General features: G+C 38.6%; 1 protein-coding gene across 1 annotated transcript; it reads right to left on the bottom strand.

Moving 5' to 3' along the window:
- Positions 1-26,299: 26,299 nt before the first annotated feature.
- Positions 26,300-51,965, bottom strand: LOC149063652 (uncharacterized). The gene is made up of 6 exons (XM_089255706.1): positions 51,895-51,965; positions 46,718-46,856; positions 42,308-42,483; positions 39,122-39,233; positions 36,542-36,660; positions 26,300-26,481 (listed from the first exon to the last, which is right to left on the bottom strand). The coding sequence occupies exons 1-6, from the start codon at positions 51,914-51,916 to the stop codon at positions 26,300-26,302; spliced, it is 750 nt and encodes a 249-aa protein (XP_089111832.1). The 5' UTR covers positions 51,917-51,965.
- Positions 51,966-66,343: the final 14,378 nt, after the last annotated feature.

A 66,343-nucleotide genomic window follows, 5' to 3' on the forward strand; every position in this document is an offset into this window, starting at 1 on the left:
ATCTTATTCGTGGAAATTCACAACGTCTCTGACATGACGTGAAATCACGCCACGTCAGTGTAGTGTGTTTCAGCCTTTAGAGGCGCGAAAACCAGTTTTTGATTCAATATGACGTGAAATCTTTAGCAAAAACGTCAGGACAAGGCCGGAACTAGAAAAGGCCAGGGAGGGCAATTGCCACCGTTCGGAAATACTCAGGGGGCCGCAAATTTTAAGTGGAAGCAAAGAACATAATTAAAAACTATCGAATTTTAAATTGGTGACAAAATAACACAGAAATCCTGGCATAGATACAGTCGAATCCCGTTTTAACGAATACCGTTACAGCGAGAATCTCGTTTTAGCGAACACTTTTCTAATCCCCAGATAAGTTTACATAGAAACAATATTATCACAAAAAAATGAGTAACTTTGCCTGGTTTTAATTTATACAAAAATTGCCACGTTTTTAAGACAAATAAATTACACTGGTCGAATGGTCGACGCGTTTCGGCTCTTCAATGGAGAGCCGTCATCAGGACCTCGTGGTCAGAACTCACACGAATGAAGAGTGATGTTTACGTCTGGTCGTCCGAAGAGTTCGCCTTTGTATTTGCTGCGTCCGAGTGGTCTTTGGATGCGAATTGGGGAGCCATCTGTTGTAAAGTGTTGAAAGTTTTTTCACGACTGAGGTTAATAAAGCCTGTCCAAGCTGACGAAATAGGTGGTGTGTTTCTTCCATCATTAACGAGGAAATTCTGGCATGTTCTGATGAAGTATCCCTCGAGCTTATACTTCATCGGGATACTTCATCAGAACATGCCAGAATTTCCTCGTTAATGATGGAAGAAACACACCACCTATTTCGTCAGCTTGGACAGGCTTTATTAACCTCAGTCGTGAAAAAACTTTCAACACTTTACAACAGATGGCTCCCCAATTCGCATCCAAAGACCACTCGGACGCAGCAAATACAAAGGCGAACTCTTCGGACGACCAGACGTAAACATCACTCTTCATTCGTGTGAGTTCTGACCACGAGGTCCTGATGACGGCTCTCCATTGAAGAGCCGAAACGCGTCGACCATTCGACCAGTGTAATTTATTTGTCTTAAAAACGTGGCAATTTTTGTATAAATAGAAACAATACTAAAACCTGGAATTCCTATATAACGAAATGTCGTTATAACAAAGTGATTTTTCCGGTCTCTTGGAGTTCGTTATAACGGGATTTCACTGTATTATCTCTGTTGCGCTAACTCATTTGAAATTCGTCACAGTTTTGCGAACAAGATTCAGGAGAATTTAACAAGATCAGAGAGTAAATATCGTTTCTGGTACTTGGCGAAGTGCCTCATTCACCTTTCTCTGAGAAACACTACTACTAAACTACACACATGCACCTCGTCCACATTCCTCTGTGGAAATTCTAACAAACTGGTACATGCTGGAATGTGCGAGTGCATGTAGTGAAGTGCAATGATTGAATAATTGTATCGTTGTAAGTCAGGTGCTCTCTGCGGCGAGACTTTTCAACAGGGAGATCGGCTCATACTTGTCCCTTGGGAACCACAGAAAACCAACTTTAACCGACCACCACCGTGGCGACGGTAGAGTTGTTGCCATGACCATTCGACCATCACAGCCGAAAACGACAAAGACTGTTCAGGTCGCTTTTATACAATGAAAACTGTAAATATTGTACTCGAAATATCGTGCATTGTGTCGTGGTTGACGTCTGCATATGTGCATTGTGTAATGCATTTTAAATTTCAGTGGCGTACGATGACGACGGAAGACGTTCGAAACGCCATGATATTGGAATGTGCGAGTATGAGAAAAAGGTTACAGGATCCCGCTTGAGTTGTAGCATGTCTAGTGACAAATTGTGAGTACCTCTTTGATCTGTAAATACATGTATTTCATATTCTCATATTCACCAACTAGCTCATGAAATTTAAAAATCGACTCCATACACAAATGCTCTTTATTTCTTTTTTTGCAAACATTATCGTTTTAAAAGTGAAGAATGTTGGAATAATATCATTTTCCCCCTTTTACTGTGTGTATGTATTCATGTTCTTTCCCCATATACGCAACGTTTCCCTCTTTTGGGGACTTTCTTTTTCCCTCCACTTGACCGCTGCTGTATGATAGTTATTTCTTTTTTGCTTGTATTAAATGTTCGTCTGACTAGACGTGTGTTTCGTTTCTCTCTCGTCGTCGTCTCTTTCTTTTCCACACTCTGCCCGCCCACAGGTTATGGGCCCAGAGCATCACCCAGAGACGTATCTTTCGAGACGGTAGTGGTATCTCGTTAGAAGTTTAGTTTCCATTCGTTTTATCGTGTGCATTCGCAACGATAATGGCCAGCATCAAGGACAATATTGTCAAGCTGAACAATCACAACTATTCGAACTGGAAATATAAGGTTAAACTTCTGCTAATGAAAGAGAAACTTTTCAAGAAAGTCATCGAGAACGACAGGCCGGATCCAGGTGAAGCGAATCGAAGGACCCTCGATCTATGGGAGGAAGCCGACAGCCAAGCACAAGCGTACATTGGACTAACTGTCGAGGATGATCAGATCATTCACATCCGTGATAGTAAATCCGCGAAGGACATGTGGATCGCCCTGAAGGAGTATCACGAGAAGAGCACCCTCACCAACAAGGTTCACCTGATGAGGACAATCTGTTCCCTGAAACTAGAAGAAGGCGGAAATGTTCCCGAGCACGTCGTCCGCATGCAAGAACTTTTTCTGAAGCTGAGGGACCTCGGCGAGGAATCCTTATCGGATAAATGGAGTACCGCCATGCTACTCAGCAGCCTGCCAAGGAGCTTCGATCCGATGATCACCGCATTGGAAACCGTGCCGAAACCGAGTTGACGTTCGCTGTTGTCCAGCAAAAGGTCATCGCCGAATACGAAAGAAGGCAGCAACACGCGGATCCAGGCAGTATCCTCACCGAAAGAATGATGAAACTCGGATAAAGCCACATCGAGAGGAAGAACTCCATAAAGTGTTATTTTTGCAAGAAGCCCGGCCACGTCAAGAACAGATGCAGAAAATACGCAGAGTGGAAAAGGAATCATCCGGAGAAAACGTCCAGGAGCTCAAGTGAAAATAAAGTGAGCGCCGCTAAGCAAAAGGATACCTTGCTGTCACTAGGCATACGGTCGGAAAACTGGATTGTGGATTCTGGTGCCACGCGCCACGTGAGTAACGACATCAATTTTTTCACGTCGTTAGATAACTCGTATAAAGATAATATTGAAGTCGCAAACGGCGAAACAGTTCATGTGCTAGGCATAGGTTCCGGGAATATGCTATTGAAAAATTTAGACGGTTCGGTGACAAAAGTGTTACTTTCGAATGTATTGTATGCTCCCGATGTCGTCAGTAATCTAATATCCGTTCGTCAGCTAACTTTGCATGATGCTTCCGTGAACTTTCATAGTGATTATTGTGAAATTCATAAAGATGGAAAGCAGATCGGTATCGCTGACTCTGTCGGAAATCTGTACAGATTACGGGTTTGTCAGTTACATAAAGTAAATACAGTGAATGGACATAAAGAAAATTGCGTACACACATGGCATCGAAAAACGGGTCATAGAGATGTAGAAACCATCAAGAAGATGCATGCTGAAGGACTTGTTCATGATTTGAAACTCATTGACTGTGGTATTAACATGTCCTGCGATACGTGCGTGAAAGGGAAACTTTCGAGACTACCATTTCCCAAGAAATCCACGAGTGAGTCGAGCGCACCGCTAGATCTAATTCATACCGATGTGTGCGGCCCGATGCAAACGATCACACCAAGTGGAAAGCGGTATGTTGTCACGTTCATCGACGATTATTCGAGGTACACTCAAGTACATTTGTTGGCACAAAAATCGGACGTATCCGATGCTCTAAAACGGTACCTGAATCTCGTTGAAAATGAATTCGGTTGAAAAGTAAAGGTGATTCGATCCGATCGAGGAGGTGAATACCGAAACCGAAACTTGAGGAAATTCTTAGCTGATAAAGGTGTGCAAACTCAGCTAACTGCGGCTTATTCTCCACAGCAGAATGGGGTAGCAGAAAGGAGGAACAGGACTTTGGTCGAGATGGCACGTTGTATGCTGATCGATGCAGGCTTACCGAAGAACTTTTGGGGTGAAGCTGTGATGACTGCCAACTACATTTTGAATCGAGTTCTAACTCGAGTAAAGGAGAAAACTCCTTACGAACTGTGGACGAACAGGAAGCCTACCATCAAGAACCTACAAGTTTTTGGATCGAAGTGTTTCGTTCATGTACCAACAGAGAGGCGTCAAAAGCTCGATAACACAGGGGTACAAATGATTTTCCTTGGGTACGACGAGGAGTCGAAAGCCTATCGCTGCTACAACCAATCATCGAAAAAGGTCGTAATCAGTCGAGATGTCAGGTTCTGTGTAGAACATCAAGTAAGCGACAATTTCGACGAGAGTAAAGATGATGTTCGTGAAACCGAACTTACTGGCTCCGTGGAAATAAAAACTCAGGAGGAGCGATCCAGAAACCCATCAGAGGACGATCCCAGAGGTGACGGATCCCGAGTTCGTGTTTCACAAAGGTCAACTAAAGGCATCCCGCCCAAGAGATTCGAAGTGATGAGAGCAGGTGACAACCATCGCATGGGGAATTTCTGCGAGAAATTGACGGATGAAGACAGCGATGATGAGGAACTTCCAACCTGCAGTCGTATTCCTGACAGAAGGCACTTCAACGACGGCTTCATTGTGCATCAAGCCAGTTTCTGTGTGGTTGTGAAGATCCTGAAACATATAGACTCTAAAGTCAACCTATCCGACGGATTTACAAAAGCACTTGATGTTGTGAAATTAAGAAATGTTATGTTTATTTACGGGCTCAAATGAAGTGGGGGTGTTGGAATAATATAATTTTCCCCCTTTTACTGTGTGTATTCATGTTCTTTCCCCATATACGCAACGTTTCCCTCTTTTGGGGACTTTCTTTTTCCCTCCACTTCACCGCTGCTGTAGTATAGTTATTCTTTGCTTATATTAAATGTCGTTCGTCTGACTAGACGTGTGTTTCGTTTCTCTCTCGTCGTCGTCTCTTTCCCTTCCACACTCTGCCCGCCCACAAAGAATAGCAGTGATCAGCAATACCCGTGATTGTCACCTGGGCCGCAATTAGGGGGGGGGGAAGCAGGCGGGTCTGGTGAGAACTATAGTTCTCACTAGTTCTCCGAGGATCTTGTTTAGTATGTTTCGGTGGGGGACGAGTTTTCTTTCAGTGATCGTCGTGTCGTCAATTTTCTCTGTAAATTTTCTAACAATAAATTTAATAAATTAACTTCCTCTGTAAAAGGATGATAACAAAAGAATGGTTCCTTGTTTTTGGAGAACCAACTTTGATGTTTTGAGAGAAAGGATAGCGGGGATTTTCAAAGACCGATAGGAATCAGTCGGGGTGGTAAGCCAATGGGATGAATTTAGTACGAAGCTGTCCTCTGTTTTGCACAACGTTATACCCTTCGTTCGTAAAAAAGCACGTTTGTACATAGCATTTCCTCTAATTTTTATCTTGAAAATGAAAGAACATTCGAATACCATAAAAGTGGAGGAGATGATCTGCAATCGTTTACCAATAAAAGTAGCGCGTTGAAGAATGGGATAAGGGATAGTAAAAACGGAAGTTGAGTCCAGGCTGGCAGACAGCATTGGCTATGACCCAAAATCATTTTTGAATGTAAAGGTACAGTTGACACCCACTCATTAAAAATGTCTAGAATAGAGAGTTATGCAAGCATGTGTAGTGCATTCAATGATTTCCTCGTGTGAGTTTTTAATAGATAAAACGATATTTAGCATGTTACATGAAGCTCATGAATTTCACGCTAGGGCCCATATAAATCTAGCCCTAGGTCCTGCTAAAGATCCTAGTCCTAGAGCCCTGTTGCAGGATGGGAAGGCCGTGTAACATGTCTCATAGAGGCTATCACGGCCTGATTAGAATACTGTGAACTGAGTATGCAAAATATGAGGAAAATTGGCTATGTGATATTGATGCTAAGGATAGGAAAATTCCTCTCTGCTCTCACAGGGACTCGAACCCCGGTCTTTCGTATGCTTTACCCCTAATCTATGAAATTAGATTGAATATTTGCTCCTTGGAGCGTATATACCTGTATATGCTGAATGGCTCCGTGTGATGCACAGCGGTAACATCCTCTAATTGCTCACAAATGACACCAAGGCTACTAGAGGGTGACGTATACGTAGAGAAAGACGTCCTCTCCTTTGTTAATACGATGTGTACGGAGGGCATAATTAATACAACATTGATGCGAAATCGGGGTTGGAGTCCCCATGAGGTCAGAGAGATGAGACTCTTCCTTTCCTTAACATTAATATCTCTTCATACAGCCTGTTTTCCGTATATAACGTATTAACAAAGGAGAGGACGTCTTTCTCTGCATACGAGTACGAAAATTTTTGTCTACAATGGTGCCTTCTGGTCTATCACGCAGGACCAATCGACTTTTTAGAGCTAAATTGCTAGTCCGATAGTTACAGCAGCAAGAAAAAGCCTCTCGCAACATTATACAGGTACGCAAGGATGTCGATCCGGCACGAGAATACACGAGACGACTCGAGAGTCAGAGAGAGGGCGCGCGTCACCGCAACATAAGCTATAGAGAAAAAATGAATCTGTCTCAACTTTGGTTTGATTAAATTTATAGACTTCTGTAAAGTGTGGTTCCTGCCAAAATCAGTAGCCAGAGTAGCCGCCATTGTTGGAGATCACCGCTGCCACACGCCTCGGCATTGATTCAAAGAGACTTTGGATGTGTCCTTGGGGTACAGCAGACCAAGCAGCTTCCACGCGTTGCCAAAGTTGATCTGGTGTGGCAGCTGGGGATGTAATCTGGGTCAATCGTTGAGCAACCATGGACCACATGTTTTCTATCGGCGAAAGATCCGGAGAGCGAGCTGACCAGGGAAGCAATTCAATCTGGCGATTGACGAAGAACCTTTGGACAATGCGTGCCACGTGTGGTCGCGCATTATCCTGTTGAAATATGGCTGTGGGCAAGCCCTGAAGGTAAGGAAGGACAACTGGCTCCAACACCTCGGAGATGTAGCGCTGGCTTTTTAAAGTACCGGCAATGCGTACTAGAGGAATGCGAGAGTGATATCCAATACCGCCCCATACCATAATACCCGGTGCAGGACCAGTGTGGCGGTGCATAACGAAGCTGTTCAGCATCCTCTCTCCACGGTGTCTCCAGACTCGAATCCGACCATCGTGGTGTTGCAGACAGAAGCGTGACTCGTCAGTAAAGACAATTTCATTCCATTGTGCCGTCCACATCCTTCTTTCATCGCACCATTGGCGGCGGAGACGTCTGTGGTTCTGCGACAAGGGTAGACGAAGCAATGGACGTCTTGCGGACAGACCACTCTGCTGTAAACGGCGTCGAATGGTACGCGCAGACACTGAATGATGCGGTACAGACCGAATGTGCTGTGCTATGGTTCGTGATGTGGCTGAGCGATCCGTCACTGCCATACGCACAATACGCCTGTCATCACGTGAAGTGGTGCACTGAGGTGGATGCGATCGAACACGTCGGTCCGTCGTACCCTCCTGCATCCACCGATCACATATCCGCATTACAGTTGTTTGGTTTCGTCCAACACGACTACCGATTTCCCTGAAAGCTAATCCACAATCTTGGTAGGCCACTATCCTTCATCTGTCGAACTCGGATACTTGATCAAAAGATGATCGCTGTTTTCTACGAGGCATAATTGATCGTTTTTTTGAAAAAACCACAAGAAAAACACAATTGCCGTACTTCAAATCGCCGAAATCTCCAAGCCTTAAATAACGCTTTGAAGTGGCGCCACAAGCGCGCGTGATGTGCGTCTGCGCTGAAATTCTAATCATTTGCATATCTCACCTCCGCTAATGCATGTTGTAAATTTCATATTATTTGCATGCTTCCTTCAGGGTGTTGCATTTACGGTGGCCAGCAGTGTACAAAGACAAAAAATATTTATGTATATACATATATATTACTAGAAAAATAAAACTATGAGTATTTTTTTTAAGTAAAATCATATATTGAAATATAAAATATCAAAATAATGACACAAAAATACGATTTTTAAGGGAATTGGTGCGAGAAAATTTTCCAAAAAACGCATTTTCCAATTTCTTAATTCTTAAACACTATGAAATTTTATTCGTCTGTGTTGAAGTTTTTGTTCTGCCTGTACTGAAAATATTTTTAAAATATTTTAATATAAACTGCTGGCAGGCGTTACACATGCTAATGTTTTTTACTAAAATGCGTTTTTCCTCAAAACTAAGTTTTTCGTTAGATAAGGAACATTTCTTGCTAACAAAATCACTCATTCAAATGTCTTGAAACTTTCGCTCTCAACACTATGGCGCTACATACTTACACAAGAGGATTGTTTATTAAAATTACTAGCTATAATACCCGGCGTTGCCCGGGTTTTCTTTGATGAGGCTTTATGAACCACGTGATATCTCCCTTTTTCTTTGAGGGACATGCAAACCGTGTCTAAGTTAACCAATATGGCGACTTCCTGCGCCACTCATGAAATAAACAAATCCAGATTTAAAGAAAAGTAGAAATGAATATTTTTTTTTCCTCTTTTGAGGGGCGCTAAATATTTTGATTCCCCCCCCGAACTTCAATTATCTATTTCTGACTGTTCAGCTTCAAAAAATGCTTAATTAAAGCTGTGGAATTTTTTCGATGTACTTTTTACGGGCCCATAATTAATTTTAATACATCCTTAACAATATGAATTTATGCAGTTGAATATCAAGAGATAATACGGAGACATTAATTTTCATGCTTGAGAAGATGTAAATAAAAAGTTGAAATCAATGTTATTGCATGAATATCCAACTCAAAAGTAGGTCCGACTAATTACTTCATATTTAATATTCTGGGCTTCGTATATCACTAAGCGAACTCAGTATTTCAAAAATCGAGAATTCTATGCTATTCTAAGCTATAATTTTAAAAATTAGAATTTTATGAATTCTAATTTTTAAAATCATTCATGTGACAGAAAATCCCACCAAATTTCCACATTTCTACTGTGAAATCGGCAATTTTAACACTAATTGCTATGGAGATCATCTTTTGCCTGACACTCTGACGCTGATGATGATTATGACGTCTATTCAAAAACCTCATTACTGGGAGTATTGAAAAGGTGGCAAACCATTATAAAGGCATAAATATTGTACATATACTGGCAGCCTTAAAGAAATAACAAACTGTTGTAAAGGCATATACACGTCTGAAGCGCATTGCTAGGGAACCACGGTAACCAAAGTAAGCGTTCGGGGAGTGATTGTTGAGGCTCAAAAATCATTGTTACCCGTCCAAACACAGTTTTTGTCCATTTGGGGCACTTGCCCTGCTCTGACGAAATTTTAAAGTAGCCTATCGTTCAAGTCGGGTCCCATTTGGTATAAATGCAAAATTTGGCGACGATCGATCTAAAATTGTAGATTTGTATAGAGAACATACACACACACACACACACACACAGACACACAGAAAATCAATTTTATATATATAAAATATAGAAGATTATATTAGTAGAAATGAAAATTAAATGTTCTTAAAACTTTAGTGATAGGAAATCCTTCGATGCTAGGGGATTGCATTAGAAATATAACATCCGTGATATCAACATTTGCTATATACACTGATGAACAGTGAAATATTTGCACACTTCTTCTCCTGAGGAAATTTACAAAATTGACATCCAAAAGTTAGATGGAAGAGAAGACAGGAGAATAGCTGAAGTTTTTTCATAGGAAAGAAGTAACAAACTAAAATTCAAAGTATAAATTGTATTTAACAGCAAAAATTAAGTATTAAAAATTTGGTTATAACAAAAATTGTGAATTCCTATGTAAATTAGTAAAATTTCAAGTTTTTTATACCGTTCAGAGTTACACGATCTTTCTTGTTTGAAGTCTGAAGCTACACTATGTTCCATTATTTGTGAGAAATGTTTTCTTTTGTAGGAACTTTTTTCACAGAACTTAGTATGATTGAGCACTTGGTATGATTCATGAGAGAATTGTATGAATTATATACTGTAATTACTAAATATATTTCACTAAACCTGAAGAAGAAACATGGCGCACAATTTTGTTACTTTTTGTGCCTACTTGCGAAATCTCTGACAAAGAGCTGAAACGGCATTCAGTTTTGAGGTAATGCATTTCAAATCACTTGCACTCCAAAAAAAAGTCAGTTGGAATCCAACACTATTAAAACTATTTCGAGTGTTTTTAGGTTTACTATTGTCAAGGTACAACAGTTTCTCCTACATCACGAAAAATATTGTCCATCTCTCTCATATAGGCGCTGTGATGTTCAGTGCATATGGGGATATAGGCTGCCAGAAAAAGAAGACGTGCAGTACTTCGAATGCGATTTTAACACTGGGAAGTGGTCTCCATACCCATTGGTAGACTGCAAATGTGAGTATAGCCTCTATGTAATCACACATTTCAAGGTTATTTATAAAAACCTCTGTTAAAATTCCTTTTGCGGTCATTTTGTCTATTTTCACTTGCGATAGATAGCAAGAGCAAAGTACTTGGATCTAGTGAATTTTCGGCTTAACACTACAACGGTTGGAACATTTTTGAGTTGGGTGCTGATACCAAGTGGCGCATCCGTATGAAAGTTGCCTTTGTACAATAGTCTTATACAAGATGTTGTGGAAGGCTCGCTGCATTCCCCATTTCGATCCGGCCAATCTGCGCAGTAATTGCAGTGTGCCAGTGTGTGTGGTTTTTGATTTTGAATACAGTATATATAATCACATTATTTTAACGTACACCTTCAATTATTGGTGACTTTTCGTCATTTCTGTATTTCTCTTTGTGTACAAATTTTTAAAGCCATTGTTATGATCAGGGAAACAGTTATTTTTCGGATATTTTTGCTGAGGCGAACTCGGAAGAAAAGTCATCACGTCTCCGCCGGGACTAGAACTCAGGCCCTCTTGCATACCGGGCAAGCAGGCTACCATCTACACCACTGGAGACGTGACCCTGCCTTCCTTATTTCACGCACTGTGGCATGAAAATGGCTCCCGGGTGAGACAGTTCAGAGTGAGATATATGGCTTTTTCTCAGCCCGAGATATCAAGGAAACAGTTATTATCCGGATATTTTTGCTGAGGCGAACTCGGAAGAAAAGTCCTCCCATGTCCGCCGGGACTCGAACCCAGGCCTTCTTGCTTGTTATGATCGTTATATATCGGCAATATCTAACGACCATTTATACCTAGAAGGCCAAGAGCAGCTGTTTTGGCTGCTATATGTAAATTGAACACGTTTTGTCGTTGCGGCAGGCGTTGGATTCTTATGCTTTAGGTTTATCTCGAATATGAAATGATGGCCTATCATTCGCTGATGGCATACACAACACAATTTACGAGTTACATACAGATAAGAATAAAAAATAAAATAATTGTGTATTTGTTGCATCAGATATTTATATCTGTCAGCTAGCTTAAAAGGTTATTGGCGGAGACAGCCCAGCAGGAATTCATGTATTCACAACAAAAATATCATTCAATACAAGATATACAGAAGACTGGATGTTGTGAATATATTTATTATTTGAGATGTTAATTTTTTAAGGAAGGAAAAAACTCATCTCTGCCTCTACCGGGAGTCGAACCCGGGTCCCTCGATTGCCGGACGAGTGCTCTGGTATATTCATGTCATATATATAGCCATCTGGTGGCTCGTCGTTCATGAGCTATTAGCTGATCGGTTCACCGTCCATTGCACGGTTCCGTTCGGCACATATATGCTCTAGCGAAGGAAAATCTCTATCTCCTCTGTAGCTTAGTGGTCAGAGCACTCGTCCGGGTTCGACTCCCGGTAGAGGCAGAGATTAGTTTTTTCCTTCCTTAAAAAATTAACATCTAAAATAATAAATATATTCACAACATCCAGTCAACTGTATATCTTGTATTAACAAGTGGAGAGCGACATTCATGTCATAAAAATATCATTTCCTATTTAGCTCTATACATAGTCTCTATCATCAAAGTTGAGGAAACCTTTTTTTTCCTGATCGTTCACCTGTGCCAAAAGCTCAGTTTTTGTTTTAGTTAGACTCTCCACAACTCTTCATGTCACCATCTTCTTCGAAAGCTTCTTAGGAAACAGGTTCATTCCCGGCCGCTGTGGTGATCGAGTGTTCATAGTGACTTCGTCGCGAGGTCTCGGGTTCGAACCCCACAGTCGCCACAGAGGTGGTCGGCTGAAGTTGGTTTCCTGTGGTTCCCAACTTCAAGGCGCGAATGCGAGTCGGTTTCGCCACAGACAGCAACAGACCTGCAAACAGTACAAATGTGATTCAATCATAACACATCACTCTATTCACTTCTGAAATATAGACGGCTTCACTGAAAAATTAAAACACAACACTACATACGCACTCACTGTTATGTACACATGCAGTTACACTTCCGGCACAACTAGGTAGTAAATCACCCATAGATGGTGATAGAACAATAATGATATTGCATTAGCACTAAATGGCATTTCTGACAATGAATTTACGGTCGAGGAGACTTACGATGCAAATCATGCCATTTTGCTGTGTCCACACGAAAGAAAAAGTAGTGATTCCGGAACTGACTAGTCTGAATCAGATAATACTGATGAAAAAGACAAAAATGTGTTTTATCTTTCAACTTTTGTACTCTTTATAAATAAATTTGTGGAATGGATTTTTAGTAAGCGCTCCAGTACTTTTCCCATTAGTGCAAACTCATAATGACATAAGATTAGATGTTATACACGGTGTGCGCGAACAGCTAAATAAGTCGAATATAAAAGACCTTGATGTACATATAAAAAGGCACAAATCATATCAAAATGGAGTTGTGATGTTGGTGCAATGTTTATCTATATTTTTTTCATGGAAATTCTTGTCAACAGTAAGTTGTCCTCCATATTTTCATATTTAAAGTCAGAAAGTCATTTCATAGACACACTGTGTGCTTAGGAAAAGTAAATTTCTTCGGAATTAATAGATAAACCATAAGGGGATAATGCTTGCTATTTGTTTATTTTGAAATTTTATGTGATTAAATATATTGTGCTTTCAGAGTCGGGGGAGGATGATGTAATTGGGTAAAAGATGGCCGAATGGCCCATCCGGTCCTAACAGGAAAAGATGTAATACAACCCACCGGACATCCTCCAGGATAGTAGTGGAAGAATAAGCATTCTGACCTTTGATACAAGAGGGAAAAGAAGCCATGAAGCTCAGCCGGCCCTATTCGGGAAAAGAGGCTCACATACCCATCGTCATACCCTCAGATCTTAGTACGACGATGAGCAAGAGCTAAAAAGAGGCTATTTTGCTCCGCCGGTCCAATAAAGGAAAAGAGGCTCATAAGCCCACCGGTTTCCCCCTCGAGGAATTATTAGGATGAGGGGCCCGACACGTGGAGAAGTTGGATACCTGTGTAGTCAGGATAAGGAGGCCCTGCACGTGAAGAAGGAAACCCGTGTAGACTGGCCGCAGGGCCCCCGTACCTGAAAAAAGACGGATACCCGGGTAGTCAAGCCAATGGGGCCCTGCACGTGAAGAAGAGGGACACCCGTGCAGTCGTGCCAATGGGGCCCTGCACATGAAGAAGGCGGATGCCTGTGTGGTAAAATGTGTTTTGTGTATTACTATTTATTTTTTTGATTAATAATGAAGCTCCGGACGGTCGCGCAGCGTGCTGTGGGGTTCATGGGTGGTCGGGTGGCGGCTGTTGTGGGACTTGGCTGAAGATGTTTAGTTGGGGTATGGGGCCGCGAACGTCCTGGTGGGGCCGGGTGGCGATGTCGGGAATGTTGGGCTGGGAATGGGATAGAATCATGGTGTTGAGAGAGTGCGCGGGGGGTGCCCTTGGTGGCGGGCACCCCACAATAGTTATGTGCAAATATGTAATTGAACTAAAGAACCGGCAAAAAGAAAAAAAAGACAACGCCGGATAACTGGACAGGCCAGATTATCGAGAATCTAACTGTTTGCCCACCCTGTATTTTTAAATCAATGATCCTTAAAATATCAGCTGTTTACATGGATTGATATTCATCGTCAATGTCACATTCGCTAGTCATTAATCTTCGTTATAAAATTTTATTGATATCTTTGATTTTCTCATACGTATAACATACATTTTTCTTCCAGCCTACGTCAAATGTGAAATAGTCCTTGTTGGCCACGGGAAAGATTCGAAGAAGGTGTGTTCCTCTGGACACCGTTTCGAGCCTCCACACTGTCGTATAACGTGCGGTGACAAGACTTCCAAACACTATTGCTCTAAGAGCGGGAACTGGTTCCCATCACTCCCGGACTGCGCAAAATCCCTTTAAGACGTAAGTGTTATTTAATAGTGACATAGACATCTACTACTACTGTGCTATCGTTTCCAGAACTTATAACTTTTTACTTCTTGAAAAATAGTTTTTTTTTCAACACCCATGGATGTGAGACGTGTTTTGAATGACCTGGAAGAGAAAGAAATTACTGCATTAATCGAGAAACCCATGACTTGTCTTTCCGGTTCCCACGATCGTTGGTGGCACTCTTCAGGAGTTGTTTCAGCTCTCTAATGATGTCCGCCGTAGAGTACTTCACAACAGCACCGCTAACCATTCTTCTGTCTGTCCTCGAAGCTTGCTGGGCTGCTCCGAATTTCATGGCGTAGACAAGAGCACTTCTCACGTTCTTGTATTCGCCTAGACGCAACTACTGCTGGATGTCGGGGTCCTTGACGCAGTCGACGAAAGCTTATAGGGTGAATCTATCCCTGATGTCCGGTGGGAAATCGGGATACGCTAACTGCGAGAGCCTCTCGACATCCATGACCAGTTCTTGGAATGTTTCTTCAGCCTTCTGCTGCGTGCCAGTCGGTAAAAGTCCTTGAGATTATTTTCTCCGAACCTCAGCTCAAGTGCATTCGTCAAAGCCGGATAGGTCTTCAGCAGCAATCGTCTGTAGAACTTCGGTGGCTTCACCTCGGAGAGTGGTGGCTAGGTCTTGAGCATACAGTCCCATGCAATCATCTCCAACTGGGTCCTGAAGATCGACCACGATGTCTTCCCGTCGTTCGTCGACGGCTTGATTTTTGGCCGGCTGACGTTAGCTATGACTGGCAGGACCTGGTGAGCGTCCATGGAAAGCGTAGACTTTTGAAATTTCTTTTCCAGCTCCAGTATCTTCTTCGAGAGCTTTTCATCGACCGCGTTCATCTTCTGGGAAAGCTCTTCTTTCACTTCAGCGACGGCAGTGACGATGTCTCTCTTCACGGCGGCGGCGACATCTTCTCTAATTTCAGCGATGGGTGTGCTGACGGTGGTGACATCATCCTTGACTACCAAGTTTGTTGACCCTATCTTGTCATTCACGGTGGCAATGGATTTGTTCATTTCGTCCACGATACCCAACTTCATCTGGTCAATAACATTCATCAACTGGTTCAGCTGTTCTCGCATTTCATCCATGTTCATCATTCTAGTCTTCACCATTCAAGTCCTTGAATCATCCCACTTCTGACACCAAATTGTTCCAGATAACTCTCAGGAGCTCTTGAAATAAGCAGAGAATGAAACAATTTGCAGAACGACGCAAGTTCATTCACAGAAAACAGCTATTTTACACGTATTCAACTCTGACTCTTAACTCTGTCTATCGCATCGTTTTATAAGTTTTCGAGAAAAGTCTATCGTAGTTCACAACTGGTGGCGCCACCGTGTTGAGGTCATACGAGAGTTTCAGATCAATCTATAAAATTCGAGCGTATATCCGCATATCATAAAATAATCATTTCCCATTTCCTTTTATCCAGTATCGTTCTACTGACCGCATCACTGACACCACTATGTAGGGTTTATTTTTGACGATTGATTGAATCGAACCACAAACACTGTCACGTTTTGATAATAGTTGATTTAATTATAACTTTTAACAGTATATATATAGGCATTAAAATATTAACACCATAATCCTCTCTTTCTGCGAGCCTTTCAAGTTACCTTCTGATCCACAGGATCCCCTTAACTTAAAGAAAACACCAAGCTTCTCCCCCAAAGGTTCCCCCCACACCCTTTAATCTCATCATGCCTCTTCCCAATGGGGAAAACCTTACATAGTATATTAAAGAATACTTTTAGAAAAGACAATGGAAATACATTAATGAAAATGTATTAAACAATAACATTGTGGACATAAGTCATCGCTAGAATGCCAAGATCCTATGGTCATGCTCAGGGCCGCAACTAGGGGGAGCAGGCGGGTCTGGTGCCCCGGGCGCTGAACCAGAAGGGGGCGCTGAATCCACCCTTTAACTGCTTCTTCGACGCTACAAGGGTCGACAAAATTCCGACTTGTCCCGGGTGACAAAATATCTAGTTGCGGCCCTGGCCATGCTATGGATATAGCATGCGTAGTTCTGCTATATCCAATGGCAATAGGTGAAATGACCTTCTTCAGTAACGTCACGAGCTTCTTGCGGAGGCCTTGTTCTATAGGTGGTGTTGGTTTGTGTCGCATATTTTGCGTTAGTCGAGTTTTTTTGCGATACAGTGTCATTTGTGAGTGATTTCAGTTGGTTTTTTTTTAAGTTTTTCAAAAATGTGTCGTGAACTGTTCGCGCTTCTTGTATATATATACTACATGTAATATGAGAATATATTGCATATATAACACTAGAATTTTATTTACATTTCAGCTGACTGGAGAATGGCCCTACACTGACGAGAAATGATGATGGACAAATGGACTCGATACTGGATCTGAATTTTTCTCTTCCTAAGTTCTAAATAAACGTTAAGAAAAATAAAATTGTGTCGTTCTATTATTTTTGTTGCGAAATGCTGTCAGTTTCATGAGTTTTCCAATTGGCAATCCTATACAACCCTGCACCACCCCCCTGCTATATTTTAGAACTGCGTTTTTTTCTCTTCCTTTCAATCCATAAATCCGTACTTAGTTTGAAAAGTAATGAAAAGAATTGAATTAATTGGTATATTTGAATGAGGTTTGCGAAAAGTTATTCTCACGAAGGAGTGTTGTTCTTCTGTTACATAAAAAAATTAGTTCAGGGTCTTGTCGATAGACGACGCTGCATGAAGGAAAATTACTGAAAATATGCAAATTCGAGCCATATCAAATTCAGGGTGTAAGGGGTCATTCAAGTATTACGTCAGCATCGATGGGGGGGGGGTTCCGATTTCCTGACTTCTGATGACAAGGAGGGGGAAGGGGGTTTGGATGATGCTTACGTCATCAACCACCCTTTATAAAAATATGAAATATTCTTAATGGCATCTTACTCGGTGCGCCAAAAACGAGAAAAACCTTTCGCTAGTTTATAGGCACCTGAATTCCCTAACGATAAATCCCTTACCGAGCCACTTCAGCGATCTCTAAATGTTTCACGGACCCTCAAGTACTCTGGAAATGTGTCCGGGTCGCTTAAGAAATCTGGAACTGTGCAACGCATCGCTCAAACAATCCGTAATTATGCCACGGATCACTTAAATTATCTGGGAATGATCCGCGAGGTAACTTGAGTGCTCTAGAACCAAACTGGGGGGGGGGGCAGCTTAGGTGCTCTAAAATTGTGCCACGTGTCATTCAAGGGATCTCTACATGAGCCACTGATTGTTTAAGTGTTCTGGAACTGTGTCGCGGGTTAATTAAGTGATCTTAGAATGTGCTACGGGCCTACTTCAGTGATGTTTGAATGTGCCACGGGACCACTTCAGCGATATGAAAATGTGCGACGGACCACTTAAATGCTCTGGAATTGTGCCTCGGGTTATTTAAGAGATCTATAAATGTGCCGCTTAGTTCATTTTTACAAAATTTGGTTTGAGGTGGCAAGCCACATCAGATAACCTTCAGGGTCACATTTGGTCCGCGGGTCAAGGGTTTACCATATTTTGCTTATATACTCACCATAAAGGGTTGGTCGCAATCAATTTCTTAAAGAGAAATTTTGAGTTCTTCCCCTTCAAATAGCATTAAAATGAACAGAAATCGATTATAATAACATATGAAAGTATTTTCTTTCCAAATTTTAATTTTTTTCAAAATGTTTTTTGCATTTAAAAAAATATATTTTTCGTCTGGTGGGGTTAAGGCGCACGAGCCCCCCACGCCCTCACTCCCGCGTACGTTTCTGACCCCACCAATATACGTTAGGATTCAGAGGGGCAGAGCTAATGACGAAATTTTGCTGACAAGAGGGGGTGGGAGTCAGAGTTTTGCTGACTTTTGCTGATAGGGGGGGGAGGGGGTCAAAAATGGCTAAGTATTTGCTGACGTAATACTTGAACGGCCCCAAACCTATTTTTCATTTTTTTAACTCGTTCTGAATTTTCTTACTGACACTTATATGAGGTTTTCATTGTTTTTCATTGAAATAAGGTCATCGAAGAAGGTAATTAGGGAAAGCGGTAGGAAGTTAAGCCTCATACAGAGGCCTTCCTTCGAGGTTAGACGCAAACACGTCTTACCGGAATGGAATCTCCAACACGAATGATTTTCAACAGACGTTTCAACACCTCCAAAATGTATTTTTAGGAGATTCCGTTACTCAATAATGAGCGAAAAAGTAATTCATTTGTTGAAACACATTGTTATTCAACTATGGTAAGAGCGATTCACAGTGGTGCGCAAACCGTGGGTCGTTCGTGTCAATGAACTGAGTTGAGGTTGGGGGTCTCATGAGAGATTCTCCAAAACAAAAACTTACAAATAAGAAATTTTTATTAAAAAATATGTCAAAACTAAAGAATGCCTTTATTCAGCTGAACTAATTACCACGTATCATACTGTAATTTGTTTTGCAACGTAATTTTGTCAAATTCTGCTTCTACAATAACCAATATATCGGCTACGTCATGCCAGAATCACGAATGTGCAATGTTCTCGCAAAAAAAAGAACGTGGGAAATGACATTTGAATGGATTCTCTAGCCATGATACTCTATGGAAGCTATTTTCCTAAGATGTTTTGTAACGTGTGCTTCAAAAGGGATACACATCCGCGTTTCAAGAACAACTTGGATGGTATAGATCAGCGGTTCCCAACCTTTTTTGACTCGTGGAGCCCTTTTTAGTACATAACTATTATATCGGAGCCCTGTTTGACTCGAGGAGCCCTATTTGTATATAATTTTTATGGTGGAACCCTGTAGGCTTCTTTTTTTCATTTTATATATATATATCAAATTTACTTATTTATTTTATGTTCCTTAAGTCACCGCGGAGCCCCAAGGACTCCGCGGAGCACCGGTTGACAACCGCTGTGCTAGAATATAGATTTGCTGGCTGATTTTGTGAAAGTTGTTGTAGTTGAAGATTATTAAATCATCAATGTGTATCTGAAACCAGAAATAGTAAGAGAAATTAAATTTTTGTTTTCAAAGTAATGCAAGAAAATGTTTGCAAAAGCACTTGAAAATCAAGTCCCCATAGGAATCAATGTGGTTTGTTTATACAAACAAATACCATTAAAAAGACGGTTCTCAAAAATACAAAATTTTGCAATATTTAACTATTCGTGTTTTTCCATTTTTATGCATTGTTGTTGTAGAGTAGTTGTTCAACTTTCACATAATGTTCATTTTGTACATTTTTCTGTACATATATAAAAGCTTTGTCGTACTTTGTTGAACTCGAACCTATACTACTCGCATAACCCATCACTTAATCATATTTTAATCACTATTTAATCGCATTTAAACACAAGATAAAAAAAGAAAAGGCTTTTTCCATCTACTCTTTCACTCTTTGATGCAAAAAAGAGTTAATTTTATTTGTCACACATGTGAAATATTGAATACTACCGTCAGACTCGCGTAACTTTTCTTTTGATATGACTACTTGGTGGATGTGAGTTATATATTCTGATGCACTGAGCACTTTTACAGAACTTTACTTTTGATATGTAACAAACGTTAGGGTCACACTACTCGTATGTGATGTTTTTTTTCACTTTTTCCCCACCCTATGAAGAGGTTACTGTGACTGAAAAATCACTTTTCATACACTGGGAAAGCCACCGAGTGTGCGAGTACCTTCAAGTACGTAAATCTCGCCAAATTGGCAACAAACTTCGATAATTTGGCGACTTCGTGGTGCCAAAGAAAGAACAGGATTTTTCTAGAAGATTCGTGACTTTTCTTAGACTGCATAAAAACCATTGTTGCCCTACGGTTTTTCGCACATTTGGGGTATATTCCCTGCTCTGACGAAATTTTAACGTAGCTTATCGTTCAAGTCGGGTCCCATTTGGTATATATGCAAAATTTGGCGACGATCGATCTAAAATTGTAGATTTGTATAGAGAACATACACACACAGACAGAAAATCAATTTTATATATATAGATATTATAATGAAGAATTTTTTTCCTCCTTATGCGTGTTTTGGCTGATTTTTCTGTTATTTAATATTACGAAGTAGAATGTTGTGCTTTTTTTTTGAAGTAATACCTAATTAATTAACTAATTATGATTTTAATTAGCATCAGGATCGTTGTGATTGATAAATGACAATCTTTCGAATTTATGAAAGTTGAATAAATCGCATCACAAATTTTCACGAGTTTGAATGAGTAATTAGTTAATTATGATTTTAATTAGCGTCAGGATCACTGTGATTAATGAATGTTAAGATTTAAAAATTTATAAAAAATCAGAAAACTCACAATTTTACTAATTTTTACGAATTTGAATGACTAAATAGTTAATTAATTATGATTTAAATTAGCATCAGGATGGTTATGATCAATAAATGACGAGAATTCAAAATTTATGAAAGTTGCTAAATTTCAGCATTTACCAAAGTGCTTGGTGAAAGTCCGAAATGTATTTGTTTACAAGCGTTTACAACCCCCCCCCCCCCATAGTTGCAGCCGTGTTAGGCATTATATTGTTTTACATATTTCTCGTGAACGTGAAGCTTTGTAACTACCTGCACTGCCCATACCCAGTCTGCCCATGCGCTAGTGAGTCGGTATCCCACAGCTAGGCTATAACAGAATTCCTGAAAAACACCTTAATGGAAGAAATTGAGTCAAGTCAAGTCAACTCATGTGTTGACATTTTTGTTCTTGAGCGCTATAATTCCCATTAATTTATATACTTTTTGCTGTTGTTTTTGTGCTTTCACGTTCGTTTTTTTGAGTTTGGAAGTAAAACACAAGTTAATATTGTTACGAGCTATAGATGTTAGATGGCGCGATTCTCTTTTTTTAGAGAGGCTCTAAAAAATATGGCAATCTTCTGTTGCCAACGGCAGTTTATACTATAGTTTCTGTTTATCGCAAAGAAGTGCGATTGGCGGAAAACATTCAATTTGGATTTTTTAAACACAAAATTTTAAGAAATAACTGTCTCAAAAATCTTCCGATAACATGCAAAATTTCGAGACGAGCATGAAATACGAATTCCTTTTATAAATTTTGGTGCGAACCGTGTATTGCAAGAAAACTAGTGAATTTTGATTCCGAATGTGCATTAATATGTTTTTGTAGTGTTGTGGGCCTGTCGGGGTCTGTGCTGGAGACGTTTCAAAATTTCGCATCAAATGACACGATTCATTTAATCACCTTGAAAATGGCGTTCACAGGAAGTGAATACATCATCATATGGATTCCTCTCTTCTTTTCTTTGTAGTCGACGGCATGGTATGCATTTTTCTGTTTTATTTTTTTTAAAGAAAAACAGATAAGATTAAAGAAAGTGTTTTTTTTTCAAGCCGAGCACAACTCCGGTCTATCGCCACGATAAATTTACTGCCTAGTGAGTTGTGCCGGAAGTGTAAGTATGTGTACCTAACAGTCTTAGTGCGTATCTAGTGTTGTGTGTGATTTTTTAGTGCTGCCATCTATATCTCAGAAGTGAAGTGAGTGTAATCGAAACAAACGGCACAATTTCATTTTCTTTGAACGTTTATTTAGAACTTCTGAAGAGACAAAAAAATCAGATCCGTTGTCGTTCCCGTTTGTCTTCCATAAATTCTAGTCAGTGTTACGCCAACGGTTGATCAGCTGCAATGTAAATAAAATAAAGATGTTATACACAAAATTCTCTTAATATTACACTCAAACCTGTTTTTGTGCGGTAAATGAAAATTTCAATCAAATTAGAACATAATTGACTAAGTTATCAATAAAAAAAAAAATTAGTAGGTTTGATCGGCCATTTAGTTTTTTCGATTTTTGATATTTCATCACATTACATTGCGTCAGCCAATTACATTACATATGTATTGAATTGTATAATCGCATTATTTAATTGACGTCCTTCAAAGTGCTTTCATATTCCTGGACTATTAAGATAAGATTCATTTCAAAACTTAAATTCATTATTTTTTCTATTTAGATATAAATTTTTAGGATTTTTATTTCATTTTTAGACATAATCCCTGGAAATGAATGAGGGCAAAAACAAAGCGAAGAGAAAGGCAATTTCCTTAGAAACTAAGACTACGATTTTAAAACGAATAGCAGAAGTTGAAGGATCCACAGCTCTTGGTAAAGAATTTGCATTAGGTGAATCGACTATAAGAGGCATACAAAAACGTTTTCTATGTGTAAAATAAGTACATACGTAAATAAAATATTTAAAAATGTTCGCATGTGTATTTTCTAAATCAGATTCCAAAAGGTTTGGCGATATTCCAAGTAGCTGCCAAGCCTCGTGTCTTGATTTCGTTTAAAAAAGCAATTCCTAGTTATTTCGTTAGGTTTTGAGTTATTTTGTACGTGAGACTTTTTTTATGCGGTCCCTATCCACCGCACAAAAACAGGTTTGAGTACATACAAGAATGCATCAAATGAAAAAGGAACACTTGTTATAATTTGGTTTATTTTTATATGAATGTAGTAAAACTTTCAGTAGATGTAGAGCTATAGAAAAAAAGAAATCAACCCCTACTGCGGAATTGACTTGGCCAATGGATACTCTACTGGGGATGTAAGAGGGCGATACAGGTGGAAAGGGCAAGAAGAATCTGTGAGCCAGAACGTTTTGATGAAGAAAACTTACATCTGATTAGGACCTTCCAGGCCAATGGATTGGCAACGGGGGATGTAGGAGGGCCATACATCCAAGAAAACAACTCAAGGAAAGTAGAAGAACCAGCGACCGGAATAGCGTTTCTCTTTACATTCCTCGAGTTACGGACAGAATTGGACGACACCTGAGAAAATTTGGAATCAAGACAATCTTCAAGCCAAGCAAAAAAACTAAGTGAATGCCTCAGGTCGGCCGAAAATCAACGGGACGGACAGCTGTGGTTTACCGTATCCAGTGCAATTGTGGAGAAGTGTACAAAGACACTACAAGAAAGTCGATATCGACCAAAAACGAAATTGTAGACTGGGTCAGGTTGACAGGTCAGCCGGGCCCGTAGACAGGTTGCAACGTGCTGTTAATGTTAGTGTATGTTTTCCGTAAACTGTCTTCGTTCGCCGATGCCACTAAAAAAACGAATAGCACCATGTTACTCTTTACTCGCAAATATTCTGATAATTCAGGTGAAACAAGAACCGGTTGGGTGATACCATCGGCTGCTCGTGACCATATATCACGTATTTCCGAGTTGGAGAGATAGTTTTAGACCTTGTATGATAAAATATTCACTTGCGCTAGTTCTGAGACTACATTATGTTGTTAACTGCAAATATATTTCTAAATTCCGAATGAAACGCCTTGATCACTGAAACTATTTATTTACACCGCGATCCGACACCAATATACATTACGATTTTTTTTTCTTGCTTCCTTCTACCTTAATACTCAAACCAACAACACTTCTTCATCAGAGAGTAGATGTAGGATGTGTGTGTGTATATGTATATATACAACTTGTATATATTATATATGTTATATATATACATTTTATTTCATTTGTTCAATTTTTTATACTTTCTATTTTTATATCTTCAACTTTTAAACGCCATTTTGTGTTAATATCTATATAATATTTTGCTTTTCACGCCACTTTTCACATCTTTTTTGTAAATTTTGTATTTTCTCATATTTGCTCATTGACTTCCACAGCTTGTTCATCGCAAAAATGTTGGGGGAACTGATGGTAAAATTTTCGCCTATTAGGGCTACCATCAGTGGAAACATTTTTGCAGTTTGGAGCAATGTGGGGAGGGGGGGGGGGTTCTCATATATATATATATATATATCTTCTATACCTCCTCTAAGATCCCGACCTGAGACGCTTTCACGAAAAGTGAATTTTGTTCTGCTGTATACCCCCATTCTGTTGCTGCGAATGGTGGATATTTTGAAAATTATCCATATGACACGTTAGCTCGGGTTTCCACGAATTTTGTTCCGAGACTACATTGTTATTGATGTATATGGTGTGAATTTTTTTTTTCTTCAAATTCCATATACAGTGTAATTTCGGTTAACGAGCTTAATTCGTTCTACCAATGTGCTCGTTGATCCAATCACCCGTTATTCGAATCAAACTTACCCATAAGAAATAGTAGAAACTCAGATAACTCTCCCTATAGTTATCCATTCACATAAAAATGACGAATAAAAAAACGGCATTCAATCAATACGTAAACAAAATAATAATAATACAACGAATAAGAAGTACAATAAAATATATATTATGTAAAAACACCATAAAAAAAAAACCTACAACACGATAATGTTTATAAATTAACTTACTCTAAGTAACGGGAGAGTGAGGAGTATCATTTAAGACGATTTACGGATTCACAGTTGTCTCTCATCCTTATATTATTTATTACATCCTTATAATCCTTATTATTTTTATGCGAATTTGTAAAAGAACCTATCCAACGACACTTACTTTTGCCTGCTTTTTAGGATTTCTCGAAAATGAGAAATTCCTTTGTCGTTGGACAGACTCATTGCTCGCTCACTGCTACAACTTGCCAGTTGTTTTGTACAAATTTTTTTCCCCGGCTTCTCACACACACACACACATTCTACGCATCTCTCTAATATCATTTGCAATGAAGTGAGAGACTTCTCTCTTCCTCAGACGGGATACCGTCCATGAACTCTTTCTTTGATTGCAAAGGAGATCTATCATCAGGGCCGCAACTAAGAGGGTAAAAGCGGATCTGGTGCCCCGGTCGCCGGACTAGAAGGGGCGCGAATTTCACTCTTTAATCTCTCCTTCAACATTATGAGGGGGAGCCAAAATGCGTGCTTACCCCGGCTGACCAAGAATCTAGTTGCGGCTCTGTCTATCAGTGCATCTACCGAACATCTAGACATGTTCTACCATGAGGCTTTTTGGATCACGTGATATTTCACTCTTTCTTATGAGCGACATACACACCGCAGACAAGGTAACCAATATGGCGACTTCCTGCAAGACACGAAACTACATTAAAGAAACGTAGAAATGAATCGTTTTCTTTTTGATGGACACTTGATATTTCGATTTTTTTTATAAAGTTCAAGTTTCCGATCTGCCTGTTTTTGCTTCTAAAAATGCTTGATTAAAATTGCGGAATTTCTTCAATGTAATTAATGGGCTGATAGTTAATTCCGAAACATCCTGAATTATACGGATTGGTGCAATTGGATATTATAAGACAATACAGAGACAATAATTCTCATTTTCGTGCTTCAAAGGATATAAATAAAAAATTGAATTCAATGTTTTATTCCATGAATATCCAACTCAAAAGTAGGTCCAGCTAATTATTTTACATTCAGTTTTCTGGGCTCATTTTTACGGGGGAAAAAAATCGGCAATTTTAACATCGATTTCTACGGGGGATCATCCTGTACCCATCCCTCAAAGTGATGATGATTATGACGTCTATTCAAAAAGCCTCATTGCTTTCATCATATGATCATCATATGATCTGCATATGTTGTAAAGGAAAATTTTAGATTAAGTGGGGGGGGGGATGTTTGAGATATTTACTGTAAAATAATCTTCATCTTATTCCTTCTCTGTGACTAATTCAAGAATTAATAGAAGTTAAATGAAGTTCAGTTAAAAAACGTCAGAATACCTGGATATTCGTACTTTACTGAAAAATGATGACAATATTGACATATTTGACGAAAAAACAATCTCAGAATAAATAAAACTCTCGAATAACAATGCGCAGGCTCCTGATTGACTCGGAGCCCTTGGCCAGTCCGACCCACCCGTTAGTTATTTCTAATTTTTAAATAATGCTTACTTCTTGGCACATTTTGGAAGTGATGGGTACCAGCTTCCGGATTCCGTACAAAAGTGCGTGGTCGTTTTCGAACCGCACGTTACGTCGCACTTTGGAGGTTCGAAGCGGGCGCCAGTGTAACAGACCTTTTTGGCATTTACATCGGTCGGTACAAGGGTTAAATCACATTTAACTTTAGCTGGAATGAAAATAAATAAATAGTTGCTACAAACAAATGTGAAGAAAAGACCAATCACGGTTACCCACGTATGCACTTTCCTGAATTCGACTCTGTTTATTTAGATTTGAATGCGTATTGAGAAAGTTGCATCGTTGAAATTCAAAATCCACCAGAACTGAATTTGAACTCGTGTTACACCAAAATTAGCCGCAAACAAACTCCGTTCAAATAGCATTTACTGCCGTTTGAATTAGTAAGTAATATTTGAAGAATCATGGGGGACTGCGCGGCCGCATAGCCCAGTATAAATAAACAATATCCTAGTATGATGTTTATTGACCTTTACATTGCATTTACGAGATATCTCGCCTAAATTGATACCTTTTATTTCGGTAATTGCGAGATATCTCCCCTCTTTATTACCCTCTTATTACAGCGACGATAAGCCCAGATAGAGAGGGCTGCATTTGTTTTGCAGTCAAACATGACTTCATCCATTATGCGTTAAATTTTAATAAAAATTTTACATACACAAAAAATTAAAACACATTATTGGTTGCAAAGCTAATCAGTGTTTGCATGAAACCCCCGAAAAACGTCGTGAAATAAAGCGAGGAAATTAAGACGGTTCTCACAGCTAGGTTTCTGTTTTGCTCTTGCTGCCGTGAAGTTCTCGCAAAAACGCTAGAAACGACACAAATAACGCCGATGTAGTGAACTGGTCTGTTAAGTCTATTAACTAGCCTCGCTAATGGTTTTTCTTCCTCGCATTTTGTCGCGGACTTTGCTATGGAAGACAGAGGAAAAAAAGCTAGAGAACTAGTCCAGCGAAATTTGGCAAGAATTTCACGGCGGATACGTGTAAAGTAGGGACCTTTTAGGGGCTCATATAACTCCTTGCCGCTGTGCTCATCCTCTTGCTTATGACGCTTTGATTAACGTTTCTTTTTTCGTCGATATCTTGTAGACCAATCCAGACAAACCTTTCAACGCTCTTGGTCGTTCTTAATAATAATTGTTCCAATTCCGCAGTACAATTTTTGTGTTGCCCTTGTATTTTTTTCGAAATTTCGTAACCATAACCGGAACCGCTGCGTATTACGATGGCCAGATACCTAGAGGGCATACTGAAATTAAAATAAAAACAGATTCCACAAATTTCGTACCAATCGATCGCAGCCTCTTTCGTGGCCCTTCGAACCAACAAATACAAATACAACAGCCACAACAGGCAAAATTCCCAACGTGGTGACTGGAAAATCATGTCCAAAAAAATATGGATTTCAAATGCATCAAAATTATATCAAAAATACGGCAACCCAATGAGGGCAATAAAAAACCAATAATTATATATAATTTCAATGTACTATATTTTACCCATAAAAAAAGATTAAGGTTGTCCCATCTAAGTATGGATAGCTTCTCGTTTTATCCCAATATGCTTATCGTATTCTCTTTTTAAACGTGTTAGAATTCACGACGCCCGGACGTAAGCTATTCCATTTATCGCAACCGTACTAGAGGAAAACTCCCTGCGACACCACAACCTGGAATTTTTTCCCTTACTAAATCACACTGATGTCTATTGGCATACGCAGAATTTTCTCAAGGAGGGGGTTCCAATTTTTTTTTTCTTCTCGAGGGAGAGGGGGGGGGGGGTTCACGTTTTCCCTGTAAAATAACACTATAATCTTGGCTCGGGGAGGGGGTTAGAACCCCACCTCCCTGCGTATGCCAGTGCTGATGTCTCCTTAACGAAGCAATCTGCACTCTTCCAATGCAAAAATTCCTGTGGCTCTTCTCTGCACCTCCCCCCCCCCCCGAACAAGATAATGTCCTTTTGCAGGTAAGCATTCTAAAACCTCACTATATACTCCAGTCCCGGACAAACTAAGCCTCAGAAAAGCAGAAGAATGACTTTAGGAGAACGCAAAGAGATCTTTTAAGAATAAACCCCTGACATCGAGCTTTCTATTTACTTTTTGGACCACAGGAGGAGAATGTTCAGAAAATCTAGGTCGCTCATCAAAAACAATACCCAGATCGGTGACCCTAGATGCATACGGAATAATAACTATCTGAAAATCGTGTATTCGAGTGATTTAGTTACTCTAAAACCAGTTCGGTCACTTTCGGATAGGGAAATACAACAGCAGCAGTAACTGATGGACAAGAAAGTCATTCAATACCATTTCAAGCAGGGTCGGACTCAAAATGCAGTCTTGTTTGATCTCCCGTTTGGATCTAAAAATCTATGGATACAATCAAATGAGACGGGCGGAGAAATTTTATTGCGTAAAGGAAAATTTGAGTTATTTCTAAGAGAATCAGATATTATCCAGCCCTGTTTTAACACAAATCTATATTTTCATCATCGAATTCAAATCAAATGATAGAAATATTATTGCATACTAATACAAGTGCTGTTATTTTATGTATGCAGATCGGGTGTGGGTCATAATCCCGACAGACGAAATCCCGACAAGTCACAATCCCGACAGACGAAATCCCGACAGGTCAAAATCCCGATAGGGTCGAAATCCCGACAAGTCAAAATCCCGACACGGTCAGAATCCCGACAGGTCAAAATCCCGACACGGTCGAATTTAAAAATTCAATTTCAATGCGACGATGAGAATGATAAATTGCGATCAAATAAATTTTTCAAATTTTAATTTCGCCGTATAAGCCGCACTTCGCGATTTCTGTCGGGATTTGAATTTCTCGCGGCAAGGGGCGTTGGGGCGCCGATGAGAATGATAAATTGCTATCAAATAAATTTTCAAATTTCAATTTCGCCGTATAAGCCGCACTCCGCGATTTCTGTCGGGATTTGAATTTCTTGCGGCAAGGGGCCTTGGGGTGACGATGAGAATGATAAATTGCGATCAAATAAATTTTTCAAATTTTAATTTCGCCGTATAAGCCGCACTTCGCGATTTCTGTCGGGATTTGAATTTCTTGCAGCAAGGGGCGTTGGGGTGACGATGAGAATGATAAATTTCGATCAAATAAATTTTTCAAATTTTAATTTCGCCGTATAAGCCGCACTTCGCGATTTCTGTCGGGATTTGAATTTCTTGCGGCAAGGGGCCTTGGGGTGACGATGAGAATGATAAATTGCGATCAAATAAATTTTCAAATTTTAATTTCGCCGTATAAGCCGCACTTCGCGATTTCTGTCGGGATTTTGAATTTCTTGCGGCAAGGGGCGTTGGGGTGACGATGAGAATGATAAATTGCGATCAAATAAATTTTTCAAATTTTAATTTCGCCGTATAAGCCGCACTTCGCGATTTCTGTCGGGATTTGAATTTCTTGCGGCAAGGGGCCTTGGGGTGACGATGAGAATGATAAATTGCGATCAAATAAATTTTTCAAATTTTAATTTCGCCGTATATGCCGCACTTCGCGATTTCTGTCGGGATTTGAATTTCTTGCGGCAAGGGGCGTTGGGGTGCCGATGAGAATGATAAATTGCGATCAAATAAATTTTCAAATTTTAATTTTGTCGTATAAGCCGCACTTCGCGATTTCTGTCGGGATTTGAATTTCTTGCGGCAAGGGGCGTTGGGGTGCCGATGAGAATGATAAATTGCGATCAAATAAAATTTTCAAATTTTAATTTCGCCGTATAAGCCGCACTTCGCGATTTCTGTCGGGATTTGAATTTCTCGCGGCAAGGGGCGTTGGGGCGCCGATGAGAATGATAAATTGCTATCAAATAAATTTTCAAATTTCAATTTCGCCGTATAAGCCGCACTTCGCGATTTCTGTCGGGATTTGAATTTCTTGCGGCAAGGGGCGTTGGGGCGACGATGAGAATGATAAATTGCGATCAAATAAATTTTTTAAATTTTAATTTCGCCGTATAAGCCGCACTTCGCAATTTCTGTCGGGATTTGAATTTTTTGCGGCAAGGGGCGTTGGGGTGACGATGAGAATGATAAATTGCTATCAAATAAATTTTCAAATTTTAATTTCGCCGTATAAGCCGCACTTCGCGATTTCTGTCGGGATTTGAATTTCTTGCGGCAAGGGGCCTTGGGGTGACGATGAGAATGATAAATTGCGATCAAATAAATTTTCAAATTTTAATTTCGCTGTATAAGCCGCACTTCGCGATTTCTGTCGGGATTTGAATTTCTCGTGGCGAGGGGCGTTGGGGCGACGATGAGAATGATGAATTGCGATCAAATAAATTTTTTAAATTTTAATTTCGCCGTATAAGCCGCACTTCGCAATTTCTGTCGGGATTTGAATTTTTTGCGGCAAGGGGCGTTGGGGTGACGATGAGAATGATAAATTGCTATCAAATAAATTTTCAAATTTTAATTTCGCCGTATAAGCCGCACTTCGCGATTTCTGTCGGGATTTGAATTTCTTGCGGCAAGGGGCCTTGGGGTGACGATGAGAATGATAAATTGCGATCAAATAAATTTTCAAATTTTAATTTCGCTGTATAAGCCGCACTTCGCGATTTCTGTCGGGATTTTGAATTTCTTGCGGCAAGGGGCGTTGGGGTGACGATGAGAATGATAAATTGCGATCAAATAAATTTTTCAAATTTTAATTTCGCCGTATAAGCCGCACTTCGCGATTTCTGTCGGGATTTGAATTTCTTGCGGCAAGGGGCCTTGGGGTGACGATGAGAATGATAAATTGCGATCAAATAAATTTTCGAATTTTAATTTCGCTGTATAAGCCGCACTTCGCGATTTCTGTCGGGATTTTGAATTTCTTGCGGCAAGGGGCGTTGGGGTGACGATGAGAATGATAAATTGCGATCAAATAAATTTTTCAAATTTTAATTTCGCCGTATAAGCCGCACTTCGCGATTTCTGTCGGGATTTGAATTTCTTGCGGCAAGGGGCCTTGGGGTGACGATGAGAATGATAAATTGCGATCAAATAAATTTTCAAATTTTAATTTCGCTGTATAAGCCGCACTTCGCGATTTCTGTCGGGATTTGAATTTCTCGTGGCGAGGGGCGTTGGGGCGACGATGAGAATGATGAATTGCGATCAAATAAATTTTCAAATTTTAATTTCGCTGTATAAGCCGCACTTCGCGATTTCTGTCGGGATTTTGAATTTCTTGCGGCAAGGGGCGTTGGGGTGACGATGAGAATGATAAATTGCGATCAAATAAATTTTTCAAATTTTAATTTCGCCGTATAAGCCGCACTTCGCGATTTCTGTCGGGATTTGAATTTCTTGCGGCAAGGGGCCTTGGGGTGACGATGAGAATGATAAATTGCGATCAAATAAATTTTTCAAATTTTAATTTCGCCGTATAAGCCGCACTTCGCGATTTCTGTCGGGATTTGAATTTCTTGCGGCAAGGGGCCTTGGGGTGACGATGAGAATGATAAATTGCGATCAAATAAATTTTCAAATTTTAATTTCGCCGTATAAGCCGCACTTCGCGATTTGTGTCGGGATTTGAATTTCTTGCGGCAAGGGGCGTTGGGGTGCCGATGAGAATGATAAATTGCGATCAAATAAATTTTCAAATTTTAATTTCGCCGTATAAGCCGCACTTCGCGATTTCTGTCGGGATTTGAATTTCTCGTGGCGAGGGGCGTTGGGGCGACGATGAGAATGATGAATTGCGATCAAATAAAATTTTCAAATTTTAATTTTGTCGTATAAGCCGCACTTCGTGATTTCTGTCGGGATTTGAATTTCTCGTGGCGAGGGGCGTTGGGGCGACGATGAGAATGATGAATTGCGATCAAATAAAATTTTCAAATTTTAATTTTGTCGTATAAGCCACACTTCGTGATTTCTGTCGGGATTTGAATTTCTTGCGGCAAGGGGCCTTGGGGTGACGATGAGAATGATGAATTGCGATCAAATAAAATTTTCAAATTTTAATTTTGTCGTATAAGCCACACTTCGTGATTTCTGTCGGGATTTGAATTTCTTGCGGCAAGGGGCCTTGGGGTGACGATGAGAATGATAAATTGCGATCAAATAAATTTTCAAATTTCAATTTCGTCGTATAAGCCGCACTTCGCGATTTCTGTCGGGATTTGAATTTCTTGCGGCAAGGGGCGTTGGGGTGCCGATGAGAATGATAAATTGCGATCAAATAAATTTTTCAAATTTTAATTTCGCCGTATAAGCCGCACTTCGCTATTTCTGTCGGGATTTGAATTTCTCGTGGCGAGGGGCGTTGGGGCGACGATGAGAATGATGAATTGCGATCAAATAAATTTTCAAATTTTAATTTCGCCGTATAAGCCGCACTTCGCGATTTCTGTCGGGATTTGAATTTCTCGCGGCAAGGGGCGTTGGGGCGCCGATGAGAATGATAAATTGCTATCAAATAAATTTTCAAATTTCAATTTCGCCGTATAAGCCGCACTTCGCGATTTCTGTCGGGATTTGAATTTCTTGCGGCAAGGGGCGTTGGGGCGATGATGAGAATGATAAATTGCGATCAAATAAATTTTTTAAATTTTAATTTCGCCGTATAAGCCGCACTTCGCAATTTCTGTCGGGATTTGAGTTTTTTGCGGCAAGGGGCGTTGGGGTGACGATGAGAATGATAAATTGCTATCAAATAAATTTTCAAATTTCAATTTCGCCGTATAAGCCGCACTTCGCGATTTCTGTCGGGATTTGAATTTCTCGTGGCGAGGGGCGTTGGGGTGCCGATGAGAATGATAAATTGCGATCAAATAAATTTTTCAAATTTTAATTTCGCCGTATAAGCCGCACTTCGCGATTTCTGTCGGGATTTGTATTTCTTGCGGCAAGGGGCCTTGGGGTGACGATGAGAATGATAAATTGCGATCAAATAAAATTTCCAAATTTTAATTTCGCCGTATAAGCCACACTTCGTGATTTCTGTCGGGATTTGAATTTCTCTCGGCGAGGGGCGTTGGGGCGACGATGAGAATGGTGAATTGCGATCAAATAAAATTTCCAAATTTTAATTTCGCCGTATAAGCCGCACTTTGCGATTTCTGTCGGGATTTCCGTTTGTCGCTGCAAGTGGTTTGTGGCGCATACCATGATCAATGGAGATCAATAATTTGGAAATTCATTTACTTTTCCAACTTGGCGAAAAGCAAAGGATTCAGGGTTGCCTTTTTCTGGCATTTATCGATTTTTCTATCCTCCACAAATACTGCTATTCCTTATTATTTTCTTTGAGAATTTTTCGAAATTCTTTCTCGCTCAAGTTTCAAATACACTTAAAATGTCAAATGATATTTCACAAAGTTAGACCGTATCATGAAGATCTTAATTTAAAATTTTCAAGGTTTTCGAAAGCAATGTAATAGTAGAGAAATATTTTTATTCATATGTATAAAATTACATGTCTTGACAGCTTAATTCACTGATTCATCGCCGAGCCGCAACCACTGAAGGTCAGACCCGTATCGAGAAATTCCATTCGGGGGGGGGGGGGAGGACAAGGTGGTCAAATAATATATTTGGCCATGTTTTACCTTATTTCAATCATTTTCTCTCATTTCGAAGGGACCGGATCCCCAATTCCCCCCTCCTCACTACGAAGCTATAAACATAAAATTCTGTCAATAGTTTTATTTTATACTGTTGAGACTCCCATAAAAATTTCTTAAAATTCTATCTCTAAGTTGGTCTTAAGGCTTTGAAGAGAGTATGCAAATTGTGTGGTAGTGTAGTTGCATACAGGGTGTCCTTTAAGAGTTAGTACGGCCATTGTCTTCTCAACCATCCGTGGTAGAGATGATTTCAGTTTGAAAAAATGCTCAAAAGGCGTTCAAAAATTACCCTGTACCAGTTTTGAGAGTGAAAACACAGTGTGTAACAAAATGAAAAAATATAAATTTTTAAAACTTCTAATTATAAAGTGACTGCACCGTATCTCCTGAGACCAACAAAAAAAATCTAAGTTGACAAGTACAATGTTCGCTGAGATATTTGAATTCAAAATTCGAAGGAAAGATGGAAAGAACAGCATAAATTTGGGGGAAGGAGCGTTGTCGATTAGTTTTTGCTGTCTTTTCATAACTTTTCTCCAGTTTTCGAAGTCAAATATCTTAGCGAATATTGCACTGAGAAACATGCAATTTTTCTGTTGGCATCAGGAGAGACAATGCAACAACTTTCAAATTGGAAGTTAAAGGACGGGAAATCAAAGAAAAATTTATATTTTTTTGTTTTGAGCCACACACACTGTATTTTCCGAGGATGATATCACTTTCCGCTATCCATACGAAGGTTTCAACGGTTGGCTGATGCGAGATGAAGTTAGGAAGGAAAAATTCAGCTGTGCTCTTGCTAGGAATCGAACCCACGTTCTCGAGCTTTCTGGGTGAGCCCACTAGACTACAAAGGCAAAGAATATCAATTTTTCCTTGGAACTTGTATGCGATGAACGGTCGGACCTAACTCAGGCCTCTGGAATCACGAAGTGCGGCTTATACGGCGAAATTAAAATTTGAAAATTTATTTGATCGCAATTTATCATTCTCATCGTCACCCCAACGCCCCTTGCCGCAGGAAATTCAAATCCCGACAGAAATCGCGAAGTGCGGCTTATACGGCGAAATTAAAATTTGAAAAATTTATTTGATCGCAATTTATCATTCTCATCGGCGCCCCAACGCCCCTCGCCACGAGAAATTCAAATCCCGACAGAAATCGCGAAGTGCGGCTTATACGGCAAAATTAAAATTTAAAAAATTTATTTGATCGCAATTTATCATTCTCATCGTCGCCCCAACGCCCCTCGCCGCGAGAAATTCAAATCCCGACAGAAATCGCGAAGTGCGGCTTATACGGCGAAATTAAAATTTGAAAATTTATTTGATCGCAATTTATCATTCTCATCGTCACCCCAACGCCCCTTGCCGCAAAAAATTCAAATCCCGAAAGAAATCGCGAAGTGCGGCTTATACGGCGAAATTAAAATTTGAAAAATTTATTTGATCGCAATTTACCATTCTCATCGTCACCCCAACGCCCCTTGCTGCAAGAAATTCAAATCCCGACAGAAGTCGCGAAGTGCGGCTTATACGGCGAAATTAAAATTTAAAAAATTTATTTGATCGCAATTTATCATTCTCATCGTCGCCCCAACGCCCCTTGCCGCAAGAAATTCAAATCCCGACAGAAATCGCGAAGTGCGGCTTATACGACGAAATTGAAATTTGAAAATTTATTTGATAGCAATTTATCATTCTCATCGGCGCCCCAACGCCCCTTGCCGCGAGAAATTCAAATCCCGACAGAAATCGCGAAGTGCGGCTTATACGGCGAAATTGAATTTTTAAATTCGACAGTGTCGGGATTTTGACCGTGTCGGGATTTCGACCCTGTCGGGATTCTGACCGTGTCGGGATTTTGACTTGTCGGGATTTCGACCCTGTCGGGATTTTGACCTGTCGGGATTTCGTCTGTCGGGATTGTGACTTGTCGGGATTTCGTCTGTCGGGATTGTGACTTGTCGGGATTTCGTCTGTCGGGATTGTGAACGGAACCCATGCAGGGATGCAGATCAACCCAACGGCCAGGCACGGATCTCTGGAGGGGTGATCCGAGTGATCAGCTCCCCAAGTGAAATATGGAATATTGCATAATGCAATAACTCATCAAGTTCCCTAAATTCTACATGATAATATTTCATTCAATTAATCGGTTGAGAATTACCTGTGTCAACAAAAATAATTAATTCAAGAAAATTTCGACCAAAAAAATGGGAAAAACCTCGGACGGAAAAAACGGAGAAAATACGGGACGTAACATATGGTCACTCTATCTACGACACTTTGTTAAATCATCCCCCTCCAAACAGCAATTTATAGATTCATCCCTGTCGACACATTCTACAGGAGAAAGCCTCCGCGGGAACCTTTGACATCACTGAAGTCGTCTATTTCACCTGTAGCCATTGGATACAGCGGGCCAACGTATGCAAAATCTTTACTCTTTTTTTCAGTATATCCAATGACCGTAGGTGAAATAGATGATTTCAGTGACATCCCGAGCTTCGCGCGGGACCTTTCTGCAATAGAAGTTGTTGCCCCTGCAAAGATCGATGTCAGTATTATAGTTTCCATCATGGATATACTCACGGGTGCAGTCTTGTATGTCGAATGGACTCCAATGTCCAGTGTCACCATCGCATTTGAAGTATTCCACATCTTTTCCATTGGGCAATTCATGTCCCCATATGCATTGAATATCACAATGGCTGCGAGAAATTGACAAGTTTCGATATTTTTATATACACGTATATTAAATATATGCTTAATCATTCGAACTCCTACAGTTGTAAATGCGGAAACATTTATCATTCCCTATTTTGAAATTTTTTGTGGCAAACCTTCGTGTGTCGGAAGTTGGCAACCCTTCACATCAATTCGTGCGAAATTCCATGTATAGAGAAAAATAATAGTTTTCTAGGTGAAAAAATAATCACACCATTGAAACTGAATCCGTATCTATCTAATTAAACTTCAGTGAACTTGGATTAATAATGCAAAGTTCAGTATATATAGTATAAAACCTTTTGAGCACATTGCAGAAAATAGGAAACCAACGCCTGAACCTCAAAACAGATAAACAAAAAACAGCTGTTTCCAGGATACTATAGCGCCTTCTTCAGTAGGAAAGGTATGTTATATCGCAGACCACTCGCTTGAACAATAACAACAAACCATTCATGACGCTTCGCTCTGTTCCCACACGTCATATAAGCTGGTTATATTTGTCTGAATAGAAACACGTGGTTGCTACAATCCGTTGGCTTAAATCAACCCCGTGTTACCGTTTAAGCGAACGGTCTGCACTATAACAGACAGAGAAAAGGGCTATATTAGATCCGAAACGAAGCGCTTCTATTTTCGATTTTTGAAATATAATAGTTGGTTTTCCAACATTTAATTTTTGTTAATTACAATTAAACAGGCGAGAAAGCACTTTTGAGATGAGTCCATCTGCCACCTAACAAATAATAACAAATGCTTCTATTAATCAATTAGCCTACCAGCTTTTTGCATCAAATTTGAATGATATTTATGAAAGGAATCGGCAATAAATCTGGCAACCTCATCCTAACCTGAATGCACAGAAAAGGCAAAACATAGGTCTATTAGATAAGAGAAGTGTACAGTAGATTTCTCATTTCATCCTCTCCACACACGTGTTTCCTTTCGCTCTTATATCTATATAGTAGAAAGGTACATTGCAACTACGGGAAAAAATCACTAAGAGGAATTGAGGAAGAGAAGCTAGGTACCTTTTCGTCCCCCCCCCCCATGAAGGTGTAATCTTGATAACAAAGAGGGGATAAGAGCGGATCACTTCGGATGAAACGGCACTATTTTGACCTAAGGATGAAACGGGAAAGGACGAATCGGGACATCACCGGAAGAGAATGGGAAGGAAAATAACAATGCTTGTTCATAGACTTTCAATAAAGCTTCGCCATTTCAAAGAGAGAGGAAAGAAAACACAGAACTGGATTGAATTTATTCCCCTGCCGTTTGAACGCAATATTTCGTTCGCCATCGTAAAAGGGGTTGAACTATTGGAAAAAATGTATTCGTTCACTTAAAAAACAGGTGTGCAGCATGAAACTGGATTTGGTATGATGCGGAATATTTTTTGCTTTTCATGCAGCCGTACGGGTATATATTTCGTGCCCCACATAATAACGTTTATTACGTTGTTATGTTTGTTTCAAAATTTCTGCAGTTACAATTTGGTAAAACGGATATGAAAAGTTTTGAACGGGTAAAAGGGTATTTTGCTGCAGACAATCCACTACCGGTTACTAGGCTTTTCATGTTCACTGCAAAAATTCTGGGAATTAGTTTTCGTGTGCGTTCAATATGAATATATTGTTTCATATTGGAAACTAATATAAATTCAACCGGATATTTTGCGGCATAGAGTGAACCGAATATGGTTCGGTAGATGGCAGAAGGTGTTCAAGTGTAACAAACTACCAGTGTATATTACTTTTTCTCCCAACGATTTTTTACTTACAGGCGGCGAAGTAAGTGAAAAATTTCGCGGACTGGCGGAAATTTGAGAAATTATTAGCGAACCAGTAGGCGAAAAACAAACAGCAGGAAAAGAAAACAAATGGCAGGAAATTTTCCCAAACACCTTCTCACGGGTAGGAGAGAAATAAAATGTATTGTGACTTATTTCTTATTGTGGTGGACTACATGCAGTGGTGTTGCGTATTATGCTGTATTGCTTATTGTAGTGCACTACATACAGTAATGTTGCTTATTATGCTGCATTGCTTATTGCAATGCATTACTATTGTACTGCATATAGTAATGCATTGCGTATTGTGTTGTATTTTTTATTGAGGTGCATTGATTATTGTGCTTTATTGTGGTGCACTGCACATAGTTGTGCATTGATTATTGTGCTGTATTTTCTTCTAGCCCAGCAAAAATTCAGCTCCCTGGTTAATCATCTAGTGGCTTTAACGAGTTGGCGAATGTTTTGCTGATCATCACCGGTCCACGGATCAGCAATCGAAAAGTATTTAAAGTAATCATTATTTTTAAATTTTATGAGATTTCTCATGAAATTTTATGATCATTTGTTTATTTAAATTTTACGCTCAATCATTTATTAAATTATAATTGACGTCATGATGCGAAACGTTTACACATTGAAAATGTACTTACATGGACTCTTCGCTCATACGACACAACATAGTGGAAGAATAAACTTTTTCCGGATAAGTGCATAATCCAACATTTCCCCGTTTAGAACGTCTTCCGTCGACCTCGTGCGTAGCTGAAACTTTAGCAAAACTTGTAAATTTATACGAAATATGAGAAAGCAGATTTTTTTATAACCCTACAATGTATGATTTTGTGAGCATAATACTAAATATATCTGAATAAACGCATGACCTGAATATAGAACACTTATGTCGTCGCGAGAAGAATCGTAATCATCAGTGAAATCGTCATGATATGCAACAAATATTGAAAACACAACTTTATTTCCACACAATTCTATTCACACACATCTGTTATGAGTCGTAGCCACCACGAGAGATACGCCTCGCATCGGACCTCCTTATTCCTATGCTCACTTTCTCATCGACTTGTTCGTTCACTCCTATGCTCACTTTCTCATCGACTTGTTCGTTCACTCCTATGCTCACTTGCTCACTTATTTGCTCTCTTTCTCATTCGCTTATTTATTTGTTAAATCTCTTACTCACTCCTGTGCTCACTGATTTTCTCATGCACTCAATCCCATTCTCAATTGCTCATTCATTCATTCATTCATTCATTCCTGTGCTCACTTGCTCTCTGACTTGTTCATTTACTCCTATGCTCACTGGCTCACTCTCCGATCTGCTCAACGGTTTTCTCATTCACTTGCTCAATCATTAGTTAATCTCCTCACTCTCCCATTCACTCTAGTGATCAGTGATTTGCCCATTCACTCACTCATGTGCACATTCGTTCAATTCTGCGCTCATCCCTATCCTCACTTATTTAACTCATTTGCTGACTCAGTTGCTCTATCTCTTGCTCACTCACCACCAAATAACTGACTTTCTCATTTACTTATTCATTTGCTCAGTGACTAGCTAATTCATTCATTCACTTGGTCACACGATTATTCATCCATTCACTTACTCATTCGTTTACTCATCCATTCACTTGCCATGTCGGTTATTCACCGGCAAACTTGCTCTGTCATATAGTTGCTCGTCAGTTGATTCACTCATTAGGTCACTTGCTGCAGTCGATTAATTGTTAGCTGGGGAATTGCGTGGGGGTGACTTGAAACTCGACGGCTCGAAATTGATATTTGTAAATAGCCTTGCCTGTAACGGGTCGGATGCATCGGCGTCTGAACAAAGACGGTACGTTGACTGCACTGATGTGTGTGTGAATAGACTGAATAGACTCTAGTATAAAAGAAAAACTTTACGCAAAGTAAATGGCAATAATCAACAGATTTCGTTAAAAAAATGTTGTAGAAAAGATCTGTAAAGTTTTACTGTTACGCAGCGAAATTGTTTCCATGTTTTGCACCCAGGAAGTCTGAGTGAGGTTTTGTAATCTGTGATACATAAATTTCAGTTTTTCTATTTCTATCATAATCGTACAGGGAATTGCTTTCTAACAACGAAAGCTGCAGAATGCAATTATCAAAGACGAGTAAAATTAAAAATGACAAAAGTGAGCTACTCATCGCCTCTCGCGCTTCTTCATGATATCTGTAAAAAATATTTTCCACTTTCTTTTCCTTTCTCTCCCCTTCAGCTTCTCTGTTTCTAGAAACTATTTATTTCACTTTTTTCTCTCCTTTCTTTGTCTAAGCAGTACTGTACTTGATCGTGTGTTGTTTGAATGACGTCAATCCTACACTCTAGGGTTGCTGATTTTCAAATCCATTCTTGGCCCCTGATTTTTAAATTAATCATATTTACAATTTGTGTGAGTGACCAATGTTAATACTTCCTAATATTTTCATATCTTTGTGAATATTTAAATGAGTAGAGTCAATGGTATTTTTTTCAAAACGTTTCGAACACGTCACCTTCGCACCCTTTTCTTGTATTATCCAACAACATTTGGCGCTCCTAGAATTGTAGATTGATCTCGGGGATATTTTAAAAATAAGATTTTTTTACAGCTCGTTTTCTTCTTTCTGTTCTAGATCACAAACTAGTGATATTGGGGACCAAATTTATGGTTAATTTCGACTTACTAATGGTTATAACGTTGAACGCCTATGTTGTTCCAAAGAAACCATATTCAACGAATCAATTCTCTCTTCATAGCTTAAAACTTAAATACCGGAAAGTGTTCTGTCCGCTCTTTTCTGCACTCTTTCAAATAAGTCTATACCTTTCTACAGATAGGGTCTCCAAAACCAATGGCATACTCAAGGCCAGGAAAATTATGCTTCAGAAAAATGGAAGAATGAATCTGGAACAACGCGAAGAGCCTTTTTTAAGACTAAAAACGGGCATACTATTCGATTATTCGGCCACCGCTGAACAATGTTAAAACACACGAGAGTATCACAATAGGTGAGCACCCAGTTGCATGCGGAATAGTTTTAGCGTTCATCTCACAAATGAAACGTGGATTGGTTCGAACTAAATGAATGGAATTCGTGCTGCATTCATTTTCCCATGCAGCATAATTTTTCTAAGTTGGTCTGGAGCCATTCCCCCACCACCATCGCTTTACTTTCCGACTACACTCGTTGATGTAACGTCACCTACGAATTCGCTAACGATCGTATCAATTCCTTGATCGAGTTTATCGATGGAGTATGAGAACCAGGACACTTCCTTGAGGGACTCCAGTTATGACACATATTCAAGCTCAGAAAATTTCCCGGTCTCCATAACCCGCTGTTACTCTGCAATCACGATTCTTACAAATTCATCAAGTTGCCCTAATCCAAATCTCATGTAAAAACGCTTCAAGTGTTTATCATGCTGCACCCGGTCAGAAGGTTTTTGGATGTCAAGATAGACGATGGCGACTTTTCTCCGCCTTAACCAAAGCCTTAGTCACATGATCATAGAAGAAACGGAGGTTGGTTATACATCTCTTTCACTTTCTGAACACATGTTAAATCTCCGTCAAGAAATAATTATCCTCCATCCTCTTCTCGAGTTGTCTTTTAATAATTATTTCCAGTGTTTTAGAAAACGGACTCTTGAAACTCATCGGGCGATTGGTGGAGACGGTTTTCATACTGACGGTTTACCTAAAAATTGATTTCGCAGGTTTTAGTAGCCGTATCTTCATTACGGGAAATCACGGTATTTATAAGAAATACTATACAACTTAATATTCTTCCGTAAATTTAAATTTGAAACATACCGGTCGTGATCAGTTCTTCGTCACAGTACGGTCCAGTTCGGCCTATGAGACAAGTATCACAAGTTCCGTCATCGGTGTAGCAGCTGTAACAGTACTTGTATCGACCGCATTTTTCGAGAGCCGAGGCCAGGGAATCCTTGCAGGGTCCACATTGATTGGTTTCGTGATTACGGCATCTGAAACGAAACATTTACATATCTTTTAGGTTTTTGTACAGTCAAACTGGGTTACAATGATCATAGTTATAACGAGGGCTCGGATTTTTATGCCCTAAAAATGACACGTCCTTGCTGATAAGTTAAAAAACCTGAATTTACCGATTAGTAACGACGTTTCATCTTTAGGGTCATAAAAATCAGAGCCCTAGTTATGTCAATAGCCCGGATAATATATAAGTGCATATTCAATTGCATATTTTTGCAGTCAGTGCACATAATTGCATAAATTACCGAAATTTTAGCATAAGTGCATGTTTTTATCATTTTCACCACTAACGCAAGAAAGACGGGTCAGGATATACCTAAAGGGGCTGGCAGGGGTCTGTGTGATTCAATACCTTTTCCCGGCAATTTTTGAGTATTTTAACATTTTCGAGCATGGTATAATATCTTTTATAATAGAATAGAGTTATACTACAAAGAATTTGATGATGAAACCGCTGATCTATTAATGTCTTTTTATCACTACTTAGTTTTTAAAGCATTCTGTGCAAATGACCTCTCTCGATGCACGTCAGTGTAGAGGAGACTCGAGACTGGGGAATGGTATTTTCTACATTCCCCATAGGATTTCAGTGTTACATCACCTCTAGGTTTTGAATAGGATCAACGATCGTAATCTTGCTTTTTTCATTATTTATTTTTCGCAGTTGAAAAAACGTGATGTTCTTTCCGAAGAGGTTGAGTTTGTCTACTTGGATTTGAGAAGAAGGAAAAAATCACATAATTTCAGTGATGTGGAATCAGTATCTGCAAGCAATGGTAAAATATTTTGGGATCCTTGACGTCCTATTCACGAGGAAGGTTCCACGGTGTTTCATACGCTTTCACCTGCTGCAGTTTCTTCGCAACCGATAGAAGGGATAAAAATATTGAAATCCGAATATTTAAGGAAATCAGTTGACGTTTGCGTGTAGGATAAAGTTTTCCTGATGGCATCAATGGGGTTCGCGTTTACTGTTATAAGTATCATTTCATTTTGCATTAGCTGAGGCATTGTGTGAGATTTAATTTCATTCTGATTCACACATCCGACATCTATCTCTTGCTTACTTCGCAAAATTTATGCCTGGGTAAGTTGTCATTCTCCACTGAATTCTCATCGCAGCACCACTGCTTTTGGATTTTTCTCATGCAATCTTTGCCAACTTCGAAATACTTGAAGTTAATCTCCCTCATCTGTGATTATGCATGATCATAATTCTCATCAACCATTTTCGATCCACTGCTGGGTGAAGGTCTCCTCTAAACTCTTCCATTTCACTTTGTCTGATGCTTCAGCCATCCAGCTAACTCCAGTCACTTTTCGGATCTCGTCGATCCATCTTGCGTTGGGGCGCCTTTTCGGACGTTCAACACCACGGGAGTACCAATCCAGAATATTTGTGGTCCATCGGTTTTTCTGTCTTCTTACAATATGTACAGTGCATTTTCATTTTAAACGTTTAATTCTTCCATGATATCATATACTTTTGTACGGCTTCTCATCCAAGTGATTTGTTTTCTGTTTCTTCTTGTGATGCCTAATATACATCTTTCCATGCTCTTTTGTGTTGTCTGCAACCTTTGTATAGTCTTGCTTGAGATTGCCCATGCTTCAGCTCCATAAGTCTGTGTTGGTAGCAGACATTGGCTAAATCATTTTATTTTCAAGCATAATTTCATGTTGGTCTTCAGCATAATAAAGTTTTTCGCAAAAGTGCTCCATCGATCCTGGTTTATCTGTTTATTTCATTAATGATTCCGTTGTCCATGGTAATGCCTTGTTCCAGGACACAGACATTGCCATGGGTGTACCTGGTAATGGCTGTGTCTTGGGACACATAGACAGCTATATATCCCAGCTTAGAGGGACACATAGCTGTTATAGCTTTTCGTTTCCCTTTCTTCTTATATCTTAGAGCCTTGTAAACTTCAAGACAAGTTCTTGTAAGATAAGAGAACAGAAATACAAAACACAAATACAAAAGATGAATACAACAAAGTACAAAAAAAACAAAAACAATGATTAAAAATACGATATTGAGAAATGCATACGGAAAAACATATAACTTTTAAGAAATTCTCTTATAGTTGAATTGAGCACATCGGGTTTCACATTGCACTGATTACATATATTGCACATCTCAAAAATAGGGGACCATCGTAAAATATTTGTTCGGGGTTTAGAGCATTATTTTCAAACAGGCCTATTTCCAATTGGCACAGAAAAATCAACAAGTTGAAGGACATCAGCTATATTATTGACAATTGTATAAATTCTGTTTTATTCTCTTCTCTTCCTACTCCCTTCGCTCTGTTCCCCACCCTTTCCGTCATGTTTGTACAGAGTATTATGAAATTCCTTCACAATACAAATATTTAATTTCCATCTTAGTGATGGTTTAATTTTTACTTTTTAGTGCAAAAAATGCGCTTTCTTCCAACACACAGTTTTTGTTTTGCTGACTTCATGCTCCTGATATCTTCCAGTGCTTTCTTTACTACATCGCAAATCAACTCTCTTACATCTTCTGCAATCCGCTTTCGTACCGTCTTACAACGTTCTACATATTCCTCTTTCGATTTGGGGCCATTCTTCTTAATCAGAAATTCTCTCCGGTATTTCATCAGTTTCTTTCTTTCTCCTGTTATTTTCTTCATCGGTTTGAATTCTTTTCTCCAGCGACTTCTTTTACTACTTGTTTTTGGGAAGTGGTAAAATTTCCGTTCATCGTGGTGACATCTTGTCCACCTTCTGTGGCATTATATAACAAATCATATCGGTTCTTTAGTTCCAACTGGAATTTGTATCGATGTTCTTAAAGATTTGCTATATTTTGATGGCAGTTTTTTATTTTTGATAAGTTTTGCTCTTTCCATTCTATTGTTGAGCATTATTCTATATCTCACCAGTCGATGATCGCTTTCTGTATATGATCCACTGCGGACTTGGATCATATGCTTCTTATTAGATGGGATGTAATCGACCTCGCTTGTTGTTCTATTTGAGCTTCTCCGCGTAGATTTTCTTTGAGGTTTATTCTGGGAAAACGGATTCATGATACATTACTGTTCCCTCTCTGCAAATTCGACGAGTCTGTTTTTTCTATTGTTTCGTAAACCGTAACCATGACTTTGTGTTTTGACGTAACAATAAAAAATTTTACGATCGTATATAATCATGCAATATATGTATCACATATATATAATATCATGTATAGTATACAATATACAGTGAAACCTCCCAACAACGGCAGACGGGACCAAGCAACGCTTGTGAAATTATAACAAACCATGGTATAATTAATTAGAAAAAGTTGTTTTTGTAGAAAGAAGACATTTCTATTGAAGATGCGTAGAAGTTTCCATGAAGAAATTTATTATTTTCTCATCGTTAATTTCACTCAAACATTTCATGTAGAAAAAAAGCGTAAAGAGCTGCTTGAATCCTGAGATATGCATTCTTCAGATCAGATTCATCCTCCGATGCAGTCAGTTTTTTTTGTTGTTATCTAGGGCAGTATTTTCAATTTGTGCTTACCCGACTCTTTGGTCTATGTCATGGCCACTTGCCAAATTATAACCCTAATTCCTTACTGAAACGCTTCTAGTACAGTTCACGTGCTACCGCATCCGTTATCATCTACTTGAGGAATCCTCAGGGTGCGCGGAACAAATTTTGAAGACCACTGACGCAGGAAAACATCCATAGCTATGTTCATGTTCCACTGGCTCAAAGAAGAAAATATTCCTTCAAAGCAAATATTGATGGTTATTTATTTTTCTTATGTGATAAAATGCATAATTTTTCTTCGATTCTAATTTCCAAAAGTGACCGTTATTCGGAAACTGTTGTTTGGAGGTTAACCTTAATGTTAATCCAAATACATGGATTGTTACAAGGAAATGTGGCCATTGTTCAGAGGTTACTTTTGTTCGGATGTGACCATTGTGGGAGGTTTTACAGTCATACCATTTATCATGTCTACCACCGACGTAACGCTTGGGTATTGTGAATAATCGCCGCGCAGTGAATGTGATAAATTTATGGAAATTCATCAAACTTCCCAAAATGCATAATAACCGGATTTATCACATTTACTGCGTAACATATACAGTATAGGTAATATCACGTGGGATATCCTAGAAAAACCCTTTTTAAATGATTCATATAATCTTTGTATTTAAAAATGAATAAAAATTTTCTCACTGTTCCACCGGGACTTTGACAGTAGTTATTCCACATTCACAATTGACGTGGCTACTTTTTGGGCACGTCGCATTATGCACCTCTTTCGACACCAAAATCGCACCAAAGCAGCCGCAAACCAGTGCCAGAACGACGAGAGCTACATAATTAAAAATTATATCAGTTGGAATTACTAAAGAAAACAAGAAATTACGGGGAAAACACAGAATAATTCCAAAAACAATTTCCCTTGAACACACTAACCAGCGAGAGTACTTCGTGATATTATATAAAGCGTAATTTTCAATTTTCTCGCTAAGTGAACTCTGAAATCAATTTTACCAATTGTATATACATATATCAGTTTATGTGTTACTATAAATGGTACGGTAATCACATACGATACTATATGATTTCATTTTCATGAATTTCAAGAACAAAATAGTATGCTATGCTTGCAGCATGAAATACAGGATTTTGCACAAGATTTGCTGCTGATTGATCGCCACAAAACACACTCACGGGTGCAGTCAATGACCTCATAGACAATTCACGGATAGACGGCTTCAAATCACAAAGACTCCTTCGGAGCTTGAGATAACACCATGATCATTTGATCATTTTTGTCTCACCACGGTCATTTTCTACATACGAGGGCTAATTATCCCGGGATCTATAATTTATAGCCCATTCCGAACGGCAGGCTTGTTTTTTTTTTTATACTCGTCGAGGGGTTGGTACTCTAACCCCTCGATGGGGGACTCCCTGCGGTAGCAATTTTTTCTGTGGTCATGTCGCCGTTTGTGTTGTACCCCTGCGTCAGGAAAATTCTCTGACAAGGACGAACCGGGTATCGAACTCGCGACCTCTAAACATCCTTTGGTACTTTAGGTCCAGTATATTATCGACCTGGGCTACCGCGCCCCTGATAACACCATGTATACGAAGGTTTTTAACAGCTGGCTGATGCGAAGCTATATTTAGGAAAGAGAAAAATTCAACATCTTCACAATTGTGCGATTCATCTGTGCTTGATTCCGGGGATAAACCACAGCTTCCGCCCAGAAGTTTGCGGGAAGCTTGGATTGGATCAATAGACTCTTGCCATCTCCACAATATGTGATTCATACGCTTGGCGACACCGTTTTGTTGATACGTGGCTGATTTTTTCATTCGGATCTTCGCTGCCATTTTTGAAGATCGGTGACAACTACAGATGTTTTGATGCTTGGTTGCACGTAGTACAGGTCCCCATGGCGGAGCGCTCGTATGAGTACGGATCCATCTGGCTCGGTGGCTCTTGATTTTCGCTTGATGAAGATGACGGACCGGTTTTTCGCAGTACCTCTGAACGACAACAGGGGATTGCTTTTCTGCTCGGGAGCACACTAAACATTTCCTAGGGAAATTATTCGGTCCCGCGTCCATCTATCATATCGATATCTAGCATAGCGATATCGTTCAGTCACTTCGAAAGATTTATCTGCAGCCAGTTTCACGAGCGAGTTCGATTGGTTTTTCATTCCACAAACAGTCTCTCGTCGTTGCACATATGTGACGTAGCTTCGCTGTTCGGATCCCACTGTGTTCGGTAAACGTTGTTCGGCGCAGTCTGTGGAACCTGTGCGGCCATCGAAGATATTTACTGTAACGGTTTCTTCACCTCATTCCTCCTCTGTAATTCAGTTGTGGCGGCGCTACTGTAGCTACAAGGGAACGTAGTAGCCTGTGTGTTATTTCCCCGTCACTAGTTCCTGTTGTGAAGGAGTTATGTTCGCGTGTGATTAGGCTGACCATATTTCCATGAGAAAAATGCGTGAAATTCAGCTTCGAAATACGGGACATTGCCAATTATAGCCAAAAAATAAACGAAGTCGCCAACTCATGCTAAAATAAGATAAGCCGCCGATCGCGGAAAACAAGCACCACTTCAAACTTCAGTGAATTAAAAAGAAAAGAAAAACAAATGTGTTTGAGATGAATATTCTTGTTTGTAGTCGTAATTATCGTAACGCTATTTCTGAGTCAGAAAGACAATTCTAATCATTGATTTGAAGAATAAATAGTCAAGTTGGTTTCATTGAAAATACGTGAAAAACCGGGACATTTTAGCAAAGAAGTCGGGACGGCCAAAAAAACAGGAAACCAGGACTGTCCCGGGAAATACGGGACGTATGGTCACCCTACGTGTGATCATAAGTGAGCAAGTCCCCAACAATATTTTTCAAATAAAAAATTCGGAATTTTTCCGTAAAAATAGTTTTCAAATCAAAAATTTTCCAATCTTTCAATAATATTCTTCACATAAAAAAATTTGAAATCTTTTCGAAAATATCGTTCACATAAAAAAAGAAATTTCCAATCAAATATTTTTTTCCTTTTTTTCATCTTCCGCAAAAAGATGTTTCCAGTCAAATATTTTGAAATATTTAGCAAAAATATTTTTTGATAAAAAATTTGCATTCTGTGAGAAAAATATTTTTAAATGAAATATTTTGCTTTTCAGGAAAAATATTTCTTTTAAATAGAAAACTTTATCCCAAAATAATTTTTTTCGAAGAAATAATTTTCATTCTCCCGAAAAATATATTTTTCAAATCAAAGATATTGCCTCAATCCGCAAAATTATTTTTCGGATAAAACATCTTGCATTCATTGCCAAAAATTTTGTACCGAGGACGTTTATTTTTTGTCTTAAAAATTGCAATAATTTCTAATGTCTATCGATATTTAATATTTTCATATAAGGTGTGTGCCAAATTGATAGAGCCACCTGTATATTTTGGTTTTTCCTATATGAGAACACCCATACCTGCGGAATGCGAGGAATTTTGCGCCGAGTCCAGCCCTCGGGGTGGTTACAGCGGCTTACAAAAGGCCTGGGAGGCTGAAGTCAACGAGATAAAAATAAATTTTATCTCAGGGGCCATGTCTGGTTGTAAAATCAGCAATTTTTTTTTAAATTCGTTTTGCAGGGAAGATGCCAGCGAAATCTTCGATGGCTAGTCCTTTCAGTAAATTAAGTTTGAAGCCGTGAAGAAAGCCATGAAGAGAAGCTTTCAGATACAATGCGACAAGTTTTCTTGGAGATGATCGAGAAGGCGTTTGTTCAGCAGCGATTTGAAAAGAAAAGTGATGATTTCTGTGATGTTCAGGACAGGAGTGAGATGAGCTTGTTTCTTATTGGTCCAAAAATGAAGTTGCATCTTATTGGTCTATTCCGGATCAAGCGTTTAGGATTAGAAAATTTATCCTAGATGTTAGAGAAGTTAGTGAAAAGATAAGTGTCATTAAAGACAATATAGAGACTTTTTTCACCCATGCCTAGCTTGTATTAAATTTTTTTAGAATTTTTTTTCTTGTTGAAATTTTAAATGATAAAAGAATTATCGAATATTCTCAAGTCCCAAAGTAATGGAGCCACCTAGGTTTATCGTGCCCCGTCATGCGAATTACGCCACGTTTGCGCAGTGAGTCTTCGCCACTAGACTAGAGGGAAAGAAAGAAAAAATGGTTTTATTGTGTATCGGCAACTGCATAGTTTTCTGTCTCCAATTTAATTTTGCTATTTTTTTTCATAATAGGTAGAGGGAAATCTTTAACAGCTCGAGAACGAAACAAAATTGATGAATCGCGTTGGAATAAGTTGTCGTCTCGAGCGATTTGCAAAGTCAATTCGCCAATCCCGAGCAATAGTTTCTAATTATTTGAAATTTAAGAAATTGCATGGCACCAGAAAAACTAAAGGTCATCCCCCCGCGTTGACGAAACGCCAGAAAAGTGTGATTCTACGCAAAGTAACTCACTCTTCCATAAGTTTAAGGAAGACAGCATGTTTCGGTGACGTGAATGTATCGAAATCATCTCATTCTTTGGCGTTATAAATACATCTGGCCATTGTAAATGCTTACTAGTCCGAAACTTAGTGAGCATCATAAACAAGAAAGACTTCGTAGGGCGAAATAACATACGTCATGGAGTTCCTAGTGGCATAATGTCATTTAGAGTGATGAAAAAAAGTTTAATTTGAACAGTGCAAATGGCAAATATCCTAGCTTCCTTAAGCGTCAACAGGGACGAAGTGGGGTAACCGTCTGGGGAGCGTTCCATGCTATTGGAAAAGTGCAGTTAGATGTTATATCTGAACGCGTGAATGCTCAGACATATCAGGAGCTGTTGAATGAGTATTTAATTCCATTTTTGTGTAATATAAAAATCGCTCCATAGCTCAACTTGAATAGGGCAACGCACGCCCTCAGAATACAAATTCGACGTGGCAAATGGGACTCCAGTGAAGGACGTGCCGTAAGTTCTACAGACCTCAATCCGATGGAAAAAATGAAATGTGGGATACAGTGGCACGAAAAGTGTATGGGCATGGCAAGCAATGCAACTGTTTTTCAGAACTTCAACGGGTGATCTTCAAAGTGTGGCTTCACCCTTCAGCATTGCCAAAAACTTTTTGAATCGATGCCTAGACGAGTATTTCACAATATAAAGAAATGCGAGAAATTGATTGGACGATGAAAATATAATTGGACAAGCGTATTTTGTAGTGGCTTTATCATTTCTGGACAGATTTTGATCCCAATATTCGATCTCTTTTTTTTTTTTTTTTCCTGCGATAAGAAATGCAGATATATGTTACATTATTCTAGTTTTAATCTTGTGCGGTCAGGGATTTCTAGTTAAAAAGAATTTTCACTTCGGAAAAACAAAATATGCCAATTATATAATATTGCATATGTGGCTTTTTATCATTTTTGGGCACTTTTTATCATTCAAAGCTCTATTTAAATTGTATCTTGAATATTCAAACCTATTTCTGAACATTCCAAAAGAAGTAACAAATATTTATTTCTGGAATACAAGAAAAGTTTAATCATTTGGATATTAAATTTCGTCCTGGAAAGTCAATTGAATTGCGATTTTGCAAAACATTAAGTTGTGATGACATAAAGACATGCGTAAAATGATCGAAATCACACTAATAACGAATACCAGAATTCCATTCAACATTTTAAAGTTATCGATGCAATACCACAGCAGCATTTCGAATTTTAACATGTGTATGTTGGAAATCCCATCAATTTCGCAAATTACAATATCGTTAACCACTTTAAAACCACGCAAAAAATTCACGCAATCAAAATATTCAATCAAAAACTAAATTATGTAATTAGCTGAAGTGTAAATACCTTTGACAAACGTTCCAGTCATCGTGGATTTTTGAGAAGAAACACACTCGGACAGACACACTAACCCAGAGTGAACTACATGGACATGGCTTGAAATGCTTTTAAATACCAGTCCGACCAGACGATAACGTCACTGGTGAGCAGTAACGATGGCGCCATGTTTTGAATGTTCTAGAAGAAATAAAACATCATATTTTTTCGCCATGACTGGATCCTGGATTTATGCCGACGAGAGTTGCTTGGAATCGAGTCGTTGCTATCATGTTGAAATAATACTAGACTTTTCGTCTACATGATCCATTTATTTATTTATTCATTCACGTCTCAACAGGCAAGGATTGCCCAATTACAGGCATGGACAAGAGAAGAGAAATACAAAAACACAAATACAAAAAACAACAAAAAAACAAAACAAAAGCGAGTTTAACAATATTAGAAATACATACGGAAAAGCATAATAACATGAGTATTCAGTACTCACACATAAGTTTTAAGAAATTCTCTTATAGTTGAATTGAACATATCGGGTTTCACATCGCACTGATTATATATATTGTACATCTCAAAAATGGTCCGTCGTAAAATATTTGTTCGGGGTTTAGAGAGGTGAAAAGTCCGCCGAACAGGCCTCCAATCGGCATAGAAAAATCAACAAGTTGAAGAAGATAACAGTCATCAATTATATTATTGACAATTTTATACAAAAAACGAAGGTAACTTCTTCTTCGGCATTCCAATGATTGGAAATGGAAAAAAACGTCGCAGTTCAGTTGTACTTACGTCATTGATGTAGACGTGAAATTGCCTGTAAAACATGTAACGTAAAAATCTGTTCTATACTCTTTCTAGAATCAGTGAGTCTAGATTGTTGTGAGGACTCCATATAATATATCTACAAAAAAGTGAAGGCGGAATTGTCCTCTTCTTGATCAGCGCACTTATCAGACGCAGGGCCAGTGACGTTTCACCCATTGGGCAAACCCATATCAGCCCGAGGGCATAGAGATGAGAGGGAGCCTCAGGAAAATGAGATCTGAATGAAATTTTCGAAAATTTGCCAGACAGGGCCTCAGAAAAATCGCTTGTCCTGGGGTGACCATGATGCTCTCAAAACGGCCGTGTGTGAGGCAGGGCCGTCTTAAGAGTATCATGGGCCCCTGGGCTAAGTGGTTTTTCGGAGGCCCTACCTGGTGAATTCTAGAAAATTTCAACCAGATCTAATTTTTGTGAGCCCCCTCTTCTCTTGAGGCCCCCGAGCCTTGCCCGGGTGGGCCCATGTGGTAAGACGGCACAGGTGCGAGGCCCGGTGTGAAATGGAGCTACAATTTTTTTATATTTTGTGAGGGAGCGGAACCAAACATTCAAAGATGCGTGGAATATCACAGAATATACAGGAATGCTACCTCCTAACCAGATCATGACCCGCCGCTCTGTCTCAACGAAGAGATTTATCAGGTGGTCGAAGAAGCCCTGTGCCATGCTAGTAGCTGTGCGTGTATGTTTTGTGAACCTAATGTGAAGTCTGTTTGTGTGTAATGCTTATTAAGTTTAGTGCTGCCATTTGCCGTGAATTTCCCAGACTATGAGTGAAGTGGAACTATTGAACAATTGTACCGTTGTAGGCCTGGTCGCTGTGGCGAGAGTTTTGGACGGGTAGATCGGTCTGTACAGAAATACAGAAAAATGTCTACTCACCAATGAAAATTAGAGTTAATGAGAGAAAAAAAATCCCAGAATATATTGATGAAAATACGATATTAATGAAAAAAAGTTCCGAAATTGATGAATATTCAATATTAGTGAAAAAAAAAATGGTTTGAATACCAAATTGAATGGTGATAGCTTCTCTAATATTGGTACCGTTTGCATTTACCATAAATTTACCTCTCTTGCCAACAATTTTAATAACCGTCAACGTGGTTGCAAATTTGATAAAAAACAAAACAAGGACTAATTTCTTCGAATTGAATCATTCTAATTTTATAAAGATCAAGGAGAAATATTTCCTCTTAAAAACAATGCCCTTCGCTGGTTTGTTAAAAACGAGCTCAAGAACTTTGTATTTATAAATGATATTGTGAAACTTATTGCTTTGGATCTTATTAAATTGAATATTATAAAATATTTCTGAGTTAACTTCACATATAAAGGAGATTACTAATGAATATTGTCATGAATTTCTTTGATAAAATTGTAATAGGAATCCATAATTTTTATAAACACAAAAATATTTTCCCACTTTATAAGATCTGCAACGTCAAGATTCCTTATAGATATAATAAATCTATTCGGAAATTGATTTGCAACTATAACTTTTTTAGTAAAAAATCCTAATAACATAGAAGAAAAACATTGTTTTTGCAATGATGATAGTCTGCTTAATTTTGTTGACAATGGTCATGGACACATAATAACTGGTGATCTCTCTATTATTAAATATGATGAGCTCAGAAATTTAATGTCGCTTGGTACCAAATTCAGACTTCAATAAAGCTTCCTGTGAAACAGATTTTAACTGATATTTCAAATAATATCAATTTATTGATTGCCAATATTTGCCAAGAATGGAAATTCAGTATTTTTAACGACATCAAAAAACAATCTTAGTTCACAGCGTTATCGGCCAGAATTTGAGAGAAAATATTTCAGAATTATGAAAAGCTTTTTGAAGAGATTAAAAACATTCAAGGAAAATTTGGTATTACAGTCGTTGATAAGGTGGCTAATAACTTTGCGATTATTTGCAAGTTATATTATAAGAATTTACTGCTCAATGAATATAACAATATTTACACTTAAACCAAAATAGCAAGAACATTAAAAGAAATAGAAAACAGGAATCGTGCTTTTCTCAGAACAACTTAAAATTAATAATTTTTGTCTCGTTATCCATATTTGTAACGATTAAATTTCACAAAAAAGCCTATAAAATTTAGATTCGTCACTTGTGGTACAAACTGTTATGATGGTGACTGTGGCAAAACTTTTTTCAATGTCTTAAAAAATATTTTGAATAAAATAGAGTTGGAAGAAGAGGCTTTTATTATAAAGAATAATCAGAAAGTTCTGAATTTTTCCAGAAATTCTAAAATTGATGGTATCGAACCATTTGATTTTGAAAATTTGTTCACCAATATTCCACATGAAAACATCTTAAATATTTGTGAAAGTTTATATGTGAAATACAAGAGCATTATTCAATTGGATAAAACCGTTTGTAATAATTTGGTAAAATTTTGCATTTTTGAGAACTACCTGTATAATGGCATCGATGTCTTTAAACAAATCAAAGGTTACATATATAAACTGAAGTGTCAAAAAAATTGGTACAGGCATGCGTATGCAAATAAAGAGATATGGAACCAATCAGAGTACGGCGCTGCGGTCGGCAACGCCTATATAACACAACAAGTGTCTGGCACAGTTGTTAGATCGGTTAGTGCTGCTACAATGGCAGGTTATCGAGATTTAAGTGAATTTGAACGTGGTGTTATAGTCGGCGCACGAGAGATGGGACATAGCATCTCCGAGGTAGCGATGAAATTTGTATTTTCATGTAAAACCATTTCACGAGTGTACCGTGAATATCGGGAATCCGGTAAAAAATTAAATCTACGACACCGCTGCGGCCGGAAAAAGATCATGTCAGAACGGGACCAACGACGACTGACGAGAATCATTGAACGTGACAGACGTGCAACCCTTCCGCAAATTGCTGCAGATATCAATGCTGGGCCATCAACAAGTGTCAGCGTGTGAACCGTTCAACGAAACATCATCGATATGGACTTTCGGAGACACTCGTGTACCCTTGATGACTGCACGACACAAAGCTTTACGCCTCGCCTGGGCCCGACAACACCGACATTGGACTGTTGAGGACCGGAAACACGTTGCCTGATCTGACGAGTCTCTGTTCCAATTGCTTCGAGCTGATGGACGTGTACGGGTATGGAGACAACCTCATGAATCCATGGACCCTACATGTCAACAGGGGACTGTTCAAGCTGGTGGAGGCTCTGTGATCGTATGGGGCGTGTGCAGTTGGCGTGATATGGGACCCCTGATACGTCTAGATACGACTCTGACAAGTGACAGGTACGTAAGCATCCTGTCTGATCACCTGCACCCATTCATGTCCATTGTGCATTACGACGGACTTCGACAATTTCAGCAGGAAAATGCGACACCCCACACGTCCAGAATTGCTACAAAATGGCTCCAGGAACACTCTTCTGACATTAGACACTTTCGCTGGCCACCTAAATCCCCAGACATGAACATTATTGAACATATCTGGGATGCCTTGCAACGTGCTGTTCAGAAGAGATCTCGACCCCCCTCCCCTTACTCCTACGGATTTATGGACAGCCCTGCAGGATTCATGGTGTCAGTTACCTCCAGCACTACTTCAGACATTAGTCGAGTCCATGCCACGTCGTGTTGCGGCACTTCTGCGGGCTCGCGGGGCGGGGCCCCTACACGATATTAGGCAGGTAAATCAGTTTTTTTGGCTCTTCAGTGTATATACACTGGTGTGAGAAATTAAGAGAATTGCAGACTTGGTCGATTATCTCTAGAACTACTGTACCAATTTTTATTAAATTTGATATGTGCATACATTGATACAATACAAAACAAATAACCATTCAATAATTGTAATACACACGCATGATCGTGAGTAACACTCGTTGGAGTCGGAAGGTATGAAACAGCGGTGGCAGTATAAACAAAAAAATGGGTTAATAGATGGGTTAATAGGGGGTATGGTCCCCTCTTACAGATATACAGGTCTCGCAGCGTGATTTCATACTTGAAATAAGGCAGTTTATCATTTCCTGTGGCAATTGGTCCCACTCGTTCAGCAACGCTGTTTTCATTCCCTGGATGGTTCCCGGAGAAGGGTTGCGAGTTGCAATTGCCCTTCCCAGAGCGTCCCAGACATGCTCTATAGGGTTAAGGTCTGGAGATCTGGCTGTCCAATCCATCCTCCATGTGGACAGTTTTTTAAGAGGAATCCACTCTAAAATTAAATTCGCTTTCCGCGCCCTTCGTTTGTTTTAGATTTCGTTCGTTTTCTCCATCAAAATATGTGTTCTTCCTCGTAAAAATATTCCAGATTTCAGTTTTTCTTTGCAGTTTCAGAAAATTGTATACGTTTCTTTGATTGTGATTTTTTCGAGAACTTTGAATTTGATAAACGACATGTTAATTTATCATTTATTCGATGAGAGTTCTGCGGCTGTACTATCTCTTCATGCTTATCGGGAATCCGATCCGTATCCGCGCCGATTATGACAATATAAGCATGAAAGAGAAATTTCCGTACCAGCTGCATTCTGTCCCTACGAAAACAAGCATCGTATTTCTCCGAATATTCGGATTACGATAAGGATAGGGCAGACCCACTTCTTAAGCATCGGAAATGATCAAAAATGAAAAATTTATTTCTTGGACACTTGGAAATTTATGACGGTGGTGTTTTTCCTTGAAAGAAAACTACGCAATTTCGTCGGCTTTTTACAATTGATTGGATGGATTCAATTAGAAATTAGTGTAGTATACAGTGAAACATCGCTACAACGATACTCGGTATAACGATAATTCCCTCTACAGCTATATTTTTTCGTGTCTTTTCGAGATTTCTTTTTCACGGTATATTTCTCGATGATATAATTATATTATGATAAAATTATATACATATGTATACATGAAATAAATTAAGCAAAGTAATAATCACCCACGTCCATCTAAATAGGCAATGGAGGACAACAATACATTTTTATTCCAATTCGATTTTGGTAGTTCCTTATGAAGTACGGCTTAAAGAACTTCAACAAATTAATTAGAATGCTGAAATATCCCTCTGAATAACATTTACACGCTGAAAAATATATTTTATATGTATAATTATAGAAATAACTTTTCATATACTCCTTTTATTTTCCATCCTCCCCATTGGAAAAAATAAAACATATCTAGCCGATAGAGCCCGCTAACACCTTCCATTTTTAACGTTAAAGAATGTGCAAAGAAAACAACAACAAATGTTCTGCCAACACCCCCTAAAAAATAGGGGTGATGGCAGCTTCTTTAGGGGGTGCTTGTTCTGCACGTGCATTAAAAATGAATTGCATTGCCACCGTCGCTGAACAAAACATTCAGTAAATGTATAGTAGTAGTTGTATATCCCAAGCTTAATTTTGATTGGTCAGTGGTCGATCGGCCAAAGGGAAAAATCGCTTTTCCCTGTGTAGAAAGCGATTTGTTTGATTTTCCCTCTTCCACGTCACGTGATGTTAAGGAGTGAGCCAAAGAATAATTTCTTGGTATCGTTTTTCGGATTATTCTTAAGGTCATGCTTATGAACCGATGCTTATAATTCGGATCGGATGAGAATAAGCATGGGCAGGTAGTACAGCCCCTGCATGTCAATTATATTCTTAAATAAGGATATCCTTTTTATGTATCAGAAACGAGGTTGGAAACAGATCACAAGAAAATAAAATAATATACATCGACAGGCAGACAGAAGGCACCACCAAATAAGCATTTATCGTTTGCAAGATACATGCCCATCGCAAGGTAACCTCCCCCTCCCCCGAATTGGCTTTCCAGGGTTTGCAAATGACAAATAAAATCGCGCTAATGCTTGACAACGTCACTTCTATTCGCAACAGATTGCATTCCTATACGAACAAATGCTTTAGGTGGATTCCATGATAATGGTAATTAACGTTATAATTTTTGAAACTATGTGAACTAGTAGGTTGCTGTTGTGTTTCCGACCTGATACAAGGTGCGCAGGAATAATTTTTCCCGGAACACCATGATGCTGTTGGGACAGTTCGTGTAATATTCTAGAGCACGACATCAGCTGTTGTTGAGCGAGAAATGGTGTTCTGAATAGGGATGTTGTAATTTTCTCCTTCCAGAGATGTTTGCGCAATTGGACAAGTATGACCATGACATAGTATAAGGTGTCCAATATGGGAGCAACTTGGATCATTGTTTTCTGTGAATTTAGCCGGTGATTGGTCAAAGCGTGTCAATATGTGCGAAAACAAACCAAATAATCAGAGATTCTGTCTATGTTTCAGTATATTTTTCCTGGAGAGAAAATATTAAAATCTATTCCAGAACCCTGATAATACAGGGGGGGGGGGAAGTGAAATAATAAAAATCATTTGAGGATGTTTAAAACGGCATCAGAAATGAGTTCTGTGAGTACTATATCTGGTAACCCTATCTTACAAGAAAATATTCCTATGCAACTCACCTGTTCCGGACTGAAACGGAATTGAATTATCAACAAAAGCTCCACTTTCAAGAATGAGAGAGAAGTTCAACAATGCCGGGGAAATTAATTCTACCTTACATTGTTGAAATTTATTCCTAAACTGTCAACAATAAGCACTCTGTATCATTCTTTAACAATGGATGCGGTGGGTTCAGACATTATAAAAAGAATGTTTTGGTGCGAATACTTTGTATGCGATGTCTGGGTGAGAAGGACTCCTTCTTCCATGAAAGGCCTATTACAAATTAGGTTCGTGTCAGCCTATCGGGATCGTTAGCTTGACAGTGTTCGGAGGTATTGGGCTTGCTCTTAGAAGACGGCTGGATTCATTTCTTGGTTTTTTTCTGAGTGAGCTAAGTGAACGGCAGGCATACCGGTCACTCCTTTCAGAGTTTCCTCTTAATACGCGAAATTAGGAGGAGCGATCGGCAACTCGTCGATCGTGATCGTCAGAGCGGAAATCGTTCGGAATTTGATCAATCGCGAAAGATAAAAACAATCATTAAATTTCGTTTTCGATTTATTTAAATTTATATTTTCCATTAGGGGGTATGAAATAACGTGAAGTTTTAGAGCTTTTTTAAGAATTCACGATCTAAGTCAGTCGTGGGGGAGAAAATCGACGAAATTCTGAAATAATTTTCTTATCACCAAATGAAATACGAATTCCTTTTATAGATTTTGGTGCGAACCGTGTATTGCAAGAAAACTAGTGAATTTTGATTCCGAATGTGCATTAATATGTTTTTGTAGTGTTGTGGGCCTGTCGGGGTCTGTGTTTTATTTTCAAGCCGAGCACAACTCAGGTCTATCGCCATGGTCAATTTACTACCTAGTGAGTTGTGCCGGAAGTGTAAGTATGTGTACCTAACAGTCTTAGTGCGTATCTAGTGTTGTGTATGATTTTTTAGTGCTGCCATCTATATCTCAGAAGTGAAGTGAGTGAAGTGTAATGACTGAATATTTGTACTGTTTGTAGGACTGTTGCTCTCTGTGGCGAGACTTTTTTAACAGGGAGATCGGCTCACATTTGCGCCTTAAAGTTGGGAACCACAGAAAAAGCTAAAGAAAGTACAACGTTCAGACACTGCAACTGCAACAGCTACCTCTCTTGTAGTCAGTGGCGGATTAAAGTCGGTCGAGGCCCCGGGCGCAAAAGAAAATAATATGCCCTCAAACTAGAAAATAATATGAAGTTTATGTTTTCGAGGCCCTTTAGATGTCTGGGTCCCTTAACGTCAGGATTTAACATCCGCCTCAGGTTCCGTTTGGTATATAGTATACGCAATGTTTGGCGAAGATGGCCTAAATTTAGAAGTAGATTATTATTAAAATTAAAGTAGATTATTAAGTCAAAATGCAAAAAAAAAACCCCTTTTTTCACACAATTGCATTATGTTTGTGTAAAATGAAACTATTTCTCGCATCGATTAATAATGCATTTGGCCAGGCCTTCATAATTAAGCAAATTGCTACCGCAGGGAGTCCCCCATCGAGGGGTTAGCGCACCAACCTCTCGATGAGTATAAAAAAGAAAAAAACAAGCCTGCCGTTCGGAATCGGCAATTAATTGTAGGTCCCGGTCTTAACCTCGTGTGCAGAAAATGACCGTGATAATATATTTGGGGGGGGGGGCGGAAGGGAACATTCAAAGATGCATGGAATATCATAGAATATACGCAGGGGCTAAACTTTTGAATCACCTCTAAGGCCGGTATTACACTATAAAGGTTTGATATAAAATCCCTCTTATATCAATTTCAATCAGATCTCATTTTCCTGAGGCTCCCTCTCATCTCAATGCCTTCGGGCTGATTTGGTTTGCCCAATGGGTGAAACGTCACTGGCCCTGCGTCTGATAAGTGCGGCCCTGATCAAGAAGAGGGCAATTCCGTCTTCACTTTTTTTTGTAGACATCATGTAGACGAAAAGTCTAGTATTTTTTCAACATGATAGCAACGACTCGATCCCAAGCAACTCTCGTTGGCATAAATCCAGGAGCCAATCATGGCGAAAAAATATGATGTTTTATTTCTTCTAGAACATTCAAAACATGGCGCCATCGTTATTGCTCACCAGTGACGTTATCGTCTGGTCGGACTGGTATCTAAAAGCATTTCAAGTCATGTCCAAGTGTTCCATTCTGGGTTAGTGTGATTGTTCAATCGGCGTCCGAGTGTTTCTTTTCAAAAACCCATGATGACTAGAACGTTTTTCAAAGGTATATTTATACTTCAACTAATTACATAATTTTATTTTTGATTGAATATTTTGATTGCGTGAATTCTGAAATTTTGAAAAACATTGTTTCTTACTGTTTTTGAAGTGGTTAACGATACAGTAATTGCGAAAATTGATGCGATTTCCAACATACACATGTCGAAATTCGAAATGCTGCTGTGGCATTGCATCGATAACTTTAAAATGTTGAATGGAATTCTGGTATTCGTTATTAATATGATTTCAATCATTTTTTACGCATGTCTTTATGTTATCACAACTCAATATTTTGGCAAAATCGACTGTTGCGACTTTTCAAGACAAAATTTAATTCCCATGTGATTTACACACGTTTTCTTGTATTCCAGAAATAAATATTTGTTAGCGCTTGCTGAATATTGAGAAAAAGTTTGAATATTCGATATATATATATATTAAATAAAGCTTCGAATGATAAAGTGTGTCCCAAAATGATAAAAAGCCACATATGCAATATTATATAATTGACATATTTTGTTTTTCCGAAGTGAAAATTCTTTTTAACTAGAAATCCCGGACCGCACAAGATTAAAACTAGAATAATTTAACATATATCTGCATTTCTTATCGCAAGAAAAAAAAAATAGATCGAATATTGGGATCAAAATCTGCCCAGAAATGATAAAATCACTAAAAAATACGCTTGTCCAATTATATTTTCCTCGTCCGAATCAATTTAGCATTTTCCTTTATAATGTGAATTCTCATCTAGGCATCGATTCAACACGTTTTTGGCAATGCTGACGGAGGAATATCTAGCCACACTTTGAAGATCGCCCGTTGAAGTTCTGAAAAACAGTTGCATTGCTTGCCATGCCCATACACTTTTCGTGCCACTGTATCCCACATTTCATTTTTTCCATCGGATTGAGATATGTCTGAGCATTCACGCGTTCAGATATAACATCTAACTGCACTTTTCCACTAGCATGGAACGCTCCCCAGACGGTTATCCCACTTCGTCCCTGTTGACGCTTAAGGAAGCTTGGATATTTGCCATCTGCACTGTTCAAATTAAACTTTTTTTCATCACTCTAAATGACATTATGCCACTAGGAACTCCATGACGTATGTTATTTCGCCCTACGAAGTCTTTCTTGTTTATGATGACAAGTTTCGGACTTGTACGCATTTTGCGATGGCCAGATGTATTTACAGTACAACGCCGAAATGAGATGAACTGATGATATGGATACATTCACGTCATGGATAGATGCTATTTTCCTTAACCTTATGGAAGAGTTACTTACTTTGCGTAGAATCACACTTTTCTGGCGTTTTGCCAAAGCAGGGGGTATGACCTTTATTGTCTTTGTGGTGCCAAGAAATTCCTTTAATTTCGAATAATTATAAACCGTTGCTCGGGATTGGCAAATTTACTTTGCAATCGCTCGAAAAATCACATCTTATACAAACGCGATTCATGAATTTTGTTTCGCTCTCTAGCTGTAAAAGATTGCCCTCTAGCTATTATGGAAAAAACGCAAAATTAAATTCGAGACAGAAAACTATGCAGTTACCCATACAGTAAAACCGGTGTTTTTTTTCCCCCCTCTAGTCTCGTAGTGAAGATTCACTGCGCAATCGCGGCGAAATTTGCATGACGGCTCTATAAACCTACGTTGGCTCTACGGCGACTTGATAAGGACCTTATTATAGTGGCTATAGGTGGTTCTATCATTTTGGGATACCCTCTAACAAAGAGAATATTCGATAATTTTTTCATCCTTTGGAATTTCAACAAGAAAAAATTCTGAAAAATGTCCAATACAAGCTAGGTAGGAATATTATATGTTAGCTCTTATCAAGGAAAATCTAATATTTAAGAAAAACCGAAAATGCAGGTGGCGCTATCAATTTGGCACACACCTTATATGAAAATGTTAAACGATGTTAATGTTAAAATCGATAAACATTGGAAATTATTGCAGTTTTTAAGACAAAAAATAAATTTTTTAATAATAAAGAGGTTTAATAAAATAAAAAGTTTTCATTAAAAAAATATTTTTCCTGAAAAAAAGCAAAATATTTCACTTAAAAATATTTTTTCTGGCAGAATGCAAATTTTTTATCGAAAAATATTTTTGCTAAATATTTCAAAATATTTGACTGGAGACATCTGGAAAAATTTTGATTGGAAACACATTTTTGCGGAAGAAAAAGCCAAATTTTTATGTCAAAAACATATTTAGAGAAAAGAAAACATTTGTTCTGGAATTTTTTTTGAGGAGAGAGAATGCCAATTTTTTACCTAAAACAATATTTTTGCAAGTAAATGCAAAATCATTGATTTAAAAATTATTTTTACGTAGGAGGGAAAATTTTTGATAGAAGAAAGAAAAATATTTTGCGAGTGATACAAAATTTTTGACTTGGAAAATATTTTTGCAGAAGGATGCAAAATTTTTCATGTGCGGAAAAATGTAAAATTTTTGATTTAAAATATATTTTCGGGGAAGAATTCAAAAATTTTGATTTCAAAACTATTTGTACGGGAAAATGCCGAATTTTTGATCTGTAAAATATTGTTGGGGACTCAAGCATGTATATCGTTTGAAAGCATCAACTACTCATCATTTGAACAACGAAATCATTATTCGATGTAAAACACAAATTAACATGATCACACGCGAACATAACTCCATTACAACGGCGACTAACTGTGGCGTGAAAACACACACACAGACATTTGTCCTACGTTCTATTCACACTACAGTAGCGCCGACACTACTGAATTACAGAAAAGGAATGAGGTGAAGAAAACCTTACAGTAAATATCTCAACATCCCCTCTCTTAATGTAAAATTTTCTTTCACATGTTCAAAACAAATTTTACATAATCAAAGACATTTACAGAACCCCCTCTTGAATATGCAACAATCAATGCAATAAACATAAATAGAAATGCAATAAACATAAATAGAAATGCAATAAACATAAATAGAAATGCAATAAACATAAATAGAAATGCAATAAACACAAATAGAAATATATCATATAATATATAATTTATTTGTCCCCAGTCAATTACGATAATACTATACAAATTAGAATTTACAATTAATTTACATATATTACAATATTGTAAAAAAAAATGCAGAGGAAGAAAAAAGTTTGAATGAACACGGTCGAACAGTTAATTCATAATGTGATGAAGAAAGCTCGGACAGGGAAGAGAGCAGTAGCTAAAAGCTAGTAAAATGCTCTCGACCCTATGACATCTCTGTTCTTGCGATACACGTAAATCTTCTTATTTCTTTAGACCTGGAAGAAAGATAAAAAGAACGAAGTATATCGACCCAATAGGTGTAAATATATTTATTAATTAAATTAGAGAGTGAATTATGGCAACCAAAAGCTAATATAAGAGAATTTCATGCTACGGTTTTTTTTTTTCACTTTAATTCAATGGCAAATTTTTAATAATATAGAAGGGAGAGGAAAAAGCTAGACACAAAAATAAAAATAAATAGAATATACACTTGATGTTAACTATCCACATAACCAAATCGAATTATTGTTAACACTTAAATTTACCTGTCGAATTATTTATTTGATATAGAAAATTTGATATAAGGTTAAATTAAATTTTTGATTGCACAATATTTATTTAAATTTCATTTATTGTCTTCCCATTCATTAATTTGTTAACACTAGAACCGCGGAGTGGGTCAATTTGACCCGAATCAAACTTTGTTTTCATTTATCTCAAAAACTTACCGGCAGATGTTTAACAAATTTCGTGACTTTTCATGATATCATATGAATATTCATTCACGAAAATTTCATTATATTCCCATTTCGTGTTCTAGAGCTATAAGCACTTATACCTAGTACGTACTGGTCTATAGGAAAAAAGGGGTCTATAATTTTCTTGGAAGTGGTTACCCTTTCTAAAAAGTATTTGTAAATGAAGATAGTGAAGAATAAAGGTCTTTCAAGGTCAAGGCCAATTCATTGTCAGAGCAGATTATCGTTTTTCAATGGAGGAATGGCAAGTACAGCTAAATATTTTTTTTTCCTTTGTAAACTTGAATACCTGGAATTCTGACGAGACTCAATAAAGATTTTGGGGGAGTAAAAGTTTAACTCTAGAAAAAACGTGTAGTTGAAATTTCTGGAGGCAAACGATGTCACAGAAAAAGAACAAAATTCTGGCCTGCACCAAATACGTTTTGAATGGATTTCCAAATCTTGGGATGTATCAGCGTCCAACGAATCTCTCTCTTTCAGAGCACATAGTGATACAACTGATCAAGTCATTTGAGAACAAGGGCAGAAATGCCTCAACCGACACTTTTTTTTTCACTACACTGAAGCTGGCTCAAATGCTAAAAGCCAAAAAATACGAGCTTAGCAGCTTTCTGCAAGTCTATTAGCGAGCATATCGGCAGGAATATGCAAGGAAGCTAAATATTTTACATATTACCTAAATATGGCAATCAGAGTATCATCGTTAGTAAGTTACCTCTATTTCGGTGTCCGATGATATTCATCACACATACTGTATATAGATTTATTTGAATTTTTTTTCATATTTATCAAATTCACCAATTACATTAGGGTATTTATTCATAATCACAGATAAAGGCGAGAAATTTCAAGTAGTTATCAAATGTACCAACGAGGCTGGCTCATTATGCATATTCGCCAGCAAGAGTGATAAATTTATCAAACTTACAAGACTATTGGTAAGTATGTATAATAGCCGATTTATCACATTTACCGTAACACATATATCCCTTTCAGACTTTGCATGCACAAATGTGGTGGTCACTTTTTGTGACTGCTAAATACTTTTCTTCAACTTCATTGATTTAAGCCCTGACTTAAAGGAATATGTAAGTTTTGAGTTAGAAATGTGTTGAATATCAACTTTCGGGCTTCCAC

Source organism: Pholcus phalangioides, unplaced genomic scaffold (genome assembly GCF_987345545.1).
Source record: "Pholcus phalangioides strain wild (caught in Gottingen) unplaced genomic scaffold, Ppha-v1.0 ptg000172l_1, whole genome shotgun sequence".
Lineage (NCBI taxonomy): Eukaryota > Metazoa > Arthropoda > Arachnida > Araneae > Pholcidae > Pholcus > Pholcus phalangioides.

Excerpts from the sequence above, each read along its gene's own strand:
- LOC149063652 (XM_089255706.1), bottom strand. The coding sequence starts at position 51,916 with ATGACTGGAACGTTTGTCAAAG. Across the intron at positions 46,857-51,894 it reads GACTGGAACGTTTGTCAAAG|CTCTCGTCGTTCTGGCACTG; the intron begins GTATTTACACTT and ends TTAATTATGTAG. Across the intron at positions 26,482-36,541 it reads CGACATACAAGACTGCACCC|CTAAAGTTAAATGTGATTTA; the intron begins GTGAGTATATCC and ends TTTTCATTCCAG.